At 33.5% G+C, this 62570-nt stretch overlaps 11 protein-coding genes across 16 annotated transcripts; 5 read left to right on the top strand and 6 right to left on the bottom strand.

The window, feature by feature from the left end:
- Window positions 1–2667: 2667 nt before the first annotated feature.
- On the top strand, window positions 2668–6852 carry LOC105640447 (serine/arginine-rich splicing factor). The gene is made up of 6 exons (XM_012224763.4): window positions 2668–3406; window positions 3741–3792; window positions 5061–5150; window positions 5908–5972; window positions 6091–6249; window positions 6323–6852. The coding sequence occupies exons 1-6, from the start codon at window positions 2762–2764 to the stop codon at window positions 6371–6373; spliced, it is 1062 nt and encodes a 353-aa protein (XP_012080153.1). The 5' UTR covers window positions 2668–2761; the 3' UTR covers window positions 6374–6852.
- A 397-nt stretch (window positions 6853–7249) lies between these two features.
- Window positions 7250–8711, top strand: LOC105640446 (B12D protein). The gene is made up of 3 exons (XM_012224762.4): window positions 7250–7410; window positions 7573–7661; window positions 8278–8711. Exons 1-3 carry the CDS (start codon window positions 7381–7383, stop codon window positions 8423–8425), a joined length of 267 nt encoding a protein of 88 aa, XP_012080152.1. The 5' UTR covers window positions 7250–7380; the 3' UTR covers window positions 8426–8711.
- A 126-nt stretch (window positions 8712–8837) lies between these two features.
- Window positions 8838–13068, bottom strand: APC8 (anaphase-promoting complex subunit 8). Of its 2 annotated transcripts, none has more exons than XM_012224760.4 (4): window positions 12928–13068; window positions 12101–12407; window positions 9776–11026; window positions 8838–9658 (listed from the first exon to the last, which is right to left on the bottom strand). In XM_012224760.4, the coding sequence occupies exons 1-4, from the start codon at window positions 13011–13013 to the stop codon at window positions 9569–9571; spliced, it is 1734 nt and encodes a 577-aa protein (XP_012080150.1). In that variant the 5' UTR covers window positions 13014–13068; the 3' UTR covers window positions 8838–9568. The 2 variants fall into 2 exon arrangements, with proteins under 2 accessions (XP_012080150.1, XP_020537476.1); XM_020681817.3 differs by having other exon boundaries at window positions 12101–12417; window positions 12928–13067.
- A 235-nt stretch (window positions 13069–13303) lies between these two features.
- OTP43 (Pentatricopeptide repeat (PPR) superfamily protein) lies at window positions 13304–17568 on the top strand. Of its 3 annotated transcripts, none has more exons than XM_012224757.4 (3): window positions 13304–14903; window positions 14990–15138; window positions 17059–17568. In XM_012224757.4, exon 1 carries the CDS (start codon window positions 13304–13306, stop codon window positions 14771–14773), a length of 1470 nt encoding a protein of 489 aa, XP_012080147.1. In that variant the 3' UTR covers window positions 14774–14903; window positions 14990–15138; window positions 17059–17568. The 3 variants fall into 3 exon arrangements, with proteins under 3 accessions (XP_012080147.1, XP_012080149.1, XP_089571470.1); XM_012224759.4 differs by having other exon boundaries at window positions 15746–17568; XM_089715344.1 differs by having other exon boundaries at window positions 14990–17568.
- Window positions 17569–18032: 464 nt separating this feature from the next.
- DEL1 (DP-E2F-like 1) lies at window positions 18033–21251 on the top strand. The gene is made up of 11 exons (XM_012224756.4): window positions 18033–18365; window positions 18442–18509; window positions 18623–18675; window positions 18763–18840; window positions 18980–19042; window positions 19120–19237; window positions 19510–19577; window positions 19664–19736; window positions 19828–19889; window positions 19996–20395; window positions 20873–21251. Exons 1-11 carry the CDS (start codon window positions 18274–18276, stop codon window positions 20962–20964), a joined length of 1167 nt encoding a protein of 388 aa, XP_012080146.1. The 5' UTR covers window positions 18033–18273; the 3' UTR covers window positions 20965–21251.
- A 44-nt stretch (window positions 21252–21295) lies between these two features.
- Window positions 21296–26719, bottom strand: LOC105640441 (ADP-glucose pyrophosphorylase family protein). The gene is made up of 15 exons (XM_012224755.4): window positions 26242–26719; window positions 25877–25974; window positions 25661–25761; window positions 25500–25578; window positions 25264–25324; window positions 25003–25049; window positions 24796–24888; window positions 24354–24444; window positions 24042–24090; window positions 23069–23185; window positions 22833–22980; window positions 22319–22411; window positions 22131–22199; window positions 21667–21709; window positions 21296–21572 (listed from the first exon to the last, which is right to left on the bottom strand). The coding sequence occupies exons 1-15, from the start codon at window positions 26297–26299 to the stop codon at window positions 21472–21474; spliced, it is 1248 nt and encodes a 415-aa protein (XP_012080145.1). The 5' UTR covers window positions 26300–26719; the 3' UTR covers window positions 21296–21471.
- A 2281-nt stretch (window positions 26720–29000) lies between these two features.
- ALDH10A9 (aldehyde dehydrogenase 10A9) lies at window positions 29001–34212 on the bottom strand. Its single transcript, NM_001306042.1, has 15 exons — window positions 34104–34212; window positions 33813–33955; window positions 33274–33354; window positions 33042–33190; window positions 32297–32389; window positions 32088–32211; window positions 31900–31965; window positions 31747–31813; window positions 31477–31553; window positions 30387–30500; window positions 29990–30067; window positions 29749–29900; window positions 29573–29633; window positions 29377–29483; window positions 29001–29091 (listed from the first exon to the last, which is right to left on the bottom strand). The coding sequence occupies exons 1-15, from the start codon at window positions 34210–34212 to the stop codon at window positions 29001–29003; spliced, it is 1512 nt and encodes a 503-aa protein (NP_001292971.1).
- Window positions 34213–35705: 1493 nt separating this feature from the next.
- LOC105640439 (CDP-diacylglycerol-glycerol-3-phosphate 3-phosphatidyltransferase) lies at window positions 35706–36337 on the bottom strand. Its single transcript, XM_012224753.4, has one exon. The coding sequence runs from the start codon at window positions 36188–36190 to the stop codon at window positions 35936–35938; it is 255 nt and encodes an 84-aa protein (XP_012080143.1). The 5' UTR covers window positions 36191–36337; the 3' UTR covers window positions 35706–35935.
- A 1282-nt stretch (window positions 36338–37619) lies between these two features.
- LOC105640438 (alpha-N-acetylglucosaminidase) lies at window positions 37620–46901 on the bottom strand. Of its 3 annotated transcripts, none has more exons than XM_020681895.3 (19): window positions 46413–46871; window positions 46246–46322; window positions 45943–46154; window positions 45708–45829; window positions 44844–44932; window positions 44502–44596; window positions 44082–44163; window positions 43562–43668; window positions 43419–43449; window positions 43104–43221; window positions 42939–42986; window positions 41831–41940; window positions 41151–41253; window positions 40438–40536; window positions 39837–39947; window positions 38857–39089; window positions 38498–38735; window positions 38341–38419; window positions 37620–38121 (listed from the first exon to the last, which is right to left on the bottom strand). In XM_020681895.3, exons 1-19 carry the CDS (start codon window positions 46629–46631, stop codon window positions 37865–37867), a joined length of 2430 nt encoding a protein of 809 aa, XP_020537554.1. In that variant the 5' UTR covers window positions 46632–46871; the 3' UTR covers window positions 37620–37864. The 3 variants fall into 3 exon arrangements, with proteins under 3 accessions (XP_020537554.1, XP_012080142.1, XP_089571499.1); XM_012224752.4 differs by having other exon boundaries at window positions 44844–44929; window positions 46413–46867; XM_089715373.1 differs by lacking the exons at window positions 37620–38121; window positions 38341–38419; window positions 38498–38735 and having other exon boundaries at window positions 38844–39089; window positions 46413–46901.
- Window positions 46902–51258: 4357 nt separating this feature from the next.
- On the top strand, window positions 51259–53009 carry LOC105640437 (Transducin/WD40 repeat-like superfamily protein). The gene has a single exon (XM_012224750.4). It carries the CDS (start codon window positions 51560–51562, stop codon window positions 52808–52810), a length of 1251 nt encoding a protein of 416 aa, XP_012080140.1. The 5' UTR covers window positions 51259–51559; the 3' UTR covers window positions 52811–53009.
- Window positions 53010–55040: 2031 nt separating this feature from the next.
- LOC105640436 (S-adenosyl-L-methionine-dependent methyltransferases superfamily protein) lies at window positions 55041–57420 on the bottom strand. Its single transcript, XM_012224749.4, has 7 exons — window positions 57030–57420; window positions 56744–56936; window positions 56532–56641; window positions 56375–56453; window positions 56207–56274; window positions 55846–55912; window positions 55041–55350 (listed from the first exon to the last, which is right to left on the bottom strand). Exons 1-7 carry the CDS (start codon window positions 57261–57263, stop codon window positions 55238–55240), a joined length of 864 nt encoding a protein of 287 aa, XP_012080139.1. The 5' UTR covers window positions 57264–57420; the 3' UTR covers window positions 55041–55237.
- Between the last annotated feature and the right edge of the window lie 5150 nt (window positions 57421–62570).

Here is a 62570-nt window from a genome sequence, read left to right as displayed (position 1 = left end):
TTTGCACAAAAATTAAGAAAGTAATTAATTCTCTTAGATTATAACAAACTAAAAATAATTTAATCAAATTATCATTAACTACCTTCGTTCCATAATACTTATCATATTTGAGAAAATAATTTATTCCAAAATACTTGTTACATTTATAGTTTTAAGGAGTAATAAATATTTTTTTTTATGTTTATCATTTATATATGACCAATAATTATTACTTTAATTTAATGATTTTCTTAGAGAATTAATATTAATTAAGGCTAATATTGTTAATTTACTTAATAATTTATTATAAATTATACAAATTTAATGATTTTTTATTAAGAAACGTAAAATTCTAAAATTGAAAATCATTACGTAACAAAAGGTAACAGCTCAGTATTTGAATCTCTTGCAGTAATTCATTGTCATTTGAATCTTTTGTAATTGACTTTTGTTTGAGTTTTCTTTTTTGTTTCCTTAAGAAGGAGACGGTTGTTTGAGTTACTACCACTTTCTCGTCCTTCTTTTTTCTTTATTTACTTGTTTACATTTATGCTGTGTTTAATTTTGGACATTGAATTTGAGGTAGTAATCAGACGGTAATTAAAATCCATTTATCCAACTATTCTATTCTGTTCTATTAATATAACGTCTGGTATACAGTATATCATAATTATAAATATAATAATTACTTAATAAGTAATTTGTGAGATAATTAATTAATTAATAATTCATCTGTGAGATTAATTAATCAACCGGTGGCTCATTTAAGTTTGAAGAGCATCTGAAACGTGAAAACGATTAGACGTAGAACTATGGTGGAGGTTCGCAACAAACACAAGGTGGAAATATATTTACTAGTATTTACTATTTTTAGAGAAAATTTAATTTCATATTACATTTCTCATTTATAAACTATTAATAATTAATTTAAATCATATTAATAAATACTATTATCTTGTGTTGTTATAAAATAAGTATATATAATACAGTTAAATAATTGCCTTAAGATATCATTTTCATAGCGTATATATTTTATAACAAATATAGAGATTCTTGTAAATCATTATAAAAAATTTCAAAAATATATATTAAAGTGAAATAAATTTAAATGAACGTTGTATATTACATTAAATTTATTAAATTCTGAAAAATATTTTTCGCTTTTAAATATGAGAAGTTATTTTGCTTTGAAATAACTCAAATTTCCTTTTAATTGAGAAAATATTTTCGGTTGTTTGCTCAATCACTTTAAAAGTTATATAATTTATAAAATATTCTCGAGATAAATCATTTTTAAAAAATATGAAAAGGAATTACAAAGTTTTATCACGATTCAAGCCATCAATTAAAAAAACAAAAACAAGCTGGACGCATTTTCACGTAACCCGAACAGTAAAAAGCTGCAAATCAAAGTCTAAAGGCGGCATGGTCACCGGTTTGGCTTGAATCAAAATCAAACCGAAATTGGAACCGTACTGTAGAAGAACTGAAATCAGACTAAAATCGACGGTTCAAAATTTTAAATCAAAATCGGAGGTTTAAGGGCCGGTTAAAGTTCATGTGAATGTTAAATTATGAATCGGAACCAACCCGGAACTGACGATTAACCGACAGTTTTGATTTGATTTGAATAAAAAATTTTCTATTTTTATTTTCAAAATGATAATTACGTAGCCAACTTTATACATATCTAAAAGTCTCAATAATATTACTACATGATATATTTTACTTAAGATTTTTTTTTTAAATACACTTTACTTTAAAAGTTAAAAATTTAAAAAGTAAAATGGTAAAAAAAGAGAGAAATATTTAGTCTAAACTTATATTATTTTTAACTTTTTTTTTACCCTTTTAAATTGTTTGCTAAGTTTAAAATTACATTTTTTTTTTATAGCATTTTTCAAAATTTTCTTATAATTTATTTCATAAAATGTTTGTAATTTTTCTAAATTTAGATATGTAAATAATTATTTTTTTCATAATAACTTTTATGATTATTTATTAAATGAAGGGCTTTTATTAATATTTTAATAAATTAAGGGTAAAAAAAAGGACAAAATAATTTTTGTTAACTAAATTCTTAATATGCATATTTTGTCAAACTATGTAAACAAAACGAGACGGAGGAAGTATAATATTTTATTTTAAGTTTATTCATGTTTCAAGCCTTGAGCCGAATTCGAGTCCAAAATTTTCAAGTTCATCGAATATCGAGAAATTTTATCAAGCCAAATTTCGAGTCTGACAGTTTTAAGCTCAACTTGACTTTTATTTAGTAACATTTAAACAAAATTAAGTGATAAATTTATTTGATAATTTTGTAAAATTAATTAATTTTATTTCTATATGAGTATAAGTATTCTAAAATTTATTTAAAATAAAATTTAATAATATTTTTTAAATTCATATTAATACGTACGAAAGAAAAATATAACATTAAAATCGATTTAAAAAAATATATATAGCCAGAAATCGTGAATAGAACTGTCGGTTCATCGGAACCGCGCTGGATCAGCCAGAACTAAAATTGATTCGAAAGTGACAATTCAAAAATCGATTCAAATTCAATATTTTAAAAAATTTAAATAGTAAGTTTCGTGAACTCAAACCAGCAGTTGAATGAACCGGCATGCCTAGGCCGAACACAGATGGCCCATGGTGTCCATGAGTCCATTAATATTACACTAAACCGTTTCAATAACTGGAGCAGCGGATCTCGTAACCAGTAAGGTTCACCACAGATCGGCAAAATCGAAAACCTCAATAGAACTCAAACTCAAAAATGGAGGAAGATAAAGCAGCTGCGTACTACGAAGAACTCACCCGCAAAGGAGAAGGCGCTGCAAGGTTCAAGCAAGGTCTCGGCTTCTCTAGCAATAACAACAACAGCGATTCTAATCCTAAAAGAGGCTCAGCTCTTCCTTCATCATCTTCTTCTTTTCTTAGCAATTTTGTCAAATCCTCAAGCCCTACGCAGACCTCAAAATTCGAAAAACAAGCGCAGCTTGAAGCTATTCAAAACAAGCTCAAGAAAAGACCTAAGCATGAGCCATCATCTACGGTTTCAGAGCGAAGCGACAGAGACTCAAACCATAGGCATCGTTCTAGGAGTAGGGAAAGGGAAAGAGACAGAGACAGAGACAGAGACAGGGACAGGGACAGGCATCGCAGGAGGAGGAGCAGAAGTAGAAGCAAAGAGAGATATAGAGATAGGAGAAGGAGAAGTAGAAGCAGGAGTAGGAGTCGGAGCGTGTCCCCACGTCGAGACCGGAGATCGGACAGAAGAAATCGGAGTCGGAGCTTATCGCCTCGAGGCCGGAGGAGGTCAGAGAAGGGCAGGAACGTTGATGTGGAGCGGGAGAGAGCTAAAAAGCAGAAGAATGTAGGCCTTGATTACTCCAAGTTGATTCAAGGATATGAAAAAATGGTAAGCTCTTCTTCTTCTTCTTCTTCTTTATTTTTTTGCTGTGTTTGATTTTGGAAATTGAATTTGAGGCAGTAATCAGATGGTAATTGGTAAACAGTGTTGCATATCATGGGAGAGTGACATTTTAACATTTAAAAATATCAGAAAATAAGATTAGCAATGTTGTTTCTAACGTAACAAAAAGAACTGAATGTTGTATTCAAGTGCATTATATTCTTATTCCAATTAGTCTATGGCAAGAGAGTGCAAAAAGTAATTAACTAATAATCTCTTTCTCTTTGTTGTTGCTATTAACTTGCGAAGCACTGAAAAACTGCGATTATTTGATGAGCAGACACCTGCTGAAAGAGTCAAGGCCAAGATGAAACTTCAGCTTAATGAAACTGGTAAGAAACTGGCATCGTTAATATTAAGATAGTTGCAATATACCATGACAGAATTGTTATTTGAATCTATAAATGCAATGCATGATATTGATGACAAAAATTTGTAATTCAACTTCAAATCCAGCTGTACAGATTGTTGAATTACAAAAATAATTTGATAATGAGCCTTAAGGCATCATAAGTAGCATATCCAAATTAAAGAAAAGTATTATTACATTTGATACCAATAAAATATGTTTATATACTACATTGCACCATACACTTAGACTGATTTTTCTTAGGTTTAACTTTCTTCCATTTTATTTATGAAAAATGGCTTGTTGATTGGATTTCATAATATATGTGAATGTTGTTATGTTGAATTTTTGTTACAAATTTTGTGGCATCTAAAGTCAATATGCTGTAATCTACTCTTCCCCATCTTGGATTTGAAGCGTGAGAACCTTTTAGGACTCATGGTTCATTACCAAACAAATTGTTAGTTGAAAAGTTTTATGCAGTGACTGTGGACCTCTATAATCAATTGTTAAATGTGAAGGTGATAATAATCTGTTGGCAATATTTTAAAACATAGTTGGGCTAGTTATTTATTTATATTTTAGAAAAAAGATGTAAATCCTCTAATTGTGTTATATCTGCCTGCAGCTCTGTCATTGGTCAATTTTGGTCAAGAGTATTAAATTTATGTGTTTCTTTACATACTTTTGGTTTTGCGCATGGCTGTGTTGACTGTTCAGAAAAGCCAATACAAGGTTAATACTGAAATGTCATTACATATCATGTTATAAATCATTATGGGAGTTCTCCTGGACCCTGATTGATGTCCCTGATAATTTTTAACATCGGTAGGTGTACGTCATAATTGAGACATATGGTGATTATTGCTTGTATTTGATGTATATTTTATGAAACAAATTCATTGCTCATGTTATTGTTCAACTATTCTGCATTTAACTTTGAGGGACAAACGGACAATAATTCAATGCATGTCATATTTTTTTGTTTCTTGAAGTTGTCAACATATTTTGATAAATGATAACCTTAGAGAAACTTCATTTTTAAATTAATCTTTGGAAAAAAAAAAATGGGACACCTGTGAATATCTAGTTGCATAACATACTGCTGTAGTTCTTGTGAATAGATGACCCACTCTTCCTCAGTTGCTTCTGCTCGAGTTGTACTGAATGAATGAAATAGTATTGAGTTTCAAATTTGACACTTCTAGGAATATATTCTATCAATAATGATGTGCTGTATTTTGTATGCAGCTGAGAAAGATACAGAGAAAGGTATGGGCCCTGGTTGGGAACGATTTGAGTTCAACAAGGATGCACCGCTTGATGATGAAGAAATTGAAGGTTAGACATAACTCATCCACATTGCGTTTCTTGTCCTATTCTACCAAGTAACATATTGATTTTGTTAATCTCTATTTGCATAGTTCTACCATTGGTCAATGAATTAAAAAATGTGAATTCGGAAGTGTGCGCTTGATATCCAACCATATATTATGTTCATGTTGCCTCTATAGTCTATCCTGTGTTCTCGTAGTTCTTTATTCACTTGTTAGAAGAACCTACGACTAAAATCACATCTCTTTATATATACTTATCTTTCAATTGCTACTGAAGAAACATGACAGAAAGGGGTTTATATGCATTACATAATGAAGCTCTCAATATCCAACAACTTCACCTACTTTAAATCCCTCAACCATTTCTCTTACCTCAATTAAAACAGAATACAATTGACTTATAAATCATTAAATAATCATGCACCAGAGTCTGCCGTATTCTAGCCACGCCTGAAAGATGTATTTCTCTTTTCAATTTTTGTACATGTTCTATACGCCCCGTAATACTATTTACAATTTGATATATCCACATCTGTGAACATGGAGCTAGTGTGCAACAAAGGGTTAAAGTTGTGTCAGAGAAATGACTGACATGATAATTTGTTAGACTGATACAAATATCATTAAGTAATATTTAGTATCTGTAATTAAATATAGTGTACTTTTGGGTGCTGGAATTTGTTGCATTGAGTAGAAATTGGCATTTTGACCAAATAGTTATTATGCAAATTAGAGTTGATAGTATATCTTTGTTGTTGCAGCTGCAGAAGATGATGCATCGCTTGTCAAACACATTGGGCAGAGCTTCAGATTTTCTGCTTTGGAGGTACATGCTTTGTCTATGCTGCATTGCTGCTATTGCTCTTTTAATTTTGGTTTCATTCACTGATCATAAATATGTTTTATAGCCTCTAATGTAATTTATACATCATGCATATATGAAGGCGAGAAGGGAAGAGGCAATTAAAGCTGCTCATGATAAGGCCATGTTTGGAGCACCAGCACTTCCAGAACCCACACTTTCAGACAATGAACCTGAGGTAGACAATGGGCAAAAGGATAGCCATAAAACTGAAGTTGCAGCAGGCCTTTTAAGTGAGAAGGTAAGTGGTTTTGTGAGAAAGAGGGAGGGAAAGAGAGAAAGTGTGTTTTAAGAAATTCTTTGTATTTTTTCAGGTTCTTGCAAAGCAAAAAGTTTCATGGCGTGACCGTGCACGTAAAGCATAATTAGATCAAGCATAATTAGATCGAGAAGATGACAGTGTGACTGCTTATAATTGATCAAGAAGCTGATGACTGATGGAGAACCTGAATTCGCATCGGCTGCTGCAAGTAAGATTTTGATACAAGTTTTGACCAAGAAAGGCACAACCTCTAAAAACTCCGTTGGACCAACCATTTCTGTACTGCTCTTTGCAATATCCGTGAAATGCTGTGAAGGGAGAATGATGAAATTGCAGTGAAACTCCAGTGAGGTTTTGGGTTATATGGTTTGGAACACAGGATAAAAGTTTCTCACATATATGTGCTGAAAGGAGAAACAGTTTCTCCAACTCTTGTAGAATCATGTTATTGTTTACTGGTTCGAGTTTTCTTCAAAACTTAATTATGTATATATGATAACGTTGTGTTGTTTTTTTCCTGTGACTTCTTACTTTAGGCACAAATTAAATGTCACCCTCATTTCAGAGGTACACTGATCCAAATCGATGATGTAATTTTCCAACTGACTTGTTATCATGGAGATGTAATTGCTTGTTAAAAAGAAAAAAAAAAAAAAAGGAAAAAAAAAAAATATTGGAATCAGTATTTTGGAGAGGGTTAGTGGGAAAGAAAATAATACCCTTGGTGACTGAGGTAAAGAGATACGAATTTTAGTTCAGCATATTCTGAAATACTAATATTAAAAATTAGATGAAATACAGTATAAAGACAATAATGCCATGTTTATAGGGCTTTGCAAAATACGACTATTGGACGACGTGTCGTGATTTTATTGGACAAGTAGTCATGCTCTACCAAAACAGCCCAATCAGCTTCTATCATTTTCCCATTTTAAAATAAGAAACAATTAAAAAAATAAAAAAAAGCACAAACCCCAAGTCAAGATAAAGTCTCCTTTGTTTTTACTCGTTTCAATTTCTCATTTCTTCCTCTTTCCGTCTTTCCCTTGCAGAGAAAAGCTCAAAATCTTCTTTCGTCTTTCCTCCGATACGTCCTGTTGGTGACTTCAAATGGCGGGCAGTCGATGGCTTAGGCCTGAGGTGAGTTCAGATCCTTCTACTGTTGGCCAGATCGGTTCATTTCCGCTCGTTATTTATTCTTGTTTGACTCTGTTTGTTGTATTTGTAGGGTATAGAACTATAGATTTTCAGAGATAGACTATACATAGGTCTTAGTAGTACTGATTTATTTTTGATGTATAGGTCTATCCTCTTTTTGCGGCCGTCGGAGTTGCCGTCGGGATCTGCGGGTTCCAGCTGGTCCGCAACATCTGCATCAACCCTGAAGTCAGGTCTCTATATATAAATCCGTATATACTAGTATATGTAGATATTTGCTCATGCATGTATGCTTATTTCTTTCGATTTCAGCTTTTGATTCCTTTTTTACGATAATTTTGGGATGATGATGATGTGTGTTATGGATAATAAAATCAAAAGCTTGATGCTATAAGTTGTTAGGGAGGGCAGTCTACTGATATTTCATTAATCTATATGCAATATATTTATTTATTTATTTTTATCAAGGCTTTAATTGTTGTCTCTTATTTATGGAATCCGACCAATTGAACTAAATGAAGTTTGATGTTTATTTTGATTATGGAAGTTCATTTGGGACATTGTGAGGGGTAGTCGAAATAGATTATATATCTGTTGGATTTCTTCTGTTTTTGTTCTTTTTTATGATTACAAGGAAACTAGCACGTTGTTTAGCATCCGAGGATAGCAGTACTACCAAATTAATTTTTTGGATTGAATTGTGATTCTCGTATAAGTCAGAAGTTCAAATTTTCTGGATTGTATTGTGATTCTAGCATCAGTCGGAAGTTCAAAAGTTCCATTTTTAACAAAAGTAAATTGTTTGAACGACTTTATTTACATTTTTGTTTTGGATTCATTTTGAAACAGGGTTAGCAAGCAGACCAGGGCTGCCGGAGTTTTGGACAACTTTGAGGAGGGAGAAAAATACTCTCAACATTTTCTACGGAAATATGTTCGCAACAGGGCCCCTGAAATAATGCCATCCCTCAACAGCTTCTTCACAGACCCCAAATGAAAAGTGATGACAGGCGCTTGATGTTCTAAACTATAAAGAAAATTTGAGATACAGTTCATTGTGGCTGTTTTTGTGACAGAAGTTCGTGTAACATCTTGGGTTGAACGAGTGTTTTTGAACTGAAAATAAACTCTGGATGGATTTATGATAAGCTCAAGCTTTGTCGAACCTTGAATTAATTGAGACAGCATCATTGAATCCTTTTTTCTTTTTATATGTTTCGATGTTGTATGAAAGCTGCAACATTTGTTAATATTGAAGTGCAATGTTTAATTAAGTTTGAACAGTTGAAGCTGTTTATAAGACCTCTTATTGCCAGAAGTTAAGAAAACAATTCAAATGCAATTCTCATTCAAGTTGCGTTATGATTAAGCTGATCGACATCTAACGTTCTGGCATGGAACATTGAGTATTACAGGAAGATTTCACCAATCATTATACAAATTTTAACTGAGCATGTAACTATATGTTTCAGAAGAAGGAAGAAAAAATTATATAGATTGAAAAAGAACTTACATATCTCTCACAAAATTAGAGCTAGAAAACCTCAAAATTGCATGAATTCTCTCTTGCAGGTAGTCATCCCTCGAAGTGGACAAATGATCTAAATGCGTTGCACTCTTCACTTCCATTAACATCTGGCAAAACCCCTCGCCTAAGCCTGCTGTAGTGTTCTTTCTTTCCACCAGCTTACTGTGGAAAGGAATGAGATTCCCCAACTCATCGCGCTTCACTACCCAATACTTACCAGTGGCTTCAGGGATGACAATAAGATAAAACAAAGTCTCGCACATCATTTGAGAAAATTAAATGCCAAACTCAGCTTGAAATTCCAACTAACACAATTATACAACAGATGTTAAATAATCTCTTTCGGCCTGGCTGATATCTGACCTGCCATTGACCCTCAAGCTTCAGCACCATTACCTTAAGGAAGATGCTTCAGACCAAAACTATCAATTGGAACAATTTAGTGTAGAGCAGTGTGTCAAGATTAATGTCCAAAGTATACCAATAGCTCTGCATCATTCTAGTCCAGAGATATACTTAGGTATCATAATTGAGCAAATTGCAGTAATTTCATTCTAGTTGATTTCAATAAGCATGGAACTGAGGAAAGGGAGGCATACTTTATAAGGTTGGTCAGGGATGAAAATGTTCAACATCCATTAAAGGGAAACTGGATTCTGCTGTTCTCATTCCTCGAAGCATATTCTTTGCCGTTTCCTTCTCCTGGAACCATGGACAAAGAAATAATAAAGCATAACCTACTTTATTTTTGAAACTTGTAAACTTGATTATCAATTTTCTTAATTAAAACACACAAGTTAAATAGATCATAGAACTCACTGGGCCAGTGTAATCCAGAAGACGGGTACAATACACCTCTGCTTCTTCAAATCTCTTCTGCTCTCTGCAGTGTTGGGCAAGGAACAGCAGAGCTTCAACCATATTTGGTCCTTCTCTCTCTTCAGCTTCCATCCTCTCTAAGTCCTTGTTGTAGTAAAATGCTGCTTCTTCAGCACGGCCAAGCTCAGCATGGAGCTTTGCTAACTGGTGTAGGGCTATTGCTTCCCTGTCATTACTATTTGCAGCTCTTCTGTAACACTTGATTGCCTCCTCGAGCATGTGAAGCTGATCAGTTTCATAACACTGAGCCATGGCAATCCACAGCCGAGAATCATTTGGTTGCAAGAATACAGACTTCTTAAAGTAGTGAAGAGCGTAGAAGGGCATGCCCATCATCTCATATGCTTGTCCCAGTCCATACCAAGCTCGATAATCACGTGGATTTATATCCACAGCTCGTCGATATGCATCAATAGCAGCCGGAGTATTTTTCATCTCAACATACTCATGACCCATAAGGGTCCAGGCAGATAAATAATTTTTGTTCAACTTGAGTGCTCTCCTAAAGTACATTACAGATTTTTCATGCTGCCCCTTTAAACTGTAATAATTTCCAATGATACAACAGGATTCAGGTCTATATTTATCCGTCATAAATACCCTGTGGGCAAGGTAACTGAGAGCAGAGAAACACTCCTTTGCATAGAGCACATTGGAATACATATCCATGTCTTCTACTCGATAGGGATCATTCCTCAGTAGCTCTTCAAATATTACTTCAACTTGTTCAAATTCCCTTAAACTGTACTGGGCTTTAGCAATTTGAGCCTGTATGTAATTACTGAAACTGAAAGTGGTTTGTAGAGATTCATATTTTCCCAGGGATTCACTGTGCATCCGCAGCTCTTGGTAAGCACTGGCAAGAAAGAAATCTTTCATCCAATGATTACTGAGGGTAAGGTTGTTTAAGATCTCGATTGTAGTGCACAAGGACTGCAGCTCGGACCAGGCACTCCAATTCCAAGGGTAGCTATTCACAGATTCAACAAGAACTGTTCGAGCAAGGTTCTGATTGCCTTTCTCTTTAAGTACAAGACCATATAAGTACAAACCAAAGGGGTCAATCATGCCATTCTTGTGGAGTGTTGACAATTCTCTCTCCAGAGATACTAGTTCACGATTTAGAGCATCACTCTTTCCTAAGGGTCCCTCAAGTTCAATCATCTCTTCTTCTTTCCGCTTTTCTCCAGCCTTTAAACCAAATAGAAGGGTAAGATAAAAGTACAGAATTTTACTAGTATAACATCAGAGAAGCTTGATTTAGGATTGATATCAGGCAAATTGGTTACACCAGATTAAATGCTCATCAAACGTGCATGATGTTTTAGAAGTAAATCATGTTGTCAATGCAAGACTATGGATGCAACTACAAGTCTACAACCAGCAACCACCAGAAGCAGAGTTCATGCAAACTCTAATTAATGATAAAGTGAAATGTAAAGCATTCATAAGAGATTTTTTCTCCCCAGCCTTCTCCTTTTGGAAAGCAATTGAATGTGAAATGCAGGTTGATGATATAAATTCATCAGGTTCCCTGTATTATTTACTTTTCAAATATTTTCAGCATAAACCAGCAGAGTAAACCTGACATGAGGTGAAGAGAACAAAAGACTTAAAAGCATGTTAAACAAACAAAGCAAGAAATTTCACAGAAACACCAGCTACCAATTCCTCATATAAATGAGCACTTCTGAATTTATATTACAGGTTCAGTAGCTAGTTCTCTGTTATTTCATGTTCTACTTGATTTATGCAACATACTCTCGCAGTTAATACTTAAAAAGCAGAAGCAGATAAATCATCACCTAACTCTAAACTGTCCCCACTCCTCAATATTGATGCAATATACAGACCTTTCTTTTTTGTCCTGAAACCAGGTTCTTTAATCTAATCCTCATAAGGCCAATGCTAGCCTCTCTTCAAGTTTTTAGTTGGACTAATAACAATCCTCTCAAGTCAACATTTGCATCAGACTCCTTTAATGGCTTCTAAAAATTAAACAGAAAACAAATCAAAGCATTGACTTCCATGAGTCTATATTTAGTACCATTGCGTTCTACATTTTGCAATTTCCCCAGTGTTTACTAAAGGAATATATAGGCACTTTTTATGGACAATTTGATCCAATTAATTCACAAAAATCTTGTTGGAGAACAGCTAAAGCTACATTTTGGTCCCTAAGACATCATAACTATGTCATCATGAAAAAGAAAAAAGAAAAAAAGAATGAGCAGAATTAGATCATTGTATAAGAATGCTACAAACCAGATAAAGAGCATAACATCTCAGGAACACAGATTTCTTTCCAGTTTGATCTCGAAGCAAATTTGCGGCCCTTCTATACTCTCGGCAATCAAAGTATGACTTTGCCAGAAGGTAGAAGTCCCCATCCACCACCTCATCTTCCTCCATCACAGGTGTAGAAACATATGATACACCAGCTGCTGGAGTAGAAGTAATGTCATTGGTACGGAATCTTCTGCGAATGCTTGAGCTTCCACGCTGGAACCTAGTGTTTGAAGGAGTGAACTTTGCAGGGTCCTGCTCGATTCCCACCAGCTGCTCTCCTGCCCTGAACACCACTAATGATAAAATTAAAGTAACGCATTGCTAATGATAAAACACTGAAATGAGTTCCAGCAGAAATTTGAAAATCTTATTTATTTATATGAAACGGTGGTATACTGTTTTCAGAACTGATTTGTTGCAAATAACAATCCAAAGTTTACTAAATTGAGTTTGAGGAAATGCCTACTATAATTAAGTTACTATTTAACATAATTATAAATAAAGATAAATGCGAACATTTCCAAAATTTCGTATTTTTCTTTTTCTGAACTTATTCATTACCCAAATGCACATCAACTAATGAGGGAAAGAGATTATAAAAAAGAATAAAAAAGGATCAGAGTTGACAAATCAGCAATTTTATTTAGGTATTGAATAAGCAGCAACTTGGAAGTATCTTAACCAAAATGAGCACATATTTCAGTTTCTAGAGCAAGACAAAAAGTTCAAACAGAAATTTATTAGCAGATACAGAAAGAAACAGAATGACTCGTGTTTAGGGTTCTAGAGCGGAAGAGAGTTACCATTTGGAAGCAGAGTAAAGACAACGATCGCTGAGTTGGCGAATCGCAGTTCGAAGCTCGTTTCTGCAACTTTCTCTTGCACTCATCGATCCTCCTATCTCTCTCTTCTTTTACTTGAAGCAACAACAATGGTAGCGCTCTTCTTCTTCTGCTGATTCTAAAATCAAAATGAAGTTTGGTGGTTTTATTAGGCGCCCAGGTTTTTGAAGAATAAGAGAGACAGAAACAGAGAGCGTCTCTCAATTCTTGGACTTGAGCGACGTAAAGCCCATTTCACGTAGAAAGCCCAGATGACAATTTTCTCTCTCCTTATGTTTAAGAAGTTAAAAATCCAGTCTTTCCACTCCAAAAAACAAAATGTGACCTAAAAGTTAAAATGCTTACTCATCTGCTCAAAGCTAACAACTTTCATCTCCGTCGTCTCCAGCCACCGCAACCCCACCGCAATTTCACAGCCACCCCACAATCGCAATCACCGGAAGCCAGCGGTCTGGCCTCTCTTATTCTCAATTCGTCAAACCCAGAAACTCTAGCCCGTTCCCTTCACTCTCCTACCATTCAGTGGACTCCACAGCTAGTAAACACAGTCCTTAAACGCCTATGGAACCATGGCCCAAAGGCCCTTCATTTCTTTAACCTCCTTAGCCACCACCCTTTCTATTGCCACCACGCTTCCTCCTTCGACCACGCCATTGACATTGCCGCCCGCCTCCGCGATTATAGGAACCTCTGGCGTCTCGTTTCTCGAATGCGCGCCTGCCGCGTTGGCCCCTCCCCTAAAACCTTCGCAATCATCGCCGAAAGGTATGCGGCTGCCGGGAAACCCCATAGAGCTGTAAAGCTTTTTATGTCTATGCATGAATATGGATGCTTTCAAGATCTTTCCTCGTTTAATACGATTCTTGATGTGTTATGTAAGTCTAAAAGAGTAGAAATGGCTTATAATTTGTTTAAGGTTTTAAGGGGTAGATTTAAGGCTGATTGTATTAGTTATAATATAATTGTATATGGTTGGTGCTTGATCAAAAGGACACCAAAAGCATTAGAATTATTAAAGGAGATGGTGGAGAGAAGAGTGACACCAAATTTGACTACTTACAACATAATGCTTAATGGTTATTTTAAAGCAGGTCAAGTCAATGAAGGTTGGAATTTCTTTTTGGAAATGAAGAGGAGGAAATTGGAGATTGATGTTGTTACTTACACTAGTGTGATTCATGGACTTGGTACTGTCGGTGAGATTAAGCGAGCTCAAAAGGTTTTTGATCAGATGATTAAAGAAGGGGTGCTTCCTTCTGTGGCTACTTATAATGCTTTAATTCAAGTTCTATGTAAGAAGGATAGTGTAGAGAATGCTATATTGGTTTTTGATGACATGGTGAAAAAGGGTTATGTCCCTAATTCAGTAACATATAATTTGGTGATTAGAGGATTGTGTCATGTAGGTGAAATGCAGAGGGCAATGGAATTTATGGAAAGAATGAAAGATGATGAATGCGAACCAAATGTTCAAACATACAATATTTTGATTACATACTTTTGTGATGCAGGAGAAATTGAAAAGGGGTTAGATTTGTTTCAGAAGATGAATAGTGGGAATTGCTTGCCAAATTTGGACACTTATAATGTGCTTATAAGTGCAATGTTTGTGAGGAAAAAATCGGATGATCTCTTGGTGGCAGGGAAGTTGTTGGTTGAGATGGTTGATAGAGGATTTCTACCTCAGAAACTTACTTTCAACCGTGTGCTTGATGGGCTTTTATTAACTGGTAACCAAACTTTTGCTAAAGAGATTCTGAGTTTACAGAGTAGATTTGGTCGTCTTCCACGAAAATTCAAATTATGAAGCGTTTTGGAATTCAAATTAGCTCTTAAATTATAGAATGTTCCCCCACCCTGCTCCTTCCCCCTCCCCTGGGGCTTCATGCTACCTCGCCCAGCTACAGTTTCTAAGACTGGACATTGGATATTTGAAGGTTAGTATATGCAGTTATGATTTATTTATTTATTTATATTCTGATTATATATTAGGGTGCCTTATTTTTGTGAATTCTCTTTTCAGAGAATGTTGCATCTTTATGAATTTCCGGAACCAACAAATCTTAAGTATTTGGAAATAAAGGAAGCACACCTCCTAATTTTAGTCTCCTTCTGTCAACTCCTTTTATAGAAGGATCTCCATACTTGGAGAGATTTATGTTGCAGCATCAGGTTTGTTTAATTTTTCTAAAAATAGTATTTATAGTTTTATACCATGCTATTTTGTGTTTAAGGTCTATAAAATCTTCTTCTTTTTCATTGGGTATTAGGCATCACTAATTGTGATGCAATTAAAGTATATTATCTATGAGTGTTTTTTACATTAAACGAGCTTTTAATTTTATGTGCTTATATCAAAGACTCTCTTCCTTGAATAGAATTATACGATCTTTGCTCTTATGCTTTTTTATTTCTTTATTTTTTTTTTCAATGAAACATCATTCAATCTATTGGATGGAGAATGGAACAAACCATTTTTCACATTATAGTACCTGTGCACTACTAGTCGTTCTAAGAGTAGAGTGCCTTGAGGGATTGAAAATCACTCGATGCACAAGGTCACATGTGAGGAAAATTTGAAGGTAGCTCTCCAAAGCCATTTTAATCCTTTCATTGATAATGCTAGCAACACTATCATCTAGATCAAACCAAATTTTGTCTTCATTTAAGACTAACTCCAATTAATACATTTAATTTGGAGACTTCCATCTTAAGGAATTTTCATTGAGCTTTCCTCTTTTGCTATTTCTGTTAATGGTTCATTTGCATGTAAATGTAGGAAGGACGGGAAAAGCCACAAGACATCCACCAACTTGAAATGATATTGTTACTTGCTGCTTCCCTATGCGTTAATAAAGAAAATAGGAATAAAAATTTCACTTCAATCCCTAACATCTAACTAAGCTAACTAACTAATTATTTTTAGAGTGCAAAGGAAAGCACATATTTTTTATGATCTAGATGTTAATGTTACTATTTACTAGTGTTATTACGAATGGAAGAGGGTCCAAATTCTTGAGCTGAATTTGATGAGTTGGTGAACATATTAGGAACAATTGCAAGTTATAGTTTTCTCCAAGAACTTGTGAATGCAACTAGAGCTTCTTCCGATCAGTTATTTTCAAACTTGCTTGTATCCTTGTGCATCTGTTGACAGTTGACACTCTATTTGAAATAGTGCATGGCTCTTGTGATTTGATCAGCTTAGAGAGTTTCTAATTCTGGCCCATCACTTCTACTAAAATATTTGGAAATACGATATTGTTATTACCTTGAAACAATTGAAATCTCTAACACAAGCCTCAATTCATTTAATTATTGTGGGGATGAGATCAGCTTTCTTTCTTCAGATGTTCCCTTACTCTGGGAGGTATTGATTGATAAGTTTTCACATATATGTTCCCTTACTCAGGGAGGTATTTATTGATAAGTTTTCACATATACCTTGTGTTTTCATCCAGTTTCATGCTGCCTCTCTCAGCTACTGACGTTTATTATATATGCAGTTTTGTTGGGTTTTTTTCTTGTTTTTTTTTTTTTTTTTTTTTTTTTTTTTTTTTTTTTCTCTTTTTCCCTTTTGATTATGTATTAAGGTACCTTATTTTGGGTCTTCTCTTCGGACAGTGTTACATCTTTATGAATTTCCTGAGCTAACAAATCTAATGCATTTGGAAATAAAGTCTCTCGTACGGTCACGTGTGCTAATCTTAGTCTCCTGTCAACTCCTTTGATAGAGGCGTCTCCATACTGGGAGAGTGTTGTGTTTTGGTTGCAGTTATGTTAAACATAACTAAAATTAATATTTATAATCTTATCCCATAGAATTTTGGGTTTAAGTTCTGCTGGTCTTCCTTCTTTTTCTTAGGGCATTAGACATTGCTATTTGTGATGCAGTTAGAAAAGTTTGAAACATATTATGTAGAGTACTTTTTTTACATCAAACAAGCTTTTAATTTAATATGTTTATATCAAAGGTTAAACATATTGGAGAATTGAACAAACCTTTTGTCAAGCAACTGCACACAAGCCCTGGTCTACAGTTACATGTGCACTCACCTGTTTTACGTGATATTGTTCAACTCTTCAATGTAGTAATTTCATCTGCATGGGCATGGTATACGATCTGCTTTGCAAGAGCTAAAAAAGCAACAATTAGGAGTCTTGCTAAGAACCGTGGACTCCACCGCCATTTGTTTTAGAAGACTTGGTATCAACAATAAAGAAAACGATGAAGCTTGAGGCTCATTTAAGAAAAGCACAGGCAGAGAGAGAGAGAGAGAGAGTCATGGGGAAGACGAGAAAATGAAGCAATGGTAATATATCTAAGCAACACCTTGAACAAGTTAGAGAGAGATTGGTTTTGGAAAACAAGATTGGCCAAGTTATAGAGTGGTGTTGCGGTTGGTGCGAGAGGGGAAAAAGAAAGAAGATGCGGAGTACTGCTGCTATGGCCAAAACGAAATTTTTGTTTTTCCTTTATGTGTCGTTTCGTTCTTATTTAATCCAAGTTTAATTACGGAGTTCATCGTTTTGTTCTTATTTAACTGAGTTTGGATTAAGTTAGTCCAAGTTTAGTGATGAAGGAGTTCATCTTTTCGTTTATGATAATTATTATTATTAGCATCATTCATTTAATATTATGCATTTCGAAAACATTAAGTTTAAATAATAAGCGATATCCAAAAAAAATAATAATAATAATAATTAATGTTCATCAATAACTATTGTCCCATCTCATCGGATCTTCTAATTTTGGAAAATATCATATTCACCTTATCAATAAAAAAAATATTCTAACTTAACTAAATTAACAACTATGTGAATAATAACTAAGTTTTGTAAAATTAGGATTAATTAAAATTTATTTGGAAGTTTAAGCAATATAAATAATTATATTGATTTGGATAATAACTCTTTTTTTTAAAAGGATTTGGATAATAACATTTACTAACACTTTATGACATAATAATTAATATATTGTTATAATTAATTTTAACAGTAATTTTGAAAATTTCCACGGGCGCGTTGGAGACAACCGCCATCAATTCAAATTCCCGCTAATCTATCGTATATTTCAAAGTTTTAAAGCTCCAAATCCCTCCTCCAGTACAGCACTCAATATCCCCTCTCTTTCGAAAAACTTTGCCACGCCATTAATCAATCAACCCTTCTCTGTCCCTCTCAGCTCTTTTAACGGTCTTTAGCCGCATCTATATCTCTTCGACTGCGCTTTCTTTCTCCGGCTGCTACTCTCTTCCCTCCATTTCACAACTTTTCACTCGTCTGCTTAGATCTGATTGCAAAACGATGCCGGTATTACCTAGTGAGGGGCCGGAATCCTCTTGTCGCCACCACACTTATAGCAGAAAACAGAAATCCCTTGGTCTTCTATGCACCAAGTACCAATCTTTGTCTTTCTTTACATTTCAGTTTTTTCTTTGGATTTGCTTTTGATGTTCGATTTGTTGGGTGCAGTTTCTTGAGCTTGTATGATAGAGATGGCATTGAAGTCATTGGGCTAGACGATGCTGCTCTAAAATTGGGTATTTTATCTTCATTTCTTTGATACGCTTTTTTTGTTTGTTTGTTTGTTTGTTATGTTGATGTGCCTGATTGTGGTTGGAATTGTAACTTTAGTTGTTTTTGAGACCTGCAGGCGTTGAGAGGCGGCGAATCTATGATATCGTTAATGTTTTAGAGAGTGTCGGTGTGAGTATCTTCGTAGTTGGGTTGTAAATTTAGATTTTGTGTGCGCATTTATTATTTTTCTCATCTAGGTATTTGATGACTTTTTAGGTTCTTTCAAGAAAAGCTAAGAATAAGTATACATGGAAAGGTTTTGGAGCAATCCCAAATGCTCTACGGGAATTAAAGGTCGGAAGTGAATTTCATTTTCTCCTTTTTTTTTTTTAATTTTCTTTTTCGTTTTAAATTTGTAGTTGGAATATAGAGGTTGGTTGATAAATTTTCTACGTGAAAATGGAACTGATCTGGGTCTTTTATGATATAATAGGAGGAGGGTTTGAGGGAAAATTTAAGCAGTTTTGATAAGCAGCAAAGCAGCAATTTTGAGAAAGTAAGTGAATTACCTAACCTTGTAGAGAGTTTTATTTTCTGAAAGTTGATGCAAAATACATGTTCGTCTTACTTTAGGTTTCAGATGATGACAATGATGATGAGGATGATTGGGATTCCAACCCCAACATTGGAAGCCAGAATGATAATCCAATTCCTAGTGGCATTGTCAAATCAACGGCAGCCTCAAGATTTGGTAAGTGATTTTCACAAGCTCAAGAAATTAATGTTGAGAATAATTTAATCAGACATGGTAGATGAATTACCAAAAAAAAAAAAAAAAAAAAAAAAAAAAAAAAAAACAGTTAGCATTTTTCTCTAGCTCACAACTATTCAGTTTAATGCGATTGTGTTTTTCTGAAAAATCTGGCTGCAAATTAAGCAACATGATGCGAGTTGTTTATCTGCTAGATTTTCATAGTGACTTAAATGACATTTTATGACCAAGCTTTATTGTTTATCCTGCAGATAATAGAAAAGAAAAGTCATTGGGACTTCTAACACAGAATTTTGTCAAGATTTTCCTGTGTTCTAAAGTAAGAACTTTATGGTATTAATCCTGTGATTTTTCTCAGAAATAATATTTCAAGTTTGTGCTTGATTAGAAATGGTTTATTTGCAGGTGAACCTAATCTCTCTTGATGAAGCTGCAAAACTATTGCTTGGGGATGTCCATAATTCGTCGATTATGAGAAGTAATTATTCTCAAATTTTCTCCTTCTGATGTGTAATAGTATTGTTTTCTGAATTCTTTGGTTAACATCCCTCCAAAACATGATTCTGCAGCAAAAGTTAGGCGGCTCTATGACATTGCAAATGTGCTTTCTTCCTTGAAACTGATTGAGAAGGTATTCCAAATGTTTATAGGAAAATTAAATGAATTCGCAAACTTTTATGTCTGAGTCACCATTCCAACTTGTTCAATCTAAAGAGTTTAAATTAAACAATGTGCAGACTCATACAGCAGAAACCAGGAAACCGGCGTTCAGGTGGTTGGGTTTGGGAGGGAAATCTGACAGTGGATTAGCTGATACTTTGGCTGAGCCCAAGAAAAGAAAATTTGGGGTTGATGTGACTAACATTTGTTTCAAAAGAACAAAAGATGATTCCTCAGCCAATTGGAGTAGATGCGATAATTTAAAAATGCACAATCAAATAAAAGTTGAGGATGTAGTGACTATTGCTGATAGAAGCAATTTGGATCAGGATTCACAGGAGGGCTCAAAGAATTACCGGTTTGGCCCTTTTGCTCCTGTTACAGTAGCCAAAGTTGGTAGCTCTGAGAATAAAATGACTCAGATTCATGATATGGAGAGCCTCGCATCTACATACCGCCCTCAGTATCACAATCAAGGTATAACATGATGCTTCATGCTTGCAATTGAAAGATTTGACTTTAAGTTTGAATATAGCACAATCTTTCCATGATCCAATTACTTAGGTTGGTCATCAGAAGTATGATATAGATGAAATAGCAACTAAACTCAGGTGTTTCTGCATTCTTGTTAATAAATGGTGTGAATTGAGTAACAATTCACGTCTTTTGCAGAGCATCATTTAAGGGTCTATTTGGCATTGTTTTTTTAACTGTTGTTGAGAAAAGTACTAACATATTTAAAATCTTGATTAGAGTTCATCATAATTTGTTTTGATCTAAATTCATCATGTTTTAATTATAAAACATTGCAAAACCAGTTTTTTTATTTATTTTAACAACAGCTAAAATGGTATGCTTTTTTAAAAATGAATCTGATTTTATTTTCTCCTCAGAATTTTGCAACAGAGTACATCAGTAGGAATTGGATTCTAATGTTACTGAGAATTTTTACAGCTTTGAAAGAACTCTTTGCTCATTACATGGAAGCATGGAAAACATGGTACACTGAAGTTGCTGGGAAGAAACCAATAGAGCAAATCTCCTGATGCTTCTCTGCATTTCCTAATGTGCTAATTTAGATAGAATGGGAGCCCTCTTAATTTTTTGATACATTAAAGCATAAAGAAGAGATGTGGCCTTATTATGCCCATCCTCCGGATATTTCATTTATTGTAGTGTTGAGATATCTACACATTTGCTCAATGTGTAGCATTTGATTGTATGAATGACTTGCAAATTTACAGTTGGCATTCAAGTGCAGAGCACATGTTTCTACTTAAGACCAAAAACACTAGACATTCAAAAATGATGTTAAAGTTTTGGTTACATTTTAGATTAACCCCTTTATAATTTCCAGGATTTGACTGGAACTTCTCATTTAATTCAAGCACAACGAAGAGTTCTTTATTACATGTGGATGCCGATTTACAAATGTGTGTAACAAAATAACTTCTATAAATATTGGATTTTCTACAAGACAACTAGATAGATCAATATGATGGCACTACAGTGAGAGATACTGAAAATGGATGTGAGATGTATAATCAGGTCCGCTATAAGATTATTTCCTCCTGAACGCTAACATTCAGCGTTTTGTTTGGGAGAACAATGCTATTCACTACCACAACTTCATCTTCAACACTCACAGCTTCACCTGGAGAAAAGAAAGCAATATCAGATTGAAGTTCTCTATTTAGAAAAGAGAAATAATGGCAAAAGAAAAGAAGGAATGTTTATCAAGAAAATACCAAGGATTGTAACCCCAAGTTTGGCATTGAAATCTCCAGCCGCCTGTGACAAGATGATTCAACTTAATAAACTGAAATGCTACCATGCATCAGAAGGAAAAGCAAGCGGGAAAAGAACAGATAGTAGAACTAGAAAATTGAAGAAACAGGAGCAGTACATTAAACTTTAGACAAACAGAAAGAGATATGAGCCAACAATGATTAGCAGACAAGAAGGGAAAAAAACTTAAAAAAAAAAAAAGAAAGAAAAAAGAAAAACTAGTTACTTTAGCCCTAACAGTAACGGAAAACTTGAGATATGAGACATCATTTGCCATTTGTAGCATGGATGTTAAGGAGCATCCTTGTGGTTTAATATTGCTAAATGTCATGAGACTAAACCAAAAGAACCTTGGGGAAGGAGTGTGTAATATATGATGGTCAACACTCGTTTGCTTAGAGGTATCACAAGAAAGCCAACTTGCCTGGACCCGGGACCATCTCCCAATGGAAGACTTCCATCCAACAATTGCATGAATAACAACTGCATTTTCCTGTGAAATTTGAAAAACATGCTGTCAAGTTTACAATGAATTTTGGTGGTCTCCACCCCAACTCCCGTATCTGTTATATATAAAATTTATTATATATAAAATTCAATTTCATTTCTTACCATGACTTCAACATCATCCAGAATGATACAATTGATAAGCCGTGCACCTGGTCCAATGCGGGCATTGGCAGAAATTGAGACATTGGGACCGATCTGTTTCACCAAATTCCATAAAAATCAATATCATAGTTGAAGTAAACATAGGAAGGGGGGAAGAAGGGAGAAGCGAGAAGAAGAAAAAGAGAAGGGGGGTGGGGGTAGGGATGGCTGGTAATTATACAACTTTTTCCACTCTTTTGCCTTTAGATTTCTTAATTTTCATAGTGGTGCAAAATAAAAACTGAACCAACACATTCTGATATTTGCAAGGTGTTCAAGGGACATACATGATTCTCATCTCCAAACATCAGTTCAAGCGGTTTTGATAAATAGATTGGTTGTAAGTAATCATGAGAATAAAACCAAATAACTACTATACTAAGTAGATTGAAACTGACCAATGACCAGCGTCCAGCAATACTTCAGTCATTGTACATCAATAAACCAGTTACCAGAAACAAGATGAAAAAGTCACCTTTGCAGTTGGATGTACTTTTGCTGATGGGTGAATATAAACATCACCAATGATGGTGGCACTCCTCGATCCATCTCCACTTGCTAAAAGATGTGGGGAGGTGTATCGAAATTGGGCGAGATACAGAGCAGAGCATTTTAGGGACATTCTGCAAGTGTTGATTTGGTAAGGTCAAATAATAACCTTAGAGGGAAAAAGCAACATATGAAATAAGATGTTACACAGTTCAGCTTTACCCAGGAGTTTTAATTTGTTCCCAGAAATCCATGGTTTCATATGTATATAGCTGCTTTTTCCCTGCAAGGGGTGACAGGATATCTTGATCCAGTCTCATAAAATCTGTAGTAAGATTCCTGTTGAAGAAATTTGTATCAGAAGAAGAGAGTCATTAGAGGGTTCTAATTTTTAAGGATAGAAACACTAATACAGGAAGTTGAAAAAAGAAGGGGAAAATATTAATAATTTTTTGGTGAATTTCTGGATCAAAAGATAGCCTTCAGGTTTGTATCTGAACCTTTCCAAGCACAATGGTAATTTATTGATGCATGAACACTATAGATTAAGCATTAAAATTTATACTAGCCCAGTCAAAATTGTACATCTCAGTTGGAAACTTGGTTTTAAAGTAAATTAACCTCCTATAAAGGACAGAAGGGACAGCGTTGAGAAGCATTAACTTTTCTTGTCACAATTAGGGTCACGATTTTGATTGCTCTAACGACATAATGCAGTTGGCAAGTTCTTGTCAATATTAACAGAATCAGCCACGCTAATGCCATAATTTGTATATTCCATGAATTATGAACACAATAACAAAAGGTTACTTTCAGGCATCATTATCATATTTTTGTCTGTTCAAATGCTAGAAAGAAGAAAAATGCAATGCATTAGATTCAATTCAAACTTATGCCAAGTTTATTGAATATCCCAGTTAGAGGTTTTTAACTTGTCAGCTAGACTTGCAAAGAGAACTTGCTATTAACCATTTCAAGAAATCAATAGTATAGCACCTTCATGGCACATGGTCAAATAGACAATTCAATTCACCTTCATGCTATATGACATTATCCCAATTTACCAGCAAAATGCATTAACCACATTAAAATGAAACTAGAGTTACAGGAACAAAGGTAAAATACATGTGTGCTCAGCTCAGAAGCATCAATATCAAGATTAAAGGGCAAAAGTGTTGGGTGAGAATGGGCATACCTTGTGGCTGATTGAAGGGCTTCAAAGCTGGAAAGACGTCTGAGATGAGCTGCAAAATATTAAATAGGGTTAGATATGTCCCATGGGAGACCAGCAATATGCATGATAAGCAGGAAAGCTGTCGCTGAAAGAAATTCAATAGAACAAGAAGAATGTTGAAACACTCTTAGTTTATTCATGTTTCAAATCTAAACATCAAACCTTGTTTAAAACCAATAATTGTAGAGAAGCGCATGCTCATATATGGTATTGCGGAAATTTTTAAAATCATTACTTATCAGTATCCTATCAACATAGCCATGTATATCTGACCTCTGTCTTTTCGCTGAGAAGAAACACCCTGAATGGCTTTAAATATATCAGGTGTAAACACATAGACACCACAATTTATCAGGTCACTTACCTGCATCACACAGTGCAAAATAAGTATGAGATAAGAGAGAGAGAAAAATCAAGGGAAGACATATGGAAAATAGTAAGAAATAGTAAGAGAGAAAAATCATTGCTTTTGAGAATGAAGGATCAAAAGTAATAGTTATGTGTTTAGATAATTATTTCTGCAACAACAGAATATCTGAAGAGAAAAGTTGTCCTGTTGAATTCAATATATACTTCTTAATTGACTCTCTCCCTCTCTATAACTAGTTCTCAAAGAAGCAAGAGTTCAATATTCGAACCAAATGGACTACTCTAAATAGTACCAATATCTCGATGTTGCATTAAATATCAAATGGATCTTTAAACTGGTACATACAAAAGTTTCAGGTTTCTCCGTGTAATGCAACAATTCATTGGTGTTCAGATCAGCCACCAATTCACCAAACTGGTTGGCTGACTCGGCTGAAACCTGCACAGGAATACAATAATGAAGTCAGAATATGAAGAAACACATAAATTCTACTGCTGCAAGAACAAACCTCAAAATAGATATTCCTACATTGAAACTTTTCACTCAACCAACCTTGATTACTAGAATAGTTCCCATTCCACCATATCTTCTATGAGCCTCTGGAGACAATATAAGCAAAAGAGGAGATAAGACTTCTGTTAAATTAAAAGTAATGACTTTGCAACATTAAACAGTAAATCCAATAAAACTATAAAAATAATTGTTTCACAGGTTAATAATACACAAGATATTTTGAGGAAGAACTAAACAGTAAATCCAAATCAATTTAAGAATTTAAGGGATATTGGATTTTGATAGCATAAACATGATTACCAAGCATTTCTGGTAGTGGAAAACTGCAGCAAACATCACAATTCAACAAGAAGATATGAGACTGCAAAAAAAGAGGTGGCAATCAAGCATTGCCAAGATTTCAATGATAAAAATTGAAAGTCAACCTCTAATATCCAGAAAATGTTACAATTCATGAATAATAATATCATTACAAATGAAGATGCAAAAGGGAAAGAGAGAAAAAAAATACAAAATTCATAGGTTAAGTTGAAAACCGGACTGTCTTCCATGATTAGATCTCTGAAGTTATAAAGCCCACCAGCTGAACCATGCGGCTTGTCCTCCCTCAAATATCTACACGCAAAGATTTGACAATCAGGAAGAACAATACATGGGAAATAAAGCAAATGACAAAGTAAATGATCAAGCTAGTTACCTCACGGGGACTTTTAGCTCATTAGAGATTGATGAAACATACAAAGCAAATTCTCGCTCCTCATAGAAACCAACGAGATAAATTTGTGCTAGATTTGGAATCTGAGACAGAAAATGCAATCTCAAAAACTTGTTTATATACGGAAAATTATACAAAGGAGGGAAATTGGATCCCCAAATAAGATACTGCTAACAACTGAAAAACTAGATTAAATACCCTTTTGCAAGCAGATATTGGGTGATGAACCATAGGTTGTCCGGCTAAAGGAAAAAGAGGCTTGGGGACATTCAATGACAATGGCCGAAACCGAGTCCCTAAATTAAATAAAAAATATATATATATTAAATATATTCCATCGAATTTCTTAAGTGAATCGCACAATTACTAAGTTACATCAAAATTAAAGGAAACTAAAGAAATGGATCAAATAATCAAAATGCAGTAATATGTACAAAAATAATAGCAGCTAAATAACATTTGATTGCAAAATAACACAACATATGAAAATGGAAATGCAGAATTATGAATCTACAATCTACAACATAGCATTACAACAATAAAAATTTCAAGCAAATCTATACCTTTGGTGGGTCCACCGACCATAATCACAGCCACAATCTTCTCCTCCGAACTTCCCATCTCCAATCAAAGCAAACCCAGATCTTCAATCCCAAGCTTCTTAACAAAGATTGCTTCCCAAATGACCCTACTCAACTGAGAATACGTCAATCACACCAATTCAGTCCACTGTTTACGAGCTAAACTGGAGCTAAAAATATCTGTAATTCTTAGCTCCTACCACACTCTGTTTATGAGAGAGAGAGAGAGAAAATGGAATGGAGAATACAATAATAAAAGGACATATATTTATTTAAGATCTATTGTACTGAAGTCTGTTAATTGGTGATACGTGAAACTGTGAAAGGAAATAACAACTGTGTCTGTGCAGTGGCATTTGCAAAGACGAAGACCACTAGCTAGCGATAAGTAGGTGATACAGCAAGAAAGTCTTTTTGTGTTTCCAATTTTCTAATTTTTATAAAGAGATGGGAAGTTTCCATTGCCAATTGCATTCTGGTGGGTAGTGAAGGGACTTTCAGTTTGGAACTTTGGTGGGACCTTCCAGCTCATGGCCCCACTCTCCGCCATGGTGTTAATAACACTTAGTATATTCTTCACTGTTAAGAAGGATCCTTTTATTTATTTCTTTTTCTTTGATTTCTGAATTCTGATGTATTAATAAGAAAGCATTAACATGCGGTTTGTGTGTCATTTGACAGCACGAGCATGTGGAAAGAGTTTTCAGATTTAATTCCACTAAATATGCCTAGCTTTAATTATGATTAAATCTCGAATTAGATTCTAGATACAGGTGCTTTACACTAAAAAAACATTTAATGCTTACATTTAACGCATTTTACAATGAATGGCAACAACAAACCTGAGATAAAATTAGTTATGTATCAAAAAATATGGGAATAGTGGTAAAAAAAAAAAATGCTAAGCACACTCCTTAATTAAAGAACAAAAGAAGGAAATGTAAAATGGTAATGTCATTTTCTAGTTAAAGGTAGATAGCTGGAACTAACAAACTATCATCATACCTTAAATGTTACTTCCACGGTGAACTAACCACCTTCATCCAAGAAAATGAAGATAGTCTGTCAACTACTTAGGGTTAATATATATCACCTTAATATCATATATATATATATATATACCAAAATATCTAATTGTTAAATTTCATAAAAAGCTATTTAAATTAAAAATTAGTACATTCAAAAGGAAAAAAATTATTGGGAGTTGTAGCATAGCAACCGTGAAGATAGCCACACATGGCCAATTGCAGAGGCCTAATTACATTTTATGAGTTGGCGATATGGCCATCCTGAGAGTATAGAGTGTAGATCATCTATGACTATGAACTTGCTTCCTGTGGTAAAAAGAAAGATGAAGGGATTTTCAAATTTTGAATAACAGTGGATGTTTTGCTTCGTCTTTCATATCCCATAACTAAGGGTGTTTCTGATCAGTTAAGCAAATTATCTTCATAAATTTAGAATCAAATCGGTTAATTTTAGAAAACTTAAACTATTTTTTAATATATAAAATCAAAATCAAAACAAAATTATTAAACTAATTAAACTTATATTTTTCTTTCCCGTTCTGTTTTAATCAGCCTAAACACAAACTACAGATCCAGCATTCATTTTGGAACAATAGTTGACCACTTAAATAATGGCTGACTTGAAGCTAAAGACTAGCCATTCTTCATTTTGAAAAAGAAGAAAAAAGAATGGTAATCCAAATGATAGAATTTAATTAGTCAAATTGGAATGAATATCTTCAGATCCAAAGCTGAAAAATGAACCACTTCTCCTGATTCGTCCATGCGATTGATGGGGCCATGCTGTTTAAAGAATTCAAGTGAGCAAGAATATGCTGCTTTAACATTCTATCACCTCGTAAACAAAATACTAATACAATTTAAACTATTGTTGAGAAAAGAAATGTAAGAAGTTTATATTAAAAGTAAACTTCCAAATCGCTTGTCCATTATTTAAAATGATTTTTTTTTTTTTTTTTTTTTTAATTCTTAACGCCGAAAGGATGAGAAATATGTTTTTACTTGATAATTGCAGGCTTAAACTCTATTCGGCAAAATTAATTAAAACATTGCAATAAATGTCTATCCGGCAAAATTAACTAACATTACACTAAATATCGTTTCGTAATCTGTGCTAATATAAACGCTATGCCATGAAACATTGTGCTTTAACCCAATAACATTGGGTCTCACGTCTTTCGAATATGCTATTTCTAGTTTTCAATTCATTAGGAGTGCCGATATGGACAATAGCATCCACATATTACCGTACGTACGAGAGTTATATCATTTCAATCTGCAGAATGGTCCCGTATCCCCGGTGGACTAGCAGAATGCAAGAAAGGCAAATGGGCCAGTAATGGAGAAAACGTAGGGTCTATTTTAGATTTTGGCTCCACATACTGAAACCTTGACAAGATAACCAAGTCATTGTCAAGCATGTGACTTTGCATTTCCTGCTTGGATCTCTAATAAACGTCTGAATTTCGTTATTTGTGGCGCACAAAATTCATCGTCCACCAAACACAGTAGTGTTTTTTCATGCCAAACTTTCCAACTCTTATTTAAATCTAACAATATCACAAACGATACAAGATCATAAGAGAGTTACAAAGGGTTTATAGATTTTGCAATATTTTAGTTCGATACAAGCTTTGATTTCACTACATTGATCCTTCTTCCTTTTATTACCTCTTATCCGGCATTATTTCATTTTGTTCTCACGAAGATCTCTTACAGCTTTGAAGGAGACTGATACCAACCCCAAGGTTCATTGGAGATATATTGAGTCACCTGCTTCACACTCAGGTAATTATCGAGTCCCCTGTAAATATTATATATACAAAAATGGGAGTCAGCATTAGCTAATTGCTAGTGGCAATTAAATAAGACTTCTAATTGCCAATTGTTAAAAGTATAAGTTACATAGAACCAGTCACGTAGATTGAGGCTGATCCTGATGGACCAGTCTCAGAAAAGCTGCAAATTCAAAACAGTCTCCATTAACTGCCTGATCCTCTCATCATTGTATGACATTTCTACTAATAAATGTTTGAATTATTTGAGAAGATAACATTTGCATATCTGATTTGGGTGATTAAGGACATACCATTCTCCTAATTCACGCCCAAAACCACTACGCTTGAGACCTCCCCATGGAGCCTGACAGAAGCATGGCTGTGAGCAATTGATCCAAACAATACCTGCTCGGAAAGACTAATAAAAGGAGAGGAAAAAAAAAACAATCAACTCTTCAGTTAAATAATCTCGATGCTTTGTGATTATTTCTCATGATAATGTCTCACCTTGCTTACTCGATCACACCTTTCTAGATCATTTGATATCACTGCAGCACCTAAACCGTAACTGCAGAACATCCGTAGACCATCAAAATACAATCTCTACAACCGAGTCAGATCAAGGGACATCCAGACTAATTATTCAGGTATATATAGTTATTTAGATGCAAGAAGCAACTCACTGAGTGTCATTTGCCAATTCAATGGCTTCATCTTCAGAACTAAATGTTTTAACACACAGGACAGGTCCAAAGACTTCCTCTCTCCAAATTTGCATGGAGGTATTTACATCACTTATGATGGTTGGTTCAATGAAGAATCCCTTATTCAAGTGCTGCCATTCATTTGCAAATAACTTCAATGACCTCAAAGATCAAAATACAGAACAGCTCCAGTAATGGAAAAGAATGAAGTATGACATACCTTTGGACGAGCCCCACCAGACAAAATGGTTGCACCTTCACTCTTAGCAGTTGAAATAAATTTCAATACTTTGTCATACTGCAGCAGTTAAGTAACTAACAAGTTAAAGTCTTGAATTCATCGTATTAAATTAAAAATTTAAACAAGTAGCAAAGACTATCTCAAATTATAAGTTCAAACAGTCAAGTGTTGGGCCATTCAACAAATTTTTTCCAACAATTCACAACTACGAGAATGTAGTGCAACTAAATCAGGTTGTACAAAAGTTTGCTTGTGACAAAAATTCAACCACCAACTATAAACCCTGAAACCCCCCCCCCCCCCCCCCCCCTTTCACCCCCCTCTCTCTTTCTATTCTTTTCTGAAATACAATCAGGAATTTTAACAAAAATCTTACCTGTCCTCCACTGACAACCGGGCCAAGTCTGCAACCTTCTTCCAAGGGGTCTGATATTTTAATGTTTTTGCACCACTTAACAAGCCTGTCCAGAAATTCAGATGCAATTCTTTCCTGAAACATTAAATTGTGCGTGCATCTTCATGAGCTAGGGACCAAATAATTTTAGACGCAAACACCATATGCAAAACTTATGAACTCGTGGCAGTAAATACTATAGCAACTTTTCTCTCCCATCTTGGTAAATTCTAGCAAGCTTTTAGTTGGCTGCGCTGCTGGCTAGAAAGTTCCTCGTCATCAGACAGTACTAGAGACAGTACTTATTGCTATGTTTTAGAAGAAGTTTTCTGTTAATAGAACTTTGAAGATTGAGGTATTTGCAACATGCTGTTATGTATGTTTTGATAACTCATTTTAAAAGATGTAAGCATTTGGCTGTCATTCACTGTTTGAAAGGTCTGCAATAAGCATACCATTTGCTCTTCTGTTCATTTATTTATTCAGAATGTTTGATGGATCTGTTTGCACAGTTTTTAGCAGCTTGTTATTCTGACTTAGGTATTTGGACCTGTTGGCTTGGAGTTTGGTATGGGGTTAAACATGCTGGCTTCTGCATCAGTAGGGTCCAGGGAGCTTAAGTTGTTTGTTATGATGAAGATAACAATGGCTCTGGATTACTTAATAGGAACTCTTGTTAGTTGAGTAGCCTGAGTTCTCCCTCAAGACTCAACAGTGAAGCAATGGCAATTCAATTCAATCCAAAGAGCAAAGGTTGATGACACAAAGACCTAAAAGAAATATTATGCACCTAAACAGCAAGTGGTTCAATTTTCAAGTAATGCATCTAACAAAGTAGCAAATTTTTAATCTTCAATATTACACGGAAAACTTTCCGATGATTGCAATTCAACTTCAACTTTGTCCTAATTATCTTGATTTAGTTCTACGAAAATCTATTGTTGGTTAGCCAGACTAACAAAATAACAGAAAAAGAAAACTAAATGTTATCCTAGAAAGACAAAGAGGGAGAAATTCTTTGACGGAAGTGGCAAATGCATGAAAGACATGGAACATCTAATTTGACACTCACATGCACAAGAAGACGGGATGTTGCGCTGCATATCTGACCATTTGTCCAAAAGCAACCAAAGGCAGTCCATTCAGCAGCTGTTGAATCAAACAATAAGTAGAATAATGTTAATACCAACATCGGCATAAACATGAGCTTTTCTTCCAAACGTGAGGGGTATCAGATCTCGATACCAATATCCTGCTATCCACAGTTTGTTTGCAACAAAGAGAAATTCAACTATGCAAGACACAGTCAAAAGTTCAAAGATATGCTTTAGAAGGAACTAACCCTTATCAAGATCAACATCCTCAAACACAACAATTGGGCTTTTCCCACCAAGCTCCATAGAAACAGGCTGCCAAAATATGACATGTGTAACTGGCATGACGTAAACAAAAGAGCATGAAGCAGAGGAAAAAAAGGTGTATCATCCTGGTATACCTTGACCATCTGAGCTGCAGATGCCATTATCCTGCTCCCTGTAGCTGTGCTTCCAGTAAAAGCAACCTGTTTAAAAATTTCTTGTTACAATTACTGCATGGTATACACACACCAAAATTGATGCTTGATATTTTATTGAAATTCAACTTGAAGTTATCTCTAATAAAGAAAATGTAATAGACTCAAACCTTGTCAACTTGGGGATGAGATACCAAAGGAGCACCAGCTTCAGGGCCCAATCCAGTTAGAATATTGAGGACACCAGGAGGAAGACCAACCTCTCTACAAACTTCAGCCAACTCTAAACAGGTCCTGAAATTGAAAAATATTATAGCTGGAACATAGCATGACAGAACCCACGAAAATTGATGCAAGTTCAAATAAATTTTAGACATACACTGATGCCAGTTCAGATGGCTTCAGTATTGCTGTGCAACCTGCTGCCAAGGCTGGAGCCACTTTCCACGTAGCCATCAATAGTGGATAATTCCTTCAAAATAAAGGACAAGCAATTATCAGTTTGTTACTCTTTTAAAAGAAATAATTAAATGAAGGCTTAAAATAATAAGAAGTACAAACGACAGTCACCAGGAAAAAAAAATCACCATTCATTATTAAGCATAACATCCAATTGAAACTTACCACTTTAATCAATGTAAATCAACAGAAATTTAATTTGTTGTCACTGTAAATGATCACAGATTTTCAAAAACTGAAGAATGAAGTGAAAGAAAATAGGACATAAAATTCTTTAGTAATAGAGACATCAGTTGAAGAAAATGCATCTCGGAACTAGTAAGGATTTTGAGTGGTTCAGATTGATGACTGAGTAAATAGTTTGGTAAGGAGATTGGGAGAGTGATTAAAATCATCAAAATTATGGAAAAGCTAGAAGCTCAAGGTGGTCATGCACTTTCATAACTTAGTAAGGTGTCCATAATAAATCAAGGTAACCAGTTGCACCAACTCATCCTTCCAAATTCCCATTTATGAATTTCAAACACATTGATGCTATTTCCCATTTATGTGGATGCAACTGAAAATTAACAAAGCATATGAATGATAACCTGACAACAATAAATAAAATGAAATAGGAAAGACACACAATGCATAAGAATTGTAACAACAAAATTAGATAATACCAAGGAGTGATCAAAGCAACAACACCAATAGGTTCTTTAAGAACGTAGCTCTTAAATGTTTCCATAGGAAGAGAAACAGGAGCTTTTTGCTTTGCATCTAAGCCTTCAGCAAGGCCAGCATAGTACTCAAAACATCCAGCAACATCATCCTAGAAACATTAAAACACTTGTGAAGAAATTTACACATGATTAATACCAAATGAAAGAATTCCAGTGTCAATCAATGGCATACTATGTCCCACGCTGCTTCATCTAATGGTTTTCCACAATCTATTGCTTCAAGTTTCGCTAGTTCAGCTTTTTTCTCCGTTATCTGCATGCAAACAAAGATAGTTGAGAACTCAAGATGCAGAAGGCAGGACCACTAGACTTCTCGGTAATTATAAAAGAAGGGTATAGTTTGTGTAATATTTATCACCATAAAAGTTATCTCTTACTTCTCTCTTATTATTACTCCATTCAACACAGCCATAAGAACTCATTAATTGTTACCATAATTTGTCGCATTTTTCTCCCAATAACTTATACAGAAAATTGCAAGAAAATTATGCTTAATTATGCAATGCAAAACAAAAAACTATATGAGAGGATACAAATTCGCTAACTATCACCACCAATCAATAAACAGAAGACTGCAAAAGAACTACTGAATCTAGGTTAACATTCTCAACTCTTTGAAATAAACAACTTATTCTAGATCAGTTGAAAAGGTATCCATCTATCTCGGATGTAGGGCACAAATCGGCATAAAAGAATCATATCTAATAATACCTTAGCAGCAATAGCACGTAAATACTTAGCACGGACAGCCCCAGAAGTGAAGGCCCAATCTCTGCCTTTGTTCCTGGTAAATGCTTTCTGAGCTGCTTCTACTGCTATCTCCACATCTTCTGCAGTAGCTGCTGGTATGTCACCTGAACCATTTTCGCAAAACTCACACATCAAAAGTTCAATCAACCGCCTAAAATGATCAGCAAAATAACACAAATCCACAAAGCAGATCCGAGCAAAAATTTATAAAGAACGAAAAGCCAAAAAAAAAAAAAAAAAAGGAAAACTGACCGATGCTCTCCTCCGTAGAAGGGTTGATAATAGGGATGCGTTTCTTGAGAACAGGTTCTCTCCATTCTCCGCCGATGAATAACTGCCGATTTGGTATAGGAAAAGCCATGCTCGCGCGGTTCACTTGTTTTCCAGTATTGTGCGATGTAAAGTAGTGAGAAATGAGAACTGATAGGTACCCGTAGGCTTTATAGTGTCTAGATCAATTACTGTGGTTGACCTGTTTATTATTTATCGGCTTCATTTGACCTTTACAATGCCAGAATTATATTCTCTTTGTTCCGTTAATTAGGGGATAAATGAGTTCGGCCGGTAGTTCAGCTCGAAAAAATTTTAAAAAATTAGTTCAGTTAAAAGTTAATGGAATCTTATCGAACATTTATATATATATATCTATATTTATATTTTACTAATTTTTTCAATATATTACTTTTATATTTTAACCTTAAAGATATTATATTTTATCTATTACTCAAAGATTTCAAATATATATATATATATATAATTTTTTTAATATTTAATTAAAATACATAAATAAATTATTTAAACTAAAGTAATACAAATATAGATGGCAATATTTTTTTGAAAAATTATTCACTCAAATCGGTTAAAAAAAAGCACAAAATTGCATAATTTGCACATAGAGCAGTTATATGACTAGCTCTTACAATAATAATGATGAGGGAAAACATCCTCTCCTCACATATTTAAAATCTGACCGATAAATATCATAATTATAATTTTATCTCTCTTGTTTAGTAATTATATTGATAAGCTTTTTATGTTTAAAACTCCGTAGGAGAGGCTGAAATTTTAATTAGTGGTACAATAAATGAAAATAATAACACAGTACAGGCAGAAGATAAAAGTTTAATGGAGTATACCTATATTAATATAATTATATATACTAAATTGTAAAAAATCATAAATTAAACTATAAAAAATCAGTGGACAACATCCGCACGTTAGATATAAAATAATAATAATAATAATAATATGATGATATGATTAAATAATAATGTTATATTAAATATTAAGGACAAATATTAGAAAGTAATTAATACCTGAAATGATATTTTTTTTTATTTATGAAATGGCCAAATTTCACAGACTAATTAGTATATTCATAAAAAAATTTGATGAAATTGCAAAGACTGAATAATTATTTACTCAAATTAATATTTGTCACCTTTTTCTTTCTTCTTCCTCCATGTCGAGTAAGAGATTCAACTACTTTCAAATATTAATGAAGAGATTCAATTACTTTGAAATATTAATGAAGAGATTCGTCCTTATATCTAATTATTTCAATTCCTAAAATCAATAGCCATTGGATTTGCTTTCTTCTCATATCATTTTTTATTAAAGCTGTCATTAGGGTCAAAACATCATTTAAAATTCAGCCAATAAAATATAACAAGAGGAGGAAATAGTCTATAGCCACCGCTATCTCCACTGCAGAGAATGGAAGACCAAAAATAAAAAAAATAAAAATTCTACGCCAGCCTGAAGAAATTGGTTGCATTAAGTTATTCGACTGTCAATGGCTACAAATTGCAACTTTATAAATTGGGTAAAAAGAAAGTTGTATGCATAAAGACGTTATATAAAACTAAATTCGAAACCCATTCCATAGTAATTAATAATATACAAAAGTAATAAAATCTATTCCATAATATACAAAGCAAAACAGACCATAAAAACCACAAAAGAAAATTTTCTATATCACATGAAAATCAACGGTTCATATCACATGAGTCTGTAAAATAAAAGAATGGAAAAAAGAGAAACAGAATCACGACGAAACAGAAGAAGGAAATGAAAAGAAAGGGCTAATGTTTCTGTTTAGTTTTGTTATACTTGTCTTTGATCCAGTGGAAGCCTGTGATGGTCCCTTCTTTAACCTTCTTGATGCCCGTTGAAGCAACTGCTTTGGTCTTTCCTAGACCTTCTCCTACCTTCTGCTTGTATTTGGCGGTTGAATTTGTGGCTCCGCTGCTCTTCTTCGTCTGGTAGTTGTAAACTGGATCTGGACCATCGTCCCACTGATCCGCCCATGACGTGCCGTATGAGCCGTTTCCGTTCATCTTTTCTAACACAGAATGTCTTTTTAGTTTTTACAAAAGAAGGAGACGATTTCTTGAAAGAGAGAAGCAAAAAGAGAGAGATTTAGCAATGGAGGTTATCGGAAATCTGTTGTGGAATAAGGTGGGATTGATAAGGATCTGTTAAGTAATTTATATTGGGTTTGGGAACCTGGTCCAACCATGAAAATGTAGGCTTTGAATGCGACTAATCAATTTTCACACGTGTGGCCGTTTCACAATTATAAAATTGGTTGACAGAAATACCCTTTTTTTTAGACAATTAAATACTGAAGGTGAAAGTATTACTTTATTCTTTTTTAAAAATAAAAAAATTTCGGTTCTTAATATCTAATCCATTTTTGTTAATAATTTAAAGTTTTCAAGATTTAAATTTTCTTACGACGAGACAATTTTATTTAATCCCATCAAATTAATTCTAATTTAATAGAATTAAATCATTCTAAAAAGTTATATTTCTCATTCATAGTTCTTTTTAGAAAGGTACAAGTAGAAATACATTAATTGAATAATTAAGTGACAATATTACTCCTTCACTCTTGTAAAAGTAGATTCACTTTTCTTTTTTTTATTTGTTTCAAATTATAATTTATTTTCCCTTTAAAATAATAATTTTTATAATTTTTTATTCCACCTCATTTTTATCAATATTATTACTAATAATCAAATACTAAAATATACAACCAATTAAGACATGATCCTTTCATATTTTTCAGATTAGGAAAAAAAAAAAGCAAACACATATTAAGGAAAAATAAATAAAAATTATAAGTTAATCATATTAATTATATTATTTAAATTTGTATAAAAATTAAATGAGGTCTATATTTATAAGATGTTAACAATAATAATAATTATATTGTATAGTTATAATTATTGATTTAACATAATTAGAGATATCTTACCTAAGAAGATAAATTAAGCTAATATGACAATATCATGTGAAATCATAAACATTTCGAGAGAACAAGGAATTCGGATTTGTGCACGTAAGGACAATAAGGTAAATTCGTGAAGAAGCATGCGCGTACTCTTCCAGAAGCATCGAAAATTTATTAGTCAACCCCTTGACCCTAGCCAACAAGCCATCTTTTTTTTTATCATTTAATTTCTGATTTTTTAGACCCCACAACATATTACAAGCCTAGAAGCTTCATTGGCTCACCGCTCTACGCGTGCCAGCGAAAATTACTCAGGGCTATACGACGACGCATGTGCAATCCTTTTGTAAAATAATAAAAGTGCCGTCTTTTAGCTGCTTCCTTCCTGGTAGGGGAAAGTCAAAGTTTGACATTCCCTTGCACTGTTCCACGGATCAGAGCCACAACTTCTTGACTCACCATTTTTTCTTTCCTTTTCTATCTTTCCTCCTTTCTTTTACTTCTATTAAATAAACATTTCTTGTTCAAACTAAAATGAAAATAGAGATTTAATTTTCTTTTGCAGATAAGAAACTTCTTGTTTCATAACATGACACCTCATTTTTCAAAATAACCTATCTAACATAGACTTTTCTGTCTTCATTCTAGAAGGGTTTATCATTTAAAAGAAATAATGTAGTTCATCCAATGCATTAATTTCTTTGTCCAACTGAACCTAAAAATAAAGGGCACGATTATGACCTTATCAAAGAAGTCATAGATATGGCAGCTCCACTTACTGATCATATGTATCGGAGCTGCGCAAGTACTTATCGTAGAGCCATTTGGATATAATGAGAGGATTTCCATTGCTCTTCACTGGAAATATGTTCCGACTTTTCTGCCAGTCATTTGTCAGTTTTATCCATTCTCTCCTCCAATCCTGCAATTGGAAACCTTGTCCAGTCTCTAAACTATTTATTAAGTATTTGAAATATATAGCCGCTCTGGGGCCGTAATAATCTAGCAGGAGACCGCTCCAGTACTTGTTCCCTACAACAAAGCCAACAAATTAAGAACACGAAATGTACTTCAATACTTGTACAGATGAAGTGACTGAATAGAACAATTTTACTTTCATGAGACAATTTAGAACTCCTTCAGGATTATTGCAGATGCTTGTTCAAACAGCAATGCATAGACAAGCCTACAAATTTAACTGCAAGGTATATGTTCTATAGGTAAAATTCGGAGTATGGTTGATCTGCTTACCATAGTCACGAAGAAGACTTGCTTCATCCTCTGTGTTGTCAAACCACATAGTTATTTGGGTCCTTGCATTCCATTCAAACTGAATTTAATGTTAACATAAATTAGAAATATGTATGGTTGAGATATAATTGGGTTGTTAGCTTGCTGGGCTCCTTACTTGTCTTTCTTGTTCGTTGTCTCGGGCAAGTTGCTTTGCACTTTCTAACCAGGGACCTAGAAGAAACCCCTCATGACATGCTAAGAGAGTATCCATATCTTCAACAAGATCCAGAAACTTCTGGCTCAGGGAAGCAACCATATTGGCATCATTTGACTGGTAGGATTCTATTACTTTCAGGAACAGCTCATTTGCATATTTTGCCAAAGCTTGTCTTGTCAGGTCAACCAAGTCATAGCTGAGGATACAATAAGAGATAACCAGAAAAAATCAGAAGAGTGGCTAATGGGTAACAATTTGAGAATTTGAGGAGTTGCTAACATACGCCGCACAAGTTTTTAAAACCTCAAAATGCCAACCTGAAAGTGTTGCTTCCTGATAGTTCCTCCCCGCTTGTGATGAAAAGTTCTAGTGCACGTAAAACTTGAGAAGTTGAATACCATAGGTGGGGGTGATCATATGAATCAGAATTTTCATTCATGACTGCTCTTCTTGCTACATGTTTGCTGCTGTGCTGCTGCTGCTTCTGCCGTGCTAAGATAAAGAATGGATCAACATCGGGGAATGCTACGATTACATCCCTGTTTTTATCCTGGTCCCACATTATCAAATGTTATATGAACTCAAAGAATATAGAGTTTATCACACCAACTGAGACTTTGAAAATAGGCCAAGTACAGATTCACACAAGTAAAAGCTGAGAGACTGGATGGGTAGCTTCTACTCACATCACTGTTGGACATGGAATTTCTGGACCTACCACAACTTCATATAAATAGAGCAATATATTATTAAATGTAAATATAACATACAAATATCCTAAAAAAAGTAAGAGAAGAACATTGTAAAAGGGTGCCTAGAAACACGGCAGTTTTTGTATTATGGCTTTCAAAAGGATTAGATGTGAGAGACTGGATGGGTAGCTTCTACTCACATCACTATTGGACATGGAATTTCTGGACCTACCAGAACTTCATATAAATAGGGCAATATACTATTAAATGTAAATATAACATATAAATATCCTAAAAACAGTAATAGAAGAATATTGTAAAAGGGTGCCTAGAAACACGGCAGTTTTTGCATTATGGCTTCCAAAAGGATTAGATGTAAGCAACCTTCTCCTAACGTTAAATAAAGATGCTTTTGTGGTTTGTAAGTTATGAGCTCTCAGTCACTGTATGAAATACTCAAAGGGGAAAGAAAAGCAATGTAATAGGAATGCAAGGTCAAGCTTTTGCATTTTGTGGAAGTCAAAGAAAAGTATAATGACTGCATGCTGGTTAACAAAAGGCCCAAATTTACTTCACAACATAAATCAACAAGTTGAGGCACTTACATAAGCACCATCAGTGCAATTGTAAACTGTGTGATAGAGTATATTCCATGCATCTTGTACTAACATAACTGATCGACCATAACGCCTTGTTGAATATAGATCAACCCATGCCTGTGAAAAGGAAGAGTTAGTGACAGTTTCAAGGAGTGACCTTTCTCAGCAACTGATCCATTATAACCCACATTTTCTGGAAATAACAAAAAGAAAAAGAAGAAAGCAAAGAAGTCTGAAAAACCCTACAACTTCAGAATATACAAAAACATTTGAAAAGCAGAAACATAGCTTTCAGCAGTTTTACATGTGTTTCGCAATTGACCAAGCATTTAAAAGAAGATATGTAGAAAGTAAAGTGAAAAAATTTCCAATTTTTAATAAGCTTAGAGATTCATCAAAAATTTGGAAGTGTATTTAGGAAGCATAAGTTGAAAAGAGACCACATCAGACAAAAAACACAGGATCAATGGCAACCTCCAAGAGACAGAGAAAGCACTTTTCTCGAAAAGGATTCTCTTTAGGTACCTCTGATGGCATTTATATACTTAAGATGCACATGTGACAACATCTGAAAAGTCTTAGGCAGCAAGAAAAAGCTTAACATTACCTTGACATCAACTTTATTATGTTGAAATGCCATTTCAGACATGAGATCATAAACAACAGGGTTCTGTTCTATACCTTCCATTGACATTCCAACACCAACCTACAAAGAAGGATTTTATCGAATAGTAATTCAACAAATTGGTAAATAATAAGTGAAAATGACTATTCATAATGGTTAAGTGGCCAAATATTTTGGAGCATATAGAGAGAGATCCATTTTGCTGAAGCATTAGTATGTATGCTAATTATTAGTGTTGACATTTGACCAGTGTAGAGGCACCAAAGGTACCAATAAAGACCATGTGTCTAGATGTTCTAAATACGATAAATGAGCTTCTTTATATCTTCACTCTTTGATATGAAGTAAACTATAATTCATAAAAAGCAGAACTTTTAGATTAGTTACAGGAGAAAAGCTGTGCCAGTCAGCAGCTTATACGTAAACAACATGAGCATGATTATTATTGGAGCTTTTCAAGCAAATCTCCAATTTAAATCTGTTTTTTACTGTTGAGGTTCAACACTCATTCTACATTTCTGTGTGTATTTAAAATTTTCCACTTATACATTTTTATCAAAAACAATTTTCACTTCTTGCATGAACAGTTTGCAGTCATAATATTATGCAGCAGTGTTATGTAACATGGTCAGAGAACCATATCAAACTTAAATTTGAATGGAATTAGATCAAGCAAAGTTAGTGATTAAGCTTACCATTGTTGAGTTTTGACTTATTCGAGCTTCAACTGGTCCAGAAGCTATTGAATCTAAAATTCCATACATCTCTACATTTCCTGCAAAGTTGTGTAGCATACACCTGTAAAACAAAGCACCAGCCGGAAAAAAAAAAAAAAAGTAAAAACGGGAGAAAAATGCCAAAAAGGTAAAGTGGAGGGGAAATTTTTTGTTGTCTATTTTTACGATATTTTAATAGAAAGCTTGAAGCATCTCCATTTTTTATGATAACAGCTCTCTCCCTCTCGAACCAAGAATCAACATTATATATGCATTCAAGTATACTGAAAAAATTAGAGTTACTTCTTGATAATCCTCAGGCCACTTTTAATTTTAACGTAAATGGATTAACTGTAGGATGCATGTGGCCTGCAAGAGATTGGTTATAAATCATGTTCTTTGTTGATAAATAGCTTGCTCCGTATAGTTTCCTCCCTCAATCCGTAATGTGCATATGCATGTCTTACTGTTTATATGGTAAGTAAATATGAGAAATGTTTAACTTCATGAGTATCAAGTTCATGAATATAATAAGTGTCAGTGAGAACTTGTTACAAACTGATATCCTTTACAAAATCAGCAAAGGATTCCAAAAAGAAGGAAAAAGAAAAATAAAAACAATTTGAACATTTAAAAAGGAAAGAAGAACAATAACTCACCAGATGTAAGGAATGCCATAAAACTGCTCTGATGTAATCCATATGGGTTTTACTTCAGCAAACAGATCAAGGACCACCAGCCTCCCCACAGGAACAGAATGTAGAAGTGCCTGTAAAAGGGCAAAGTTTAGTTCAGTCTACAAGCAACCAATTGAAGAAATCAATTGAACTCTGGTGAATCTCAAGATTGGATCAGGGAGAATTTATAAACAGCAAAAAATATTTTGAACTTGCTTTAGAAAAAAAAGAGTGAATTGCTGCATAGGATATTTTGAAAATAGGCTTTGCCTACTAGAGATTACAGGAAAAAAGAATTCAAAATAGCTGCATTGCAAGCTAGTGATCATGTCCTTTTACATCTCAAAGAAAATTGTTGATTACATTGTTGAGCTTCCAACAATCTCAAATCAGTTTGTTGAGTGAGACAATCATAAAATGAAAAAGGAAAAGATCATAAGCTTGGATATTCATTGGTAAAATGATGATGTGGCAATTCAAAATGAAACAGGGAGCACTTTCCCCAAGTCTCTTCAAGAAGCAACCCAACATTATTAGTCAAAAGATCATCTAATAAGGTTGCTACATTATATACTCTATATGATCAGATCACATTTATCAAAAAAATACGTGAAAAATGTGATTAGCATTTGATGAACATCTTGCTTTTTACCCTTTATGTTTTGCACTTCTCCCTCCTTCCTCACTCTTCTATGGTTTACCAATTTTAGATTAAAAAGATGAAGAGCATTCTAGAATTCAGATCACATTTATCAAAAAAATACGTGAAAAATGTGATTAGCATTTGATGAACATCTTGCTTTTTACCCTTTATGTTTTGTACTTCTCCCTCCTTCCTCACTCTTCTATGGTTTACCAATTTTAGATTAAAAAGATGAAGAGCATTCTAGAATTTACGTTTCTTATCAGATGCAAGAACTTAGCGTCAGCTGAATCTTTATCATCATTTAGTTTGAAGGTGATTCTAACAAGAAAGGAGCACAAGGACAAAATGGTTGTTTTTAAGACATACTACAATAACACATAAGCTATGCAACACAGAAGTCATAGAGCACCTAGAGTTGCAAAATAATCATATTGGAACCATGACCTTCATTTGTGGAGGTCTCCAGAAAGGATCATATGAGAACAGCCACCCCTGCAGAACAAAGGCCAATAAAATAGAATGCCAGTTGAAACAAAGTTTACATAGATTAAAAAGAAATTTTTGGAAGATGAATTACTAGGTTAAATAGTAAACACATTATTCTTTTACCTGCATCAACCAGACAGCTTCATTATCGCCACTTTGCATTCCCTTAAAGACTGCTGCACCTAATGCAGAGATGTACTCTGGATCATCAATGGGTGGAGTATTCTCATCAAAAGTGTCACTGAAAAATGGTCAGCAAGTCATCAGACAGAAATTTTATTGAATAAAACCTCTACTAGAAAATGAAATTAAAAAATAAGATGTTGGCTTCGCTAATTCGATGTATTAAACTCATATAAAGCTTAAAATGATTAGTTTACAGGACACAAGTTGTGTGTTGCAGAACATTGTAGTAAGAAAGCAAGAAAAAAATCATACCAATTATATATGTGGCCTGTCCTTCCATATTCTGACAAAAAAAGTAATCCAAATGATCAAATCACAGTACTTTATAACACTTGCAAATTTGTTTAGGCTGTGGAAGTATAATTTTAACTAACATTGGGATCAGAGAACCATACCTTTCAACTGTTGCTCAATGAATGCCTTTCCAATCTCAATGAATAACGGATCTGTTGCATCAAGAAGATAGGTGCAACACCATCTAAGGTCACTTTTAACTGTAAACCTGAAGCAGGACATAAGACATATAAGTTCATCAAATTATGATTATCAGAGTTATGCGACAAGTCCCTTAATCAGCTCAAGAAATTCCACGTCCTAAATAATAATGGTTTGGTAAGAAAATCTTTTCCTACCATTCCAGTCTAAATCCATAATTCAGATTATCATTGCTTGGACAAACGCCACTTGAAACCAGGTTTGACAATTTTAAAAATAATATTTGCAATGCTTACACATACCAACAACTAAGCCTCAATCCCAAACTAGCTGGGGTTAGCTATATGAATCCTTTGTTCCATTTCGCTTGGTTCATAACAAGTCTACACTAACAAATTTCCCAAAATATGCTGTTATTGCATTTCATGACCCAAGGAATAAAGCAACGTCTGTATTAAATGATGACATGGCAATACATACCAATTTCCCAAGCGTGTTATCTTTGCTGATGGAAATATATTTCTTAATGCTGCAGGAACATTTCCAGAGAAGGCAGGAAGGACTGAAAAACAGATCCACAAGCATACAAGAATCATTTGATGAAAGTCAAAAGGTGAAGCAAATATTATTAGATAATGAAATTTTTCTGCATTGCTTCTTCCTTTTTAGATAAGCAGCAGTCTTCTTTGTGGCAATAAGAAATCCTTTAAAAGAGAAATTCTAATGTCTAGTGCTCACATAAACCACAAAGAAGTGTAAGAGCAATTTTAATAAAAAAGAAAATTCTTAAGAAAGGAACCAAAAATGCATCAAACATCACAACCACAAAGAAACAATTTCACATTTAACCAAAAGATAATCCCTAAGATATAACAGCAAAGGCTAGATGACAGTGGGTACCTGGATTCATCCCAAGCTCATACATCCTTGTAAGAATTTTTTTCTGCAGAATTAGTTGTTGATCTAACCAACTTTGTGGCAGTGGTCCACCCCATCTGTATCATCACCACAAGTTATCAAAATGAAAGCTTCTATTTCTATGTATTACAGGAATGCCCATGCAAAGAATTTTGTTGTCCAAAGCATCTCATCAACTAGCACATTCATGTGATAAATGCCTAAGATGAGCTAGAAGGAATACTATACCAACATAAGTACGAAAGTTCACAAGGCCCAAAGCCGCACAACAAAAGTATCACTCCCCCATTCCATAAAAGCTCCCAAGAAGGCCTACAAGGTTACCTGTGCAAGTTTCCCATACGTGACCATGCGAGAAATGCAGGACCTCCAAAGAAATCATCCAGATCTACCTTGCTTACATTAAATTTCTGCTAAAGTGAATGGAAGATCATTAGAAGAAAAATCAAAAGATGTAAACCTATGACTCTTAAGCCATAGGTAAAAAATGATAACTCCATGCTATCTTGAATTATTGTGAGAACAAAGAATATGGTACAAGGAAATAATGCCATTGTCTCATGCCTACGGGCTATCATATTATAAAATTAACAAAATGCATTATCAAGGAAAATATCACATGATTAATACTAACTTATCAAACAAAAGCACTTGGAAGATAAAACTTTTCAGCAAATAATTCTGTGAATATAATATTTTTTTCCCAAATTAGGCACCTCGCAGGCAGTTGCATGCAACTATTTAGTTTAATGAGGACAAACTTGTTTACAAAAAACAATATAAGAGGAGAACAGATTTGACGTAGAAGCATACTCTTTCATCCATTGCTTTTGTAGTGACGTAGGCAAAGGTAAACATTGATAGATATTAAATAAGCGACAAAAAGTTTAACTTCGTTATTATCCTTCCAGGTAAAACCATATATAAAAATACTAAAGAGTGATATTATAGTTCCCCCAATCCAGTTAGGGTAAAATTCAAACAATACAAGTGAACTGCAATTCGATAACTATATCAAAGTTTACATTGTCTTCCCCTCATACCGTCCTTGCTTTCTTGTCTCCCATCTACGACTTCATATGCTCAACATTCCGTAATAAAGTAAATATTAAGAGTTTTGTGTGAGAATGAAAGTTCAAAACTGTAAGCTAAAGCTGACAATATGGAGTTTGACAAGAGGATAGTTACCTTAAAAACTTTTTGCCAAATAGCCTCTTGCCCAGTAAATGCTAATGGCAAGTTGATACCTTGGAAAGCCATCCAATCAATTTCCTTTTCCCATCTTTTCCAGTCCCACCATGCAAAAGTATCTTACAAGGGCATATATGTACATTAAATTGATTTAGCATTTCTCAGACTATAACTTAAAACTCGAAAGCGTGAAGTCGAAAATAATAGAAGCACTAGCAAGGTACAAACTTACAACTAGAAGTAACAGCATTCTGGTAATAATTCCAAGGAATGGGTCTCTGAACTAAGACACCAGAATCTTGAACACGGGGAAGAGAACCTAACTTAGGTATTGAATTTAGTTGAGCACCACCAGTTTTGTCCCAAGATATATGTGAACCACACCAATACTTCAAGTACCAATGCAAACCAGCTAACACTTCCACTCCAGTGACTCCAGAAACTCTAGTGATTTATACAACCCAAAATAAAAGAACATGGATAATTTACAGCATTTAATAAAATAAGCATAAAAGAAAGAATCTTTTTCACTTACAAAATTTCTGGAGTCCCAGGTCTAGTATAAAAAGGATTATTTTTTATAATAAAGCAAGACTGCCCACCACAGTGCTCCTAATAAAGGGAAAAAATAAACACACTGTAGTAAATTCTAAGTAAGTTAATCAAACAAAATTAAAAAATTGACAGGTGAAATCAAAATACCTTGGAGATTATTCGAAACTCGAATCCCGAAGAATGAGAAGGAAGCAATCTTTGAAGAACGCCACGAGCTGAGGCTAATTGGACTGAAGGAGGAGCTCGCTCGCGTTCCTGGATTTCCAAAAGGCGCGAAATGTAATCGACGCCGATCGTCGATGACTGAACTAAGGAAAGGATAGAGAACGCGAAGAAGATAAAAATGGCGGGAAGCAGAGAGGCCATGGAGAGAGAGAGTGAGAAACCTTAGTCCTTAGGTGATGAGGAGAGATGGCAGGGTTTATAGAGAAGTAGATTGGTGGCATTTTGGAGAGTAGTGGTAGTGATGAGGTCAAGAGATTCTGTTTAAGTGCATGAGACAAAAATTTGATGGCCGGCGAGAGAGGAGGAGAAGAAGAAGGCGGAGAAATGGGGTGGGCGTTTTCATTGGCTTGTTTTTTTCTGAAATTGAAATTTGAGATCGATGTCGTTTTGGCTAACTAAACTACAGTACTGTGGACTTATGTGTTCGCTTTGTCATCAGTGTCGTTTGAGAACTTCAGTCTCCATACTACTTGCCTCGTAAAGGACAGTGTCAATGTCGTCGTTTAGGAAAAATACGTGACAGCTTTTGATCAGCTTCGTTGATACATTCGTTTTGTCGTTTGGCGAATTGCGGGTAGCTACTCGCACAAAAATGAACCACCTGGGCTTAGGCCTATTTCTCTCGCAACGGCATGCGACTACTGAATCGGCCCACAAATGGACCCTGAAATAAGCTAAAATATCAGTTTGATCCTTCTTTAACATTTCTTTCTCAAATCAACATGCATTATAGTTTCTAAGTTTTGGTGGTTGAAATGGTTCGCACGCATTGTATGAAGTTTGGGTGTGACATGTTTAAAACCAATGTAGGATAGATTTAATCTTAAAAAGACAATTGAAATATGAAGTTTCGTATTTGATTCTTTAAATAGAAGAGAGGCTATCAATATTTCAAATTTAGATTAATTTAAATTAATAACAGAATTGTAACAAAATAATCTTTGAAATATTTTGTTGATGTTCTTAGATCAGAATTCATAAATTAGAGTAAATTATCATTTTATCCTTTTATCTTGCTAATACAAAAGGATGGAGTGGAACAAAATTTTTATGCTGTTTTCGACATAAAGAGAGAAAAAGGAAAAAATTTTGGTTTCAATATAGTCTCTCTGTCTCAAAATATAAGTTGTTTTCGAGTGTTTATTTTATTCTAACATATAAATCGTTTGAAGTCTTTCGAGAAGTAATAAATGATGTTTTTTCAATATTACCTTTATTTACATTAAATATAATTATTACCCTTACGGATATCTCTTAATTTGAAAGGATAATTTGGTCAAATTACTTTTGATTTTGTTATAATTTAATAGAATTAATTATTTCTTTAATATCTGTGTAAGACGAGTCCAATACTAGAAAAGATAATTATATAGAGACAGATAGGGAGGTACAAGTTGTTCCAATGGCCTATATACTAATAATGGATGTATATATATAGCTATTAGATGGCTATATTTGATTATCTATAATAGTATGGTCCGCCAAACTTAATTATTGAAGTTTTTTTATTTATGATATGCAATGAACTTTGATTTTTGTTTTTTAAGAATGAATGATACGTGTCTTTTTATTATTTAATTATCAAATTGTTTTACATATTAATAATTATAAGAATAGAAGAAGAATTAAATGCCAACAATGTAAAAATGACGTATAGTAGTTTTGGATGGAAGCTTGAAAATTTATTTAATTTTTATAATTAAATAATCAAATATTATATCTTTAAAAAAATCAAATAAAATTACCTTTTAGTTAATTAAATTAAATTTCCTTTCAAAAGAGTTTATCATCAATTAAGATTAAATTAACCTCATAATCAAATAAAATTACTAAAATACAATTAGTATTCAAGATTCTAAGGTTAAACTCTCGACTCCTTTCAAAAAAAAAAACTCTTAATCACATCTATTACCTGATCAAGATCAATAAAAATTTTATGATATCATTTCATAACTTTCCCCAACAAAGTAGTATCAAATACAAGAAAGGAAATTAGGGTTAGGAACATTGATCATACCCATCAAAAGGAAATTAGGGTTAGGAACATTGATCATATCCATCAAAAGGAGCACATGAACTTACTTTATAGGTAGCTAATTAATTTCTTGCACCCTTTTTGCCTAACAATTAGCTGGTGATCTTTTTACCTAAAAGTGCATTATTGAAATGAAATCACCTTATATTCTCATGCATTTGATCCCATTGATGTTAAAAAGTAAAAGTTTTGGCTTAACATTTAAGAAAATAACTATTGAAATTAAATAAAATTTTCAATCTATCATATAAAAACTTTTATGAAGTAAAAGTTTCTTTTTATTTTGATTATTGAAATAATATTAATTGTATATCTCATCAAATCCCAAATTTAAACCCTAATATATGTATTTTTTTAAAAAAAAATTCAATAGAATTGATTTCATTTCTCCCATCAAGATAATCTTTAGATTAGATGACAAACCTACCCACCTACCTAATATAGGCTGTTTAGGTCAAAGGAAAAGTCATTGTCAGCCATAAAAGAACAGAATAAGGGTTCTAAGCCCAAGCAAATTTCATTGATGATGGGTCCAAGGTTGAAGGATTCAATCAATCAATAGTACCTACTCCATTTGAGAATTGGATGCACCTTCAAGATTTGTTAAAAAAAAAAAAAAAAACTAAAAAGAGCAAAGTAACATTTGCAATAAAGAGATTCACAAAATTAGTGAAGCAAAGGTAGTGTGTAGAGAAAAGGACCAACTAGAAGTTGTGGAAAAGAAGAACTGAAGCCACATGCTCTGATTCCCACAGCAACTACCACTGCCCTATTCATCTATTAACCTTTTCCTCCATTTGGTGGTTGCTCCAATTTAGGTATATATGTATATATTCTACAAGTAACATTAACCTATATGATCAAAGAAAAAAAAAAAAAAAAGTAACATTAACCCATAATAAAGAGAAAGGTCTTTACATTTGTGATATTAAGTGTATTTGAATCCGTCAAGATTAAGAAATAAGAATTATTACGGTTAAACGGTGAATTTATTCATATAATTTTTATATTATTGTCATCTTAAATAATACATGATCAATTATCATATTAAAATTATAAGTAAAAATTAATGAGAGTTCTTGAAAATAAGATAAAATTTAATAAGGGTATAGTAAACAATTTAAAAATTAACTAAAATGCAAAAAATAAAAGTGGATTATATTTTGAGACAAACCAAAAAGAGAAGATGAACTATCATTTTGGAACAAAGGAAGTATAAAATTTATCCTTTTAAGTGTCGAAGCCATGTTGCAGAGAAAAGAAACAATTTCTCCTTTAATCGTATTCCTCCTCCGAAAGTTAATTCTACTTAATTTAAAATTTTAGTTTTGTCTTTAATCAAGGTTCCACACTGTTTAGGAATACTTCAAGAATAAAAACAATCAATTTTCACAAAAAGAAGCAGATTATTACCTAATTAAGACTTAAACACTCCTAAAGCATATAGAAGCTAGATTAATATTAGGGTTCTTCTGCCTCATTCCATATTGATATTGTTCTTATATGATGGGGCCAATGGAGGTTGTTGCCTAAGCAAGTCTGGGCTTATCTCCAGACAAGACAAGACAAGTACCTAAAAATTTTCCGTTAATAATGTACTTTCATTGTAATTTCAAGTGAGGATTTATTAAATACCCACCTTAAATCCTTAAAAACCCTAGATAATCATCTCAAATTAGGGCATCACACATGGATACTAATGAACTTGAGTGCAAGACATACTCATAGAGAAGCAGAAGGGAATTGTCCTCCACTACTCTAACAATCTATATAGGAAACAAGACTCATAAAACCAAAACTATCTTTATCAAAATATGCATATAAAAAATATATCATTTCATTGCACTAGTTACCAACCAACCACAAAAATGGTGACAGGTATGTACCTCGGTTTCCCATCAATGTCGCTCTTAAGATTTAGTTCTGTCCTTTGATGATATCTTCTGTTGTACATAAAAAAAAATGAGTCTCCATCAAATGATTTCAACCCAGAAATTTTTCAAACTCAATTTGGCTCTACGTGTCGGCTCAACATAATTTCTGGTCAAAGGTTATAGATTTCAGATAGATAACAATCGACAATCACCTGTTGAAAAAGGGTATCTGATAATGAAGGTGTCTATATGATTTACCTGCCCTTATCATCCATCCAAAACATGAAAACTGCTTGCTTTAACTATCAACAGAATTGAAAATGGATCACTGTCAGCTAAACATTTCAAATTTCATCATCTGTGACAGAGATAATTTTTTTGTTTTGATGAAAACCGAACCGAAGTGTACAATACTGAATCAGACAGAATCAGTTCGATTTGGTTCAGTTGGTTTCCATTTAGTTCTAACTATTTTAGACAAATTTTTTGAGTTCAGTAAGAACCAAACTAAATTTTAAAAGAAAAAAGTGATTTTTTTTTTCTATTAAAATCAAAATAAAACCAATTATATAAAAATACCATACCGAACTAAACCATCCGCAAAGTACTGATTCAATAGCTCTAATCGATCATCTACATGGTTTATATTGGAGGTTGCATATACAAGTAAGCATGTGGACACTTGGCAACCATCCGCAAAGGACTAATTCAACAGTGGTGGACCAAACCTGCTTAGCTCATAATGAGAAATTGAAGGATGATACTTATTACCTCACCATCTGTTTTTGATGGATAGATGAATCATTTCCCAACTTATATACCTCTATATGTCTCTCAATACAAACATCAGATTTTCTCTGTTCTCTGCAAGAGAGAGAAAGAAGAAGAAGAAGAAGAAATAGTGCAAATATTAAATAAAATAAATGCTTTCTGATTGGGCAATACGTATTCGTACACTTCACCCAGATATCAGAAAGGTCTAAGTGGGCCATTCTTGCTTCACTTTTTAGCTAAACTTGAATTTTTCCTTAATCTAATTGCCTCTTTTGTTCAATAACAAGAGTATTAATAACCTTAATTACAATAACCTAATTCTCTATAAATCAAACTCATCTTCACCATCTTCTTCTCATTCTCTTTTCACTCCCTACTTCTCACATATGCTAGAAACCATGCAATATCAGTTTAACTACCATGAACCAAACCCACCATCTCTCTCTTCCTTGCCAAGCCTCCAATCAGTTTCTTCCCTAACTTCACGTCAACACCACTACTTCCTCTCAACCACCAACTACCACTGCGTCACCACTCTTAAAGGTCACACGGCCTACATATCCTCTCTAACCCTAGCTGGAAAGTTTCTTTTCAGTGGCTCCTCAGACAAAGAAATCAGATCTTGGAAGAGAAACCCTCAAGACTCAGAATTTCAAGATCATGACCAAAACCTATGCATAACTGTAGGAAAAGGAGCAGTGAAGTCTTTAGTAGTTTTATCTGATAAGCTCTTTAGTGCACATCAAGATCACAAAATTAGAGTATGGAAAATCAGTAATCAAGAACCTGATCAACAAAAGTATACCCATGTAGCTACACTACCTACACTTGGTGACAGAGCATCAAAGATTCTGTTACCAAAGAATCACGTTCAAATTAGAAGGCATAAAACATGCACGTGGGTTCATCATGTAGACACAGTATCTGCCCTTGCTTTATCAAAAGATGAATCTCTTCTTTATTCAGTTTCTTGGGATAGAACACTCAAGATATGGAGAACAAGTGACTTCAAATGTTTAGAGTCAATAACGAATGCACATGATGATGCTATAAACGCAGTAGCAATTTCGAACGATGGGGATGTTTATACTGGTTCAGCTGACCGGAAAATCAAGATTTGGAGGAAAAATTCCAGTGAGAAGAAACATTATTTAGTGACAACGTTAGAAAGACACAATTCAGGAGTTAATGCACTAGCACTGAGCACTGATGGTTCTATTTTGTACTCTGGTGCTTGTGACAGATCAATAGTGGTATGGGAAAAGGTTGATTATGATGGCGGTGGCGATGGCGGTGGCCGTGGCGATGGCGATGGCGATGGCGATGGCCGTGGTGATGGCGATGGAATGGTGGTTTTGGGTGCTCTTAGAGGGCATACACAATCTATATTGTGTTTAATAGTTGTGTCTGATTTGGTGTGCAGTGGTTCTGCAGATAAAACTATAAGAGTTTGGAGAGGTGATTATAATAAAAACTACTATTGTTTAGCAGTCCTGGAAGGGCATAAAGGTCCTGTAAAGTGCTTGACTGCAACAATTGACCATCAAGACCTGTCTGACTCATCATATCTTATTTACAGTGGGAGTTTGGACTGTGATATTAAGGTGTGGCAGCTTAATGTCCCTATACTTCTGTAGGAGAAACTTCTCCAATGAGGCCATCTTCGTACATAAAACTATGTTTTGAGAAGATTCTGCATTGTTTTACTTTTCATCTTTGCTTTATTTTTCTGTCCTTCCTTTTTAAGGTTGTTTTTGATTAATCACTGCTGCTCGAGTATAATATTGAGCTCAATGATCCATAAGGAGATTTCACTCTCAAGAGGTTTTTGTTTAATTGTTTGTGATATAGTTCATTCCTTTTTTTTTTTTTTTTTTTTTGTTTTTTTTTGTTTTGGTCATTCGAAGAATTGGAATCATCCATTTAAACCTTCAGTTCGTGCAATATAGACTACTCAAAGCAACCACCTATTAAAAATTGCTTAAAAGCTTTTATTGCATATAATTAACAAGCTAATTAATAAACTTTTCTTTTATTCAAAAGCATAGGTAATTAAAAAATTATGATTTGCTTAAAAATGGATCACTTCAAAAGTTTTCCAACTTGTCATTTTGTTGAATCTTTTAATAAAAATACTTACAAGTTGTTTTAGTATTAGAAGATAGTGCCATGGAAGCTTCTCTTCAAGAGAAAAAAAAGGGCACTCTCCCTTGTCTTTTCTTTTTAAGCATAAGCTTCCATGGCTCTTTCCAATATTTATTATGTAATCTCACATTACTATAGAGTAAAGAGATGTGTCAAGCAAAATTATTTGAATTAAGAATACTATTAAAATCTAAACAAAATGTATTTAAATTCACATAGTTGGTCTTGTGGGGCTCAGTGTGATAGCACAATAAGGACACAAAGAACTTGTAATTTAATCAAGGACTATTGTGGTTTACACTAATTCATATATACTTTACATAATAGAAATCCAACTTTTAATTAAAAAAAAAAAAAAAATGTGCAACTAAAGCAATAAGTATTTGATATTTCAATTACTTTCTCTCATGCAATTGAAAGTTTTGTCCAATGGGATTTTATGGCAAAAAGTAACATATTATCAAAATAATGAGGAAAAATGCTTTCAAAAATTGTTTGCTACTTCTAGAAGAGGACAAAAGGGAATAAATAAAATAAAATATTTTCTTTTTTGTATAATAAAAATATATATAATTTTTAAGCTGCTGCCTCAATGATGGCTTCTGCATTTTATTAATAATAAGAAAATTTTCCTTGATCAATTATCAAGATCTAGAATAATATATGATGTAAAAAAATTTAGAAACCCGTCTTTTATCCAATTATTCTAAAAATTTTCTCATTTAAAATATAAGTTTTTGTTAAAATGCATGCTATTTATTCAACTGAAGGTGCTTTCCAATAGAAGTGTAGTAATAGAAAAAAGAAATGAAATAAGAAAAATCAAATAAACAAAAAGAAAAAGAAAAAATTTTCTTTTAGTCTGCACATGTCTCCATATTCGAATCAGGGATGGTACTTAGAATAGCAATTCCAGATTTTGAACCTCCAACCTTACATGCAAAGTTTGTATGGAGATAATAGTAAAACAACAGACAATCATGTATACTCACGGAAAAAGAGCATCAGAATGCTACCTTTCGACCAAACAAACCATCAGACACGACACGAGATAATATTGAAAATAAATAAATAAATAAACAATCCCAGACAGAGTAAAGAATGCTGCAAAGATTTTTTAAAAAATTATGTCATAAGTTCTTTTCTTCATATATAATCAAGTCACTAATTTAATTTCACAAAGCATCAACGTGTCAGGCTGAGGCTGATTTTAAGGGATTTACCTTAAACAAATTCAGCTTGAGTGATGATTTAATTGAAACTTTAGCAATTTGACCAACTAAACTAATTACAATTGGAGAGGAAGTTAGGTAAAGGTCGTTTTTCTCAGGCCACCATTATTCTAACCTAATCTTTCCTCGAATTCAATCAAAATCTACTCTTTCAGATCAAGCAAAAGAAATCAAGGCATAAGATTCCTTTGACAGAGAATAGACATCTAAAAGACAATACAATTATCATTTCACATCCTACAAGACCCAACCTCTCTAATGGCTATTCCATTACCTCCGCATACAGAAGCTTTGTTTCTCTTCATAACAAGTACTTCATAAACTGATGGTGGAATAACTTTTGAATATGATCTAGAAACTCATCCATAAGTTCAAAAACCACTTGTTCCACAATATCCATGATGAGAAAGGACCAAGTTAGTATCTTCTTATAGAAGAAAAATCAAATGAACATACAAGTATTTTGAATCAACTTTTCCAAGCCCACAGAAAAAAGAAAAATAACATCAATAACTGAAGAGTCAAAAAAGCCACCGCAGTCCATGAATCAAACATTAAGCTTCAACAATACTCCTACCTACTTCACTAAGCATAGAGAGATAATCTGAAAGTACAACTCGTTTTATATACAATTATACATTTTAAAGGATTCAGAGATATGGTAATTACGGCTAAAAAAATTGGGTGTTACAATGGTAATTTTGCTGGAGTACCTGGATCACGTGGATACTTCCTTGGAGTGTGGTAATCTTTTACACATATGATGGCAGTTCGCTGTCCATATGGGCTGTGAGAGTCCACTGCATATAACGAAGAAGTTAACTCTAATGTTACAAGCCAAAATTGACAATTCCTTTACAGTTACAGACAAAATCTCAAATCAAACAATATCTACAAGATAAATAAGGTTTTCTGTATTGTGTGACACAAGCCAATAGCTCATTCTTTTTATATGTTCTGCTCAACTTTCCAGTTCAGAGGTTAGAGTTGAAAATTTTGAACAGGACAAAACAGAATAATGACCTCGACACAATGTCAAAGTTGTTCAGAATTCATGATCTGGTAGTTATAATGGATGCTAATCAATTATGTATTACAGTCAGTTTAATTTGGTCAAAAAACAGCAGCCTTTCACTGTATAAAAAATAAATAAATAAAGAAAAGAAAACATATTAAACAAACACATAGCTTGATACAAACATGAAATTGTATTTAACAAAATGAGATAAGTCATAGGATTTCTATATCAAGCACATGAAGGATAATAATATCAGAATTGATGACACAATCCATACCGGGGCAAAGTTGCAGTCTGGATGCACCCATTAGTTGGATTGCTCTTTCTGCATTTCTAATTTCTTCCTGCCCACATTTTATCACATAAGAAGATTATTGATAGTTGGATAGCTCATGTTCAAGAAGTAACTAGGGAAAGTCAAAAAATTATTATACAAATGGAATGGGAAAGTTTTTCCTGTAATTTACATCTGACAGCTTGTTTGAATTTTAGGTATTCATTTAAGAAAAATGTACTGGGAATTACTAACTTTGTTTAGTAACAGCCCTAGGAAAGTTTAAACGACATCCTGGATAAATTACTCATCAGTAAATAAGCAATTAAGGTTGCAGTCCCAAGTCCAGAAAGCATATACATACCTGAGGATCATGGCCCTTTGCAGCTATAAACAGCCCACCTACTCGAACTAGAGGAAGACAATACTCCGCTAACATTTGGGGAAAAGAAAGAACAAAACACAAACAGTTATTTCCTTCGAAGAACTGCAGAAATAAAAGAAATTAATATAGGAAATTTATCAGAATTACCCAAAACTCTCATTTCTGCTACAGCTCTGGCCACTGCGACATCAAATTGCTCTCTATAGCAATCATTCTGCCCTAGATTCTGTCCTAAAACAAGGATTAAGGAATGAGTAATTCATAAATACCAAATTGTCATATAAAAATTGAGAAAGGAACATACCTCTGCTCTTCCCCTTACAACTTCAACATTTGACAACCCAGTAACACTAACTGCATGCTCCAAGAAAACACAACGCTTGTTCATGGATTCCAAAAGGGTTACTTTCCAATCTACACTTCATTGAAAACAGAAAACGACATATTATAAAGAAAAGTGAATGAAACAAAAATAAATTGGAAAAAAAATGTACAAGAGAATAAGACTAAGCTCACCTGGACAAGCAATTGCTAAAACTAACCCAGGAAGCCCAGGTCCAGTTCCAACATCAACAAGTCTGAGATTTTCAATCGAAGAACTGCAATTCGAAATGTAAGAGTTACGTATAGGAGGTAGCATTGCGAGTGAATCCTCTATATGCCTATTCATGACCTCGTTCGCTTCAGTGACAGCAGTAAGATTCATTTTCTGTAACATTAGCAGAATCAAAAACCGTAAAGAAGAGATAAAGAAAGAAAGAATCAAATGCGTTCTCGTATCTGTATAAGAGAAGGGGGAAACCTGGTTCCAGTCCAGAAGTGCATTAATGTATTGGTGAATTTGGTCTTTTTGGCGGGAATTTAGGGTTTCAAAATAAGAAGGTTTATAATCTGATGTTGTAATTATTGTTTTTGAGCTGATTTTGCGAGGAGGGAAGGCGTTTGATTTTGCGATCCGAAGGTGTTTGACAAAAGTCCCGAAAGAGAAAGAAAACGGCGCATTAGGAGCCCTCCACAGACTAACGATCATGTTCATTTACCCGCGTCTGCGCGCGCTCTAATTCCGTTGCAGTTGCACCGCAGGCCAACAAATAGTTGTTTTGCTGAAACTTCTTAGCCTTTGAGTGAAATGCTTTCTTGGCGGGAGTTCAAATAGAAATAAGAAACTGTAGCTAATTTTTATAAATTTATTTTCTTATGAAAATATTAAATTTCAGCAACACCTTCCAACAACTTTGTAAAAAAAATATATTATTTGGCATAATTTATCAGATTTCGTTGCATGATATTCCGTTATAAATTCAATTATTAATAGATAAACATGGTTTCTTTTATGTCTAAATGGTTCTATTTATCTTATACTATGATTATTTGTTTTAATTTGGTTTGCATAATCAAATTACAGTTTTTATTTACTTATTTATTTATTTTTCACTGCAGTAAAAAAGCCCTCCTTTTATTTTATTTGTTAAAGTATATCTTCGTCCACACCACCTCTCACCATCACCGATGACTATCATATTTATATATTTTCCGCATTTGACAATAATTTTTTAACTGGCTATTAGATTTCTACTTTTAATATTTCTAGTAATTCAACAGTTCATAACTCGGTTAATAAATTTAACAAAAATCATAGTAATTAAGCAACTAAGACAATAATAATTATTTATAATTGTTATTGCGATTATGATAATCATAATTGGCAGTAGCATTATTATTATACTTATAGAAAAATAATACAGTATGTTTCCAAAACCAAGAACATGCGGGGACTGATTTCGTTCGGCTAGGTTCGCATACATTAGGCCCAGCCCATAGGGCCCAACTGACTCTCACATGTGCACTTGCAGCTTCACCTCTGGATTATTTCAAAAGCTTTTTTTTTTTTTTTTTTTTTTTTTTTTTTTTTTTTTTTTTTTTTTTTATTGAGAGGCCTGATGGGGCAAAATAAACTCTCTTTACACTCGCCAAATTGGTAAAATTACATATGATCAAGAGAACTCGAAACCTCTCGTTCCTTATCTAAATGAAAATACCTACCAGACCACATCTGATTGGTTCAAAAGTCGATTTTTCATGACTCTTGTCTAATTTTTTCCAATGGAGTCAAATCCATATAATGAAATACTTGAACTCGATTGTAGTATATTCACTTTTTATTTTGATCCATAAATTATATTGATTAAGTACTTCAATTTATAAAATCATTCTGTTGAGCATTTCAATTTCTAAAATTATAACAATTAAACACTTATTACATGTTGAAAAAAGTAAAAATTATTATCGTAAAAGTTATACTAATCACACACTAAAATAATATTTTAAATATAAAAATAAAAAATTCATAATTTTTAAAAGCATAATAAGTGCCACTCAAATTGAATATATCATAAAGCTAAAACAGCAAAATTAAGCGTGAATTTATGTATTTTGCCCATAAATTAAAATGGTATATTTTAAAAAAAAAAAAAAAAGAAAAAAAAAAAGAAGGTAATATATACAAATCAAATGACATTATTTAAAAAGGGGACAAGGAATATAAGAGGGTGTGTAGGAGCCAACTAATGAAGGGCTGGGATGTGTCAACCTTGTAATGATGATGATGATAAGCAGATGTTTTGGAACCAAACGAAGTCACAGGACAACAACAAACAACAACAATATAAAAAACACTTTCTACTGTTCTGTCATAGGACCAACACTACACTACTCAGTGGAACTCACAGAACGCAAAGAGAAGAGAACAGAACACTCATGCATATGGTGTGGGTCCCAATTCTCCAGAACCTTACTTAGCTAAACTTACACTAGTTTATATCAATTTGGTTACAAAGAGTATCCATGGGAATATGTATCCAAATGGGATGGAGATTCATAGTAAAAAAAATTGTTTAAACATATCGTGTGATAGCTACAATATATAACATCATTATCATTTTTTTAGAAATGTGTTTTTGCAAATGTGATCATAAATGTCAAATTATAAAATTTTATTTCAAAAAGATAATATACAACATGACAATATAACAGTCGTCTCACAGTGAAACACGTAAAAAAGAAAAATTTGGTTTATACCCGTATCTTAATTTGACAACTCATTGCATTTAGACAAAAAAAAAAAAAATTTGTTTTTTGGTGTAACATTTTCCAGGAGAGAAAATGGGTAAGAAGAAATTCAAGAAAATGAGGTAAAGAAAGGAAATTTAGTGGCAGTAGCAAGCATGGTTAAGGACTAGAAGACATGAAATACTGTGAGCTTTTTGATCTTTTGGGTTTAGACTTTGTTTGATGCTAAAAAGATTTTTGAATCTATAGAAATTTTTATTTATTTACTTTATTCTAGAATTTCAAACTTTTTAATCAAACTATATACTTTTTGTTTCACAGAGAAAAGAATAATGGTATTTTTTTTATTTTTTTAAATTTTATTTCCTCTCATTGCACTATTAATATGAAGGATAAAGTGAAATAAAAAGGCTGATTCATGTGTGAATGACTTTATCAGGGTCAAACATAAAGTGATAGCCTCATGGAGAGCAAAAGGGTTTTAATAGTGATTTTTATGGCCCAATGGTTAGTAGGTAAAAATTATATTCTCTATGCTCAAAACTAGGGTATAGCTTCTTATAACCTTCTCCTTATTGGGTAGGTCAAGACATCTTTTTTTTTTTTTTTTTTTTTTTTTTTTTGAAATGAGGTCAAGTCATCTTGTGGAATGCATACCCATCATATCAAATTAATAAAATTATTGATCAATAACCATTCGTGTCCGAAATTCATTGGCTCGATTAATCTGAATTCGAGTCAAATTTTATTTAAATATGATAAAATAAACAATTTAATAGAAGAAAAATGATAATGGTAAAGAAAGTTTATGAGGGTAAACTAAGTTTTACATTAATACAATATTTCAATAAAATATATTTTTAAATGAATATTTTAATTTTGAGAAATTATAAATTTAAATGTTATGGAGTTCTAATTAATCTAATCACTAATAAAAAAAAAAAAACAAAGCACAAATTAGACTAAATAGAACTTGAGAGGATTTGCTAAACACAAGAGATATATACAAATTAATAAAAAAATTATTTGAGAGATAAAGTATATATTATCATATCTAAGCTAATACCTAGGTCCTTCAAATCAATAGATGATTGAGGCGACACAAATCAAAAAATGCTTAAATGGGAATCTTTACGCTTTGTTGTAACTTAGCTCCAAACTTCCAAAAGCTAAAAAAAAGAAAATGCTCACCAACCTAGTTTTTCCCTTTTTTTTTATAATATTAGAAAAATAATAATCAAAATAAACTTTTCTTCTTAATAATTTTCACGAAATTAATAAAAATTTATAATATAAATAAAAAATAATTTAAAATCTAATAAATATTACATAGAATAAACAGCAAAAAACAAATTTATCATCTTTCCCAGATATATATATATAAATTTACCAGATATATATATAAATTTACCAGACTTCTTTTTTGCAGCAAAGTGCCAATTTTGTACTCTCTCACTACTCTTTTTCTTTCTATAATTCCCTCGAAATACCAAAAACTCTCTCCATCGTTTCCCTCACCCTGTCAGTGCTCCTGATATTCCAATTTCTTTTACTATAATAATATATCTAATTAGCTAATTATTTACATATATAAATAAATTAAACCCATATAATAAAACGGGTATGGCCTGCCAAAATTCTTATCTTTACCTAAACCCAATAAAGCTTGCCATTAACATTTCCCTCTACACTCCATATACAGTCACAAACAGCCTTTTACAGTATTCTTAATTAAAAAACAAAGTAAGATAATATAATAATAAAGATTTTAAATTAATCACTGTATGTATAAATAATTAGAAAGTAATTAATTAAAACTCAGTAATCAAATGTTTGTTTAAAATGTCAAAAGTGCCAACTGCCAAGTTGGGATTATGTGATTGGGAGTTGAAAAGGCAAGAACAAAAAAATAAGAGATGCATATGATAATTACTCTTGATGAAAAGATGATGGAAATGGGGTCCCTTCCCTTTTCATACAGAACAAGAGCATAATAATTCTCTTTCTCTCTCTTTTTCTTTCAATGGAGAGAAAGAAAAGAGAAGAGAAGAGAAGAGAAGAGAGACATTCTCTATTCTCTCTTTCTCTTTCTCTCTCTTATTTTTTTTTTCTCTCTGCAAAAAAATGGCACGCAATACCTTGGATTTTTCTTCAACCTTTGAACACTATCACCCAACAGCAATCATCATGCCCTCCTCCTCCACCTCGCGCTTCTCACTCGCTATTCACCACCATCATCATTACCCTCTCACCTCCACTACGACTACTGCTACTAGTACAACTACTACCTTCTCCTTCTCCTTCTTCTTCTTCTTTTCCTTCACTGTCCTAAAACCAAAACAAGAAGACCCACCAAAGCAAGAACAAGAACTGGAAGAAGAAGAAGAGGGTTTAGCAGGCATGAAAGGAAAACCTAATAGCTGGGGTTTCACTTGAAGTAATTGATCAAAGGGGTCTTTATGATCCGATCGACAAACTACTCGGGGAATCAAGCGTCTCGGTCCGATTATTTGCTAGATCAAAGCAAATCCACAACAAGAATAATATTTAATTATTAGAAGAAACTTTCTTTTTGGTTACAAGGTTTTATTTTCATTTTATTTTTTGTTTCTTGCTATATATGGGGTTATGCTATTTTTAGATGATTTTGTTTTGTTAAACTCAAAGAGAAGATGTTAATTATGTTATGTGCTTGTTAATTAATTTTCTCTGTTTGAATAGATCATCGTCATCGTCATCGTCATCATCGTTTTCATATCACATCATCTCTATACTTTATTTAATTAATGTTGATAAATATATTTCTGTAGTCTCTTTGATTGTTGGTCCCATGAACAAGAATTTATTGCTCTTAATCATATACATGAAATTATGAGCTTATTTTCTTTCTCTTCTTGTTGAGACCATGAGCAACCGTATACAGTACCCAGCAGTTTCCGTTCTCATTGACAAAAGCAAACTTTAATACATTTCAAGAACAGGTACATATGAATTAGGGTTTGCTGTTTTCTACATAATATGCACTTGCTACTTAATTATATATATGTGTAGATCTTTCATTCTATATAATATGAACAGGTACATATACATGCACTTGCATATATTTGTGCCTAAACTTGCTATGTGATAGAGATAATATGTATTGGATCCTCTTATCTATGTATATTTCTTACTATGAATTAATTAATCTTTCAACAAGTACATATATACATTTTTGTGTAAATGAACTTCACATCGAAGATTTATGTCCAATCCTTATGTATATATGCAGTAC

The sequence above is a fragment of the Jatropha curcas genome, chromosome 10, assembly GCF_041381405.1.
Source record: "Jatropha curcas cultivar XTBG-Jc1 chromosome 10, XTBG_Jcur_1.0, whole genome shotgun sequence".
NCBI lineage: Eukaryota > Viridiplantae > Streptophyta > Magnoliopsida > Malpighiales > Euphorbiaceae > Jatropha > Jatropha curcas.
This window is presented reverse-complemented; position numbering and strand designations above follow the sequence as displayed.

Coding starts and splice junctions, on each gene's coding strand:
- LOC105640441 (XM_012224755.4), bottom strand. CDS start 26,299: ATGGGAAGTTCGGAGGAGAAGATTGTGGCTGTGATTATGGTCGGTGGA. Junction 25,762..25,876: donor CAATATCTGCTTGCAAAAGG/GTATTTAATCTA, acceptor TTTCTGTCTCAG/ATTCCAAATCTAGCACAAAT. Junction 25,325..25,499: donor TAATCATGGAAGACAGTCCG/GTTTTCAACTTA, acceptor CTTTTTTTGCAG/TCTCATATCTTCTTGTTGAA.
- LOC105640446 (XM_012224762.4), top strand. CDS start 7,381: ATGGCGGGCAGTCGATGGCTTAGGCCTGAG. Junction 7,411..7,572: donor GTCGATGGCTTAGGCCTGAG/GTGAGTTCAGAT, acceptor TTTGATGTATAG/GTCTATCCTCTTTTTGCGGC. Junction 7,662..8,277: donor TGCATCAACCCTGAAGTCAG/GTCTCTATATAT, acceptor ATTTTGAAACAG/GGTTAGCAAGCAGACCAGGG.
- DEL1 (XM_012224756.4), top strand. CDS start 18,274: ATGCCGGTATTACCTAGTGAGGGGCCGGAATCCTCTTGTCGCCACCAC. Junction 19,737..19,827: donor TAATTCGTCGATTATGAGAA/GTAATTATTCTC, acceptor ATGATTCTGCAG/CAAAAGTTAGGCGGCTCTAT. Junction 20,396..20,872: donor CCCTCAGTATCACAATCAAG/GTATAACATGAT, acceptor GAATTTTTACAG/CTTTGAAAGAACTCTTTGCT.
- ALDH10A9 (NM_001306042.1), bottom strand. CDS start 34,212: ATGGCTTTTCCTATACCAAATCGGCAGTTATTCATCGGCGGAGAATGG. Junction 32,390..33,041: donor GTTGCTTTGATCACTCCTTG/GTATTATCTAAT, acceptor TTTATTTTGAAG/GAATTATCCACTATTGATGG. Junction 31,554..31,746: donor GGATGTTGATCTTGATAAGG/GTTAGTTCCTTC, acceptor TTGATTCAACAG/CTGCTGAATGGACTGCCTTT.
- OTP43 (XM_012224757.4), top strand. CDS start 13,304: ATGCTTACTCATCTGCTCAAAGCTAACAACTTTCATCTCCGTCGTCTC.
- LOC105640436 (XM_012224749.4), bottom strand. CDS start 57,263: ATGAACATGATCGTTAGTCTGTGGAGGGCTCCTAATGCGCCGTTTTCT. Junction 56,275..56,374: donor AGCAGAAATGAGAGTTTTGG/GTAATTCTGATA, acceptor CCCAAATGTTAG/CGGAGTATTGTCTTCCTCTA. Junction 55,913..56,206: donor CAAAGGGCCATGATCCTCAG/GTATGTATATGC, acceptor AAATGTGGGCAG/GAAGAAATTAGAAATGCAGA.
- APC8 (XM_012224760.4), bottom strand. CDS start 13,013: ATGAGTGCAAGAGAAAGTTGCAGAAACGAGCTTCGAACTGCGATTCGC. Junction 12,408..12,927: donor CTTTACTCTGCTTCCAAATG/GTAACTCTCTTC, acceptor AGTGGTGTTCAG/GGCAGGAGAGCAGCTGGTGG. Junction 9,659..9,775: donor TTCTGGATTACACTGGCCCA/GTGAGTTCTATG, acceptor CCATGGTTCCAG/GAGAAGGAAACGGCAAAGAA.
- LOC105640437 (XM_012224750.4), top strand. CDS start 51,560: ATGCTAGAAACCATGCAATATCAGTTTAACTACCATGAACCAAACCCA.
- LOC105640447 (XM_012224763.4), top strand. CDS start 2,762: ATGGAGGAAGATAAAGCAGCTGCGTACTACGAAGAACTCACCCGCAAA. Junction 3,407..3,740: donor TTCAAGGATATGAAAAAATG/GTAAGCTCTTCT, acceptor TTTGATGAGCAG/ACACCTGCTGAAAGAGTCAA. Junction 5,151..5,907: donor TGATGATGAAGAAATTGAAG/GTTAGACATAAC, acceptor TTGTTGTTGCAG/CTGCAGAAGATGATGCATCG.
- LOC105640439 (XM_012224753.4), bottom strand. CDS start 36,190: ATGAACGGAAACGGCTCATACGGCACGTCATGGGCGGATCAGTGGGAC.
- LOC105640438 (XM_020681895.3), bottom strand. CDS start 46,631: ATGGCCTCTCTGCTTCCCGCCATTTTTATCTTCTTCGCGTTCTCTATC. Junction 44,933..45,707: donor TTTGGCAAAAAGTTTTTAAG/GTAACTATCCTC, acceptor CATTCACTTTAG/CAGAAATTTAATGTAAGCAA. Junction 43,450..43,561: donor CATTGAGCAACAGTTGAAAG/GTATGGTTCTCT, acceptor TTTTTTTGTCAG/AATATGGAAGGACAGGCCAC.